The sequence below is a fragment of the Theobroma cacao genome, chromosome 2 (genome assembly GCF_053813885.1).
Source record: "Theobroma cacao isolate CCN51 chromosome 2, ASM5381388v1, whole genome shotgun sequence".
In the NCBI taxonomy this organism is placed as follows: domain Eukaryota; kingdom Viridiplantae; phylum Streptophyta; class Magnoliopsida; order Malvales; family Malvaceae; genus Theobroma; species Theobroma cacao.
Window position 1 is genome coordinate 46,853,168 of NC_142640.1, and position 71,663 is coordinate 46,924,830.

General features: G+C 33.7%; 7 protein-coding genes and 1 pseudogene across 8 annotated transcripts; 4 read left to right on the forward strand and 4 right to left on the reverse strand.

Annotated features, from left to right (window-relative positions):
- The first annotated feature begins 10,701 nt into the window (after positions 1-10,701).
- Positions 10,702-11,148, forward strand: LOC148764337 (uncharacterized). The gene has a single exon (XM_088803584.1). The coding sequence runs from the start codon at positions 10,702-10,704 to the stop codon at positions 11,146-11,148; it is 447 nt and encodes a 148-aa protein (XP_088659710.1).
- Positions 11,149-17,165: 6,017 nt separating this feature from the next.
- LOC18609947 (alkane hydroxylase MAH1 pseudogene) lies at positions 17,166-18,667 on the forward strand (annotated as a pseudogene).
- An 877-nt stretch (positions 18,668-19,544) lies between these two features.
- LOC18609948 (putative disease resistance protein RGA1) lies at positions 19,545-23,615 on the reverse strand. The gene is made up of 2 exons (XM_018114784.2): positions 19,862-23,615; positions 19,545-19,766 (listed from the first exon to the last, which is right to left on the reverse strand). The coding sequence occupies exon 1, from the start codon at positions 23,446-23,448 to the stop codon at positions 19,891-19,893; it is 3,558 nt and encodes a 1,185-aa protein (XP_017970273.2). The 5' UTR covers positions 23,449-23,615; the 3' UTR covers positions 19,545-19,766; positions 19,862-19,890.
- A 1,120-nt stretch (positions 23,616-24,735) lies between these two features.
- LOC18609949 (uncharacterized) lies at positions 24,736-29,827 on the forward strand. Of its 2 annotated transcripts, none has more exons than XM_018114534.2 (8): positions 24,736-24,998; positions 25,097-25,143; positions 25,886-26,021; positions 26,122-26,320; positions 28,331-28,493; positions 28,842-29,018; positions 29,101-29,261; positions 29,417-29,827. In XM_018114534.2, exons 1-7 carry the CDS (start codon positions 24,809-24,811, stop codon positions 29,254-29,256), a joined length of 1,068 nt encoding a protein of 355 aa, XP_017970023.2. In that variant the 5' UTR covers positions 24,736-24,808; the 3' UTR covers positions 29,257-29,261; positions 29,417-29,827. The 2 variants fall into 2 exon arrangements, with proteins under 2 accessions (XP_017970023.2, XP_007045386.3); XM_007045324.3 differs by having other exon boundaries at positions 24,740-24,998; positions 28,364-28,493.
- Positions 29,828-32,808: 2,981 nt separating this feature from the next.
- LOC18609950 (myb family transcription factor MOF1-like) lies at positions 32,809-36,655 on the reverse strand. Its single transcript, XM_007045325.3, has 7 exons — positions 36,470-36,655; positions 35,904-36,359; positions 35,694-35,770; positions 35,491-35,527; positions 34,746-34,893; positions 34,306-34,573; positions 32,809-33,139 (listed from the first exon to the last, which is right to left on the reverse strand). Exons 2-7 carry the CDS (start codon positions 36,028-36,030, stop codon positions 32,855-32,857), a joined length of 942 nt encoding a protein of 313 aa, XP_007045387.3. The 5' UTR covers positions 36,031-36,359; positions 36,470-36,655; the 3' UTR covers positions 32,809-32,854.
- Positions 36,656-55,580: 18,925 nt separating this feature from the next.
- On the reverse strand, positions 55,581-59,292 carry LOC18609953 (NADH-ubiquinone oxidoreductase B18 subunit). Its single transcript, XM_007045330.3, has 2 exons — positions 58,896-59,292; positions 55,581-55,759 (listed from the first exon to the last, which is right to left on the reverse strand). Exon 1 carries the CDS (start codon positions 59,214-59,216, stop codon positions 58,908-58,910), a length of 309 nt encoding a protein of 102 aa, XP_007045392.3. The 5' UTR covers positions 59,217-59,292; the 3' UTR covers positions 55,581-55,759; positions 58,896-58,907.
- A 1,587-nt stretch (positions 59,293-60,879) lies between these two features.
- ATA1 (TAPETUM 1) lies at positions 60,880-61,962 on the forward strand. The gene is made up of 2 exons (XM_018115530.2): positions 60,880-61,003; positions 61,170-61,962. Exons 1-2 carry the CDS (start codon positions 60,951-60,953, stop codon positions 61,960-61,962), a joined length of 846 nt encoding a protein of 281 aa, XP_017971019.2. The 5' UTR covers positions 60,880-60,950.
- A 421-nt stretch (positions 61,963-62,383) lies between these two features.
- LOC18609956 (protein NRT1/ PTR FAMILY 8.3-like) lies at positions 62,384-67,622 on the reverse strand. The gene is made up of 5 exons (XM_018115529.2): positions 67,437-67,622; positions 67,100-67,205; positions 66,786-67,003; positions 65,607-66,163; positions 62,384-63,473 (listed from the first exon to the last, which is right to left on the reverse strand). The coding sequence occupies exons 1-5, from the start codon at positions 67,485-67,487 to the stop codon at positions 62,651-62,653; spliced, it is 1,755 nt and encodes a 584-aa protein (XP_017971018.2). The 5' UTR covers positions 67,488-67,622; the 3' UTR covers positions 62,384-62,650.
- Between the last annotated feature and the right edge of the window lie 4,041 nt (positions 67,623-71,663).

Below are 71,663 nucleotides of genomic sequence, written 5' to 3' on the forward strand. Positions count from 1 at the left end.
TGATCTATTTTGATAAATAAAAGGAATTTTTTTTTTATACAATAAAGATGAAGGGATTCAAAATCAATTCTTTGAGTACGGAAAACATGCATCAATTATTGATCCAAATATTTTGATACAAGATAAAATATTTATTAATCATGCAGTTGAAATTTACCATTTCTTCCATTGTTTCATACAGTAATTATCCTATGCCTATATGGTGCACTCTTTTTTTTTTTTTTTGTCTGATAATGAGTGGCCATAATACAGGGGTTATTTGAGATATATATAACAAGATATTTCTTTCCGAGAGATCACATATTCCCGAACATAGAAGTAATATAATAACCACAAAAGCAGGTATATATAGCTTTGATCTCCAATGTGCCTAACTCATATAGTAGACATATCAAAACTTAATAATCCTTTAATTTTATACATGGTGATCTTTGATTACATAATAAGAGGTTTGAGACTTTCAAGTTAAAATTAATCTCGAATTTCAATAGTTAAAATTAATAATATCTTTTTTAAAAACTTAATGATCATTCGTACATATATAGTATCAAACAAAATATTCTTCTTTTCTTAAAAAAAATGCAAATAATTCAGTTGAGAGGCTTTCTGTAAAGATTATGATTTGTTTAACGACCATTCAGACACATATAATATCAAACAAATACCACACATAATCTCTAAGGTGAACCCTCTCAATCAAGTTATTTACATTTTATCAAACAAAGAAAACTTCGCTATCTGCTATAGTTTTAAACTTTGTGTCCCCTAGTTACTGATCTATTAATAAATTCTTTTTGGTTGAGAAAGAAATAGATCCACAGCACCAAGTTCCAGGGGAATGTGATTAATTGGTGAAGGAACGAGCAATGCAACGCCGGTGATAGCCCTGTGATCAGCAAGGCAAGATAGTAGTCTCCATTCCTCGGCCTTTGCATGCAGATAACACAGTCAAAAGGTTGTCCGATATTGGCGTATTCTAAGTTATGTTTGGTATGAGGGAATGTGCGATAGCGTGTCCAACGTCTCTAGCTAGCTAGCTAGCTAGATAACATACCAAAGGCTCTGACAGATTGCTGCGTTAATATTCAGCGGCCAGCAAAGGAACAAAGCTAGTACACCATTAAAATTTGTTTTGGTCTATTACCTCAACGTACAGGGAAAAACATGTTTGCGGGCGGGGGGCGATGACCCAACTTCATTTTCTTCGATTGCAGATAATTTGAGCTGTTCCTGTATGTCTTGCATCTGTAAACTATAATTTTTCTCAGCAACATCTTGAGCAGAAGATCGACGACGGCGTCAGACGTGGCATAGTCATTGTTGATTGCAGCAGACTTTTCCGATTTATCTTTACAACTCTAAGGAAAGTCAGTTCACGTAGTTGTTCTTGTTATCCACAATTTCGTATTATCTCTCCAAACTTTTAGGAAGGTCGTCCATGGCGAGATTTGTTATGTGGTCGTGTAAATCTGTGATGTGTGCAGAGACTTATGATTGATGGTTAACTAGTTCATGTGTATCAAAAATTAGATAATGATATATGATTTAATTATCCAAAAATGTGTGTATATATGTCTATTTTTATATATATATGAAAAAGAAATAATTATCCAAATTCTTTCTCTTTACATTATTTGAAATTTTCAAATTATTCAAAAAAAAAAATCAAAGGATCCACTATGTATAAATATTAATAAAAAGTCTAGACTTATTCCTATCTCATCCCTCTGCCACACTACTACCTGACCGCACATCAAAAGGACACATTACACATGCCATACCTATAAAAGAAAACAGAGGATTAACTTTTCTTTCCATATCGGTTGAGGTCACAGTTCTTTTCCATCAAGGTAAATCTCGGGGATCATTGATCAGTTTTACTTGTTTTGCTTTGTGATATCTCCAATAACAGTGGACAGCCCGAAAATTCCAGATACTGTAATGCTTTGAGAGAGCAACAATTGCTTGTAGGAGAGATGCCAACTGAGTTAACAGTCAGAGGTTTCAAAACTTTGAAGCAAAGCCAGATTTGCAAATCCATTTGGTAAAGTCTTAACATTGGAATTGCTTGACATCTTTAATTATTTTAATTTTGTCACATTTGGGATAGTTTGACTGCCCACAAATGGTATGTTGATATATTTCTAAAATAGAGTAAACGAAAGAAATAAAGTAAAAGAAATGGTATAGTGTTTCCATACCCACGTAGAAAACAACATGGCATGGATATGAATAACAAATCTTTGTATATTCCTGTCAGGGGCGGAGGCTAAGTCAACAATTGGCCCCCCTAAATTTTTAAAAATATTTATTTCCTATATATATCTTATCAATCACCCTCTCAAAATTTTCAAAAATTTTTATTTATTATATATTTTTAATGGCTCACTCAAAACAATTTTTTATTTAATAATTAATATAAATAATAAATAATAAATAATAAAATAATTTCACAAATTACTTAACTTTATCCTAATTTAAGTTTCTCTGTACCTCTTTCTCTTTTTCTTTTTCTTTTTCTCTTCTCTTTTATATCTTTTTATTTTTATTTCTCTTTTCTCACAACTCACCATTGAAACACACCTCATTCTTCAAAAGAAATTTATAAGCTTGTGAGCTTGAATAAGAAAAGACAAAGACCACTCATCACCATTGTGTAAAATTAAGAGGAAGCAAAGTTTTGTTTTTCCTTCTTCGTTCTATTAATATTATTTAATTATTGTGTGAAATTGTGTATTTTGTATTTAACTATTTATATTTTATGCATTATAGTTTTATATCTAATATTTTAATTTTGAATATAAATAAACAAGAATATTAGATGTTGACTACATTGTTTTTTTTTTTTTTTAAGGTTTGATTAAAATATGAGTAAGTTTCAAACAATTGACAATTTTTCTTAAAAAAAAAAAAAGGTAGATCATTCAAATGATTCTCCTACACGTAAGCCACCAAGCCTTAATACTTCAACTCACGAACAAAAGCAATGTGAATCAAAACATCCAAGGCTAAATCCTGAAGAAATTGATGCTTTTCTTATAGAACCCGATCCTGGATTACAACCAACGATATGGAAATTTCCTATCAATCAAAGGGATGAAATTCGTCGTGCTTATCTCAAATGTGGGCCATGTCAACCCACTCTTAAGACGTACCCTTTATCAGATGATGATCATCCTCGTCGTTTTCAAGCTTCTTGGTTTGAATTATATCCTTATTGGTTGGAGTATTCTTGTGACAAAGATGTTGTATTTTGTTTGCCATGCTACCTTTTTGGTAAGAACACCTCAAATCGTCCAGGTTCAAATGCATTTATTGAAAAGGGTTTCCAAAGTTGGAAGAAAGGTAATAGTGGAGAAAATTGTCCACTTTTAAATCATGTTGGGAAAAATCCAAATTTCGCACACAATGTTGCTGTAAAATCTTGTGAGGGTTTATTAAAAAAATCCCAACATATTGACAGACTTATCGAAAGACAAGCATCAAAAGGGATCTTGAATAATCGTCTTAGGCTCAAAGCTTCTATAGATTGTGTTAGATGGTTAACTTTTCAAGCTTGTGCATTTATAAGTTATGATGAAAGTCCATCCTCAAAAACTAGAGGAAATTTCATTGAAATGCTGAAATTGTTAAGATCTTACAATGATAAAGTTTGTAAGATTGTCTTAGAAAATGCTCCACCGGTTGCTAAATACACATCCAATGATGTTCAAAAGAAGATTTTGCATATTTTAGCTAATATGGTGAGAAATTCAATTAGAAAGGAAGTAGGAAATGCTAAATTTTGTATTATTATTGATGAAGCTCAAGATGAGTTCAAAAAAGAGCAAATGGCTATTATTTTGAGATTTGTTGGCGGTGATGGTTTCGTTCAAGAATGTTTCTTTGATCTTGTACATGTAAGTGATACTAGTGCAATGACTTTGAAGAAAGAGTTAGTGTCTGTTCTTTCTCATTATAACCTTCAAGTTGAAAGTATTCGAGGTCAAGGATATGACGGTGCTAGTAACATGCATGATTAATGGAATGGTTTACAAGCTTTGGTACTTAACGATCATCCATACGCATATTATGTGCATTGTTATGCTCACATATTACAATTAGAATTGGTTGCAACATCTAAAGAAGTAGTTCATATTCATGAATTTTGTTGTTCAATTTTTTACCCATGCAAGTATACGTATCGCAAAGATAATATAAGGGTGAGTAGAGTGTCGATCCCACAGAGAATTGAATTACTTCTTACTGTTAACTACTAAAATTAATACACTCTAATTTTATCTAAACAATTAAATTTAAAATTATTAAAAAGAAAAATTAAACTAATAAAATTAAATAGTAAATTTATTTTATAAAACTCACTTAACTACCAGACCTAAAATTATGATGTCTCCTAATACTTCATCTGATTTTTATCTCTCTCTCTTTGCTTAGTTTAATGGATTAAGTTGTTAATCTAGAATTTTAAATTATTTACAAGTCTATGTCGAGTTTCTCATAAAAATACCCTTCATAGTTAATTTACTATATGTCTATGTAAATTAAATTGAATAAAGATTCATTAAGTTTATGCTCTAATTTTGGCTACATATGGCTTATAGGTGTATGTCTACTCTATATGTAAATTAAACCACCTAACCAACTAAGTATATTCAATCATACGTTGTTCTATTCAAGGTCTACCTAAATCTCCTTCATCAAGGCTTAACTTAGGTTTCCAATTCAATCTAATTGGTGATCAAGCAACTAGAAGCATTAAGAATAAAATAAAATAAACAATTTAAATCCATAAAATATAAGTAAAAGAGAGATAAATAAATCAGACTACATATTAACTTCAATCATAATCTTAGATAAAAAGTTTAGTTCTCCATAAACTCACACATCATCATTGAATAAAGTTTAAACATTAAAAACAAAACCAAGAGAATAAGGGAATAAAAAGATAGAAAAACTCAAGAATTGTACTCTTGATCTCCAAATCTCCTTGAATCCTTCAAATTTTTCTTAACTTCAATGATTTTGCAACTTGAATCTCAGCTTTCAATCTGGTGTTTCATTCTCTCTTCCTCTTAAAAGTCTTCCGAAACGTTGTTTTTATAGGGTTTCGAAGTTAAGCCAAGTTGGGTGAAAAAAAAAATCAATTTCAGCTAGGATTTCCTCATCATACTATGTGGGCCGTAGCCTTGCCCAATTAATTAATAGAAATCATAATTGCTCTAAGACTACCACAATGCATCAACTTTGACAAGATTTTTGACCATCTTCCAAGCTAAACTGGGTGAAGTGTATACATAAACGTTGTATCTTTCTCTCTTATCTTTCTAATAGTCTAAGAATCACTTCATTTGGAGCTCTGTAAAAAGAGCTATGGTCGAAATACCGAAACATGTGCAGTGCAAGTCTGCACCTTGAAATTGCTCTCCTTCTTCCACTAAAATTCTTCTTTCATCAAACACCTACAAAAGCACAAATAAATCAATAACAACCTACCTTAATCACATTAACACCAAATTAAGCATAAAATTAACTAAGATTAGATTGACTCACCTAAAATAACTAATTTAAAATAATTAAATAAAACTTACTAATTTCTATACATTACAACAAAAACTACGTTAAATTACAATTAAAATTAAGCCCAAATAACTTTATATTATAGAGTTATCAAATTTTTTAAGCAGTTGACTTCTATTGTAAATATTGTTAGTTCTTCTTCCAAAAGGCATGACCAATTACAAGCTGCTCAAGCAATTGACATTGCAAACATGATTGCTAGTGGTGAACTTGAAACAGGTAAAGGAGAAAATCAAGTGGGAACTCTACAAAGAGCTGGAGATACTCGATGGAGCTCAAATTTTTATTCTATTTGTAGCTTGATGAGAATGTTTGATGCAACCTACACTGTTGTTAAAAGTATTATTGATGAAAGGTCTAGTTATTCACAAAAAAATGATACTTCTACTGCTAGTAAAATATTAGCATCATTTAAATTTATTTTCATATTATACTTGATGTATGAGATCATGGGAATCACTAATGTTCTTTGTTAAGCATTACAATTATTTTCTCGAGATATTTTAAATGCAATTCATCTTATTTTTACTACAAAATCACTCCTTCAAAAGTTGAGAAATGATGGGTGGTCTAATTTGCTTGAGAATGTGAAAAAATTTATCAAAAACATGAGATAGAATTTCCTGACATGGCTGCACGATATATCTTGGGCATCATTATCCAATTGATGTATTCTTAGTGACAATAGATTCCCATTTACAAGAATTGAATTTGAAATTCAATGAGCAAGCTGTGGAACTTTTAACTTTAAGCACTATTTTGGATCTTAATAAAAATTACAAATCATTCAATATTGATAATATCTATTGTAATGTGTGGGTCCAGGAACTTGTCCGTTAAACGTGAAAAATTAAAGAGTCGCCACCAATCTTTTTATCTAAGTGTGATTGGCCACCTATTAAATTTGTTCTATCCCACAAAATCCTAAATAAATTTAAGGATCGCCTATAGAGCAAGACTTGGTCTACGAATTTTCAGAGTTGGGTTCGAGAGTACGGTTAAGCATAGGGAATGATTAGCACCCCTGTGACGCTCATTTTACGAACGGTACCATTTAATCATATGCTATCCTAAACCATTGATTTGATTCTTATATTTCCCTAATTATTGTTTATTTATTTTTATTCTTTATTTTATTAGCAAACTAAAAAATTTTATTCAATTGACGGGTATGACGTGCACATGATACAATTATAAAATACATGGCATAAAATTCGAATAATGCCAAATGAAAACCTTTTATTGAGGATATTTCCTAAATCTGCCCATCATACTAATGGGATTCAGAGATATTCTCTCACCTAGGAAATTATACGAGAAACTCACCTTCATATGTTTAAAGAATAAATTTCACCATCGGGGTAGTCGTTCGTGTTTGAAAATAATATGTTTCGTGAATGCAAAACCTAATACGAGCAGAAGCCCTTTATTAAAGATATTCTCTAAGCCCTCCCATCATACTAGTGGGACTCGAGGGTATCTTTTCATCTAGGAAATTTCTCGAAGAAAACTCACCTTCGCATGATCCTTTGGAAAATCCCATCATCGAGGCATATGCTCTTGTACATAAAATATCTACATGTCATGACATTTAACAATGCAATAGTGATGTGTGATGTGCTTATGAAATTTAATGTTTGTTTCTAAACCCCTCTATATCTTCTTTGTTATTTCTTTAAGATTTCCTTTTTACTATTTCTCTTTATAGGCATGTATATTATAAATTATAGTTTTTCTGTCATTTAGGAGTCTATCTACTTTACTATATAGATCCTCTTTTTACCTAAATTCTATATCCTTTAAGCAAGATATTTTATTTCATAGTTATTATTATTTACATATATATTTCTTAATTCAACTTCTTCCTCTCTTTTTTATTATCTATCCTATTCTTTTTTTAATAACCCTTATAAATTTATTTTCTATTACTAAATATTTACCTTTTATATTTTAAATGTATTTATTATTATGAATTTACCATCATTGAATATTTTATTACTTTTTATTTGTTTATTTGTTATTATGAATATTATTATTTTTCACAATTCTATATTTATCTTTTGACACCTTAAGTAAATATATGTCATTTGTTCTCTTACATTTATTATTATATTTATTTTTTTTGTTTATATCTTGACTAATTGAGTATATATAATTTTAATTTATTTAGAATTAGAAACATCAAAATTTAAAATTAAGACTCTCTCATCGTACTAGTGGAGTCTTAATCGAAATTCCTAACCTAAGAAAATTCATTCGGAATTGCAACTCCTCGCATTTCGAATTAACATCCCATCATCGGTAATAAGTTAAATAATCATCCTATTTATATTAGTATTTTCTTATCATATCCTATTTTCATTCTCTCTCCCTACTTGTACCCATCCCTATTTTACATAAAGCTATCTACTTCAACCAATTTGGATACCTTTATATTTTGTTTCATTACATTTTAATTTTTCCTAATTCATTTTCATTCCTCTTCTATAACTATATAAATTTACATAACTATGTATTTTATAATTATGTCTAACATTTCACCTTTTCTCACGTTTTATATTTCTTCCTAGACATATTCTATATCTAAATATACATTCCTTTTCTATATATATATTTTCAATCTAAATAGATCTATTTCTGCCACTAAATATTTCTTTTTCCTATATTTAATATCTACCTAAATCTTTTTTTTTTTGTAATTAAATGTCTATTTATTTCCCCATTTTTTCTAAATATGTTTTTATAACTAAATAATTTTTTCTACCTAATTTTATCTTTTTTTCTATGTAATTAAATATATGTTTTTATTATTTTTCTATCTACTAAAATCTGTTTCATATTACTAAATATTTTATTTTTATTCTTATTTATTTTTATATTTTCCTATTTCAGTAATTTTCTTTCCCAATACTTCTAAAATTCATAATACGACACTAATATATTTTATTTCTACTATTTTACTATTATTTTCATAAAACTATATTAAGAAATTTTCTAAAATAAAACCAATCACCATAAATACCCAAAGTGCAAGCCCAATAAATCAAAGATTTGAAACTTACCCAAAGCTTGAGCCCAGATTAGCTTAAGGAAAACCAGATCAATAGAAAGCCCACAAGTTTGCTTCAAAAGCTCAACCCATTTTCTGCAAAACGCACCATTTTTAATGACCAGGGAAGTGATCTTACTTTTCCTAAGCGACGTCATTTGGGGATACTCTAGCTGCCAAGGAAACCTCAACAAAACAACCCTGTTTTATCCTCCCTAACCTTAGTATATAAGCTTTCTTTTCTCTCCTCTTTCCCCATTTTCCTTCTTTCATTTCTCTCTCTACCCGGTTTCTTCTCCCTTCTCTCTAAACTTAAACCCTAACTTTTCCTTTTTTTTCCCTTTCTCCTCTCCTTACTAGCAATCAGAAAATCAAAAACATAGCCTCCCTTAAATTTCTCCAATTTGAAAACAAAAAAAAAACAAGAGCTAGAACCCTAACCTACAGCCGCTCCTTTATTCGCTTCACACCATCACCACTGTCACTCATAGCTTTTTGTTTTTGGTTTTATTTCTTTGGCTTCTTCTATTTTTTTTTTTTTTTTGGTTTTGATTGTGGTTTTCAGTTGCTAGTAATCTAGGAAACCTAGGGTTTTTTGGTTTTCTGGTTTTCAAAAAGAAAAGAAAGGATTTTTTTAGGGTTTCTCTCAAATTTGGCCAAGGGGTTTTTTTTGTTGCTAAAACTAGGATTTTTATAGTTGTTCTTCGATGCTGGGGATGCAGCCACTTGTGTCATCCCCAGCATCACAAGGCCTCTACCAAACGCAAATTTCTCACGTCTAGTAAGGCTTGTTGTGCCTAGCAGGGTGCAAAACGCACCCTGCGGTATGTTTCAGTTGTCCCTTTTTCATTTTTATTTTCATTTTTTATCTTATTTATTTGTTGCTCTTAGTTTTCAGTTCTTAGTTCTTATTGGCTTTAATTTGGTTTACTGATATTAATGTGTTAATCTTCACCCTGTTTAATTTGTTTCTTTTTAATCTAATCACTTTGGGTCTATTTATTAATAAGCCCAAACATCGGGCTTATTTACCATAACCGAGCTTGGACTTTCCCAAAGTCCACTACCTCTTGGATTGTATTTGGACAGCATATCATAACAACATAGAATAAAATACGAAACTAAGTAAAATGAAATATAAAATAAAATAAAATAATAATAATAAAAATGGTGTCTACAATATCTACAAGTTAGTAAGGAGTTTTTACTCTCAAGATTTCACAAAATAAGAAAGATTTATTTTGAGGTTACAATTAAGGCATTACGAGCTTGATATATCTCATTATCAAAGTTTTGAAGATATTAAAACACTTTCTAAATTATATTAAAAATTAGCAAAAACAGAAAAATCAAAAAATTACCATTTAATAATTCAACTTATTTTAATTCTTTTGGTTTCTACAGAAACTACAGAGAGAGCTTTTTCAACAATAAAAATTGTAAAAATAAGACTCCAGAACAAAATGGATAATAGATATGAATTATAAAGAATAAGAAGTTCAATTAGCACAATGGAAAACGCTTTCAACTCCCAAGCGTTTCCCCCACTCCTTACCATTTACGATTTGGTCAATGGTCGACTGTCGGACCCTCCCAAAACTCACTGTCGGTCGCTGCACATCCCCAAAGGTAGTCCACATCAGACCCAAGTGCGGCGTGAAGAAAACCTTTAGCCGTATGGTTTTCATGGCTTCTCGCAAGCCATATAAGACAAAACCTAACCACTACTCTCACCCCGTGCTCTCAAAAAGTCATTCGTCTCAATAGCTGCAAGAGACAAGCCGTCTGTGATCCCTTCATCACGTGATCTAATCATCTACAAGGATCGTCCGGCTTCGGCATTTTTTGAAGACAAGATCTAGAAGCTTGCCCAGCCTTTCACTCACTCCATCATTGGGAAATTTAGTCGCATGCCAAAACTGTAAAAGATTTGCCAAGCGGTCAAAGGAATTGGTCTTACGAGTGCCTATGCAATACGGTGGTTAGGTTACAAACACATATTGGTTTATTTATCAAATGAACAAGATTTTAATAAGATCTGGATTAAGTAGCAGTGGTTCATTGCGAATCAGAAAATGAGGGTGTTCAAGTGGTCTCCAGATTTTGAGGCAGAAAAAGAATCGATGATTGCTCCTATTTGGATCTCTTTTCCCAACCTAAAAGCCCATCTATATGAAAAATCAGCATTATTGTTAATTGCCAAAACTGTGAAAAAATCACTATTTATTGATGAGGCCACCGCTAATGGTTCTAGACCTAGTGTGGCTCGGGGTTGCATGGAATATGATTGCAGGAAGGCTCCAGTTGATCAGGTTTGGATTGTGGTTAAAGATCGAGTCACTAGGGCTGTCATTGGAGGCTACGCAGAGCGGGTTGAGTTTTCAAAAATGCCAAAATATTGTGATCATTGTTGTCATGTGGGACATTCGGTTTCAAATTGTTTGGTGTTAAGAAATTGGCCAAAAAAGCAAGGGAAGCCTCCGGGGAATAAGCCTTTGAAAGATGATGGAAGAGAGTCATAGAAGACAGATGCAGATTTGCTGTAAAAAGAAGAAAAAAGAAAAAATCAAAAATATCGAAGATTCAACCAAAATAGAGCATGAAATGGAAACCGATTGGCAAGCCGGGAAAAAACGGAGTAAAGGATGCCACAGGTCGGGAACCTGATGTAAAAGATCAGGGAAAGGAACCAGTGTCACTGTTGAATATATTTGGAGTGATTGAATTGTGTGAAAGGGCAAATCCGAAGAAACATGTAGAACAAGGGCGAATAGAGCATATGAACAGTACCATGCTCGCCAAAAAAAATTACAACAGCAACCGAACATGCTGCAGCCAACCATGCAGCAACTGGGAATCTGAGACACGTTGAAGGAGGAGATCTCAGTGGTTTGAAAGGCAATACAATAGGTGATAGTAAGGAGTAGGGAAGGATTAACGTAGATCAATACCGGCGATCAACAGATGGTAGAGTGGTGGATAACTCACAGACGACAGAGGATCTCTCAACGAGTATTCAACACTCTGGTAATTTTGACTACATTTAATGAGCAGTAGATCATGCTCAAAATGTCACAACCAGAAAACATAGAAAGAAAAAAAAAAGAAAACAGCACCAGTGCAGATAATAGAATCAAAGATTGGGTAGCATTCGAAGAGTCAAAAACAATATTTGGAGCAAGCACCATAAGCAGTTCGATGAATTTCGATAATGAATCCTAAGGATGTTATGGCTCGAAGATACGACTTTTGCATAAGCCCCATGAGCTTGTTCAAGTGAGCCAGGAAGTAGAAATGGATGGACACCAAATGCCGACTGTAGAAGCAGTGGATGCCAAGGAAAGCAGTGCTGAATGTTCGAATATTCCACGATCTGAGCTAGAGCAGGATAAGGGACCGACCGTCTACGTGTAATCTCCCATGCACTCCCATGCAAACATTGAAGTTCATCCTTTGGTGCGGTGCAAGTGGAAATCTGATAGTGCACTCTCGGTTGGGCGAAGTGTAAGTTCTGCCTCTGATGAATATATGAACGATGAAGAGATAGATGGAATGCAGGAAAATGTTTCCATCACTGCATGTTTTCCTGCCAGAACTTCCCATGATTCATGCTTTAATTTGGAATGTTCAAGGCATTGCAGGTAAAGTGATTCAAAGAAAGATGAAAAAATTAAAAATGATGCATAATATTAAATTTCTAGTTGCATTGGAACCTATGGTGCATGCTAGTAAAATGGAGCATGTTAAAAAAAGACTTGGTTTTGATATGATTATCACTAACTGTTCTCATAAAATATGGCTAGTTTGCTCTAATGATATTTGTTGTGAAGTGGGGAAAGACCAGGTTTAATGTCTACATGTAAAATTATCTTTCCATTGGCTTCCCTAACCAATATATGTTTCCTTTGTTTAGGCCAAATGTACCCAACTTGAATGAACAGAGCTTTGGAATAGTATCCGATCCTTTTTTACTTAAATGCAAGCTCCTTGGATAGTAGGTGGAGATTTTAACTCCATTGTCAGTGGTGATGAATGGTTGTATGGTGCAGTTCCTCATGATGGATCCATGGAAAACTTTGCTACCACTTTGCTTGACTGTGGTCTGCTGGATGATGGGTTTGAAGGCAGCAGCTATTCTTAGACTAACAACCGGATGTTTTCGCGACTAGATAGGGTAGTCTATAATCCAAAATGGGTCGAATGCTTCTCCACTACACGAGTTCAACATCCGAACCGGGATGAGTCTGACCACTATCCTCTTTAAATCTCCTGTTTTAATGCAAATCAAATGGGTCCTTCAACATTCCGCTTCTTGCATGCATGGACAAAACACCATGATTTTCTTAACTTTGTAGAAAAGAGTTGGCAAATTCCTTTACAAGCTCCAGGACTGCAGGCATTTTGGCACAAACAACAACGACTTAAACGAGATTTGAAATGGTGGAATAAGTAGATTTTCGAGGACATCTTTAAGAACCTTCGGTTAGCGGAATTAGAAGCAGAAGAAAGAAAAATGAATTTCCAACAAGATTCTTCAGTAATTAACAGAGACCATATGCACAGAACTTATGCTAAACTCAACCGCCAATTAAGTATTGAAGAACTTTTCTAGCAACAAAAATCTAGAGTCAAATGGTTGGTAGAAAGGGAAAGTAACACAAAATTTTTTCATATGAAAATGCGAAAAAAGAAAGTAAGAAATCACATTTTTCGAATTCAAGACCAAGAGGGGAACATCTTTGAAGATCCTCATCTAATTAAAAATTTTGCCATTAATTTTTTCCAAAAATTGTTGAAGGCAAAACATTGTGACATATCCAAGTTCGACTCCTCTATTATTCCTCGAATTATCTCCAACATTGATAATGATTTTTTGTGTGCAGCCCCATCACTTCAAGAAGTCAAGAAAGCAATTTTTAATATTAATAAAGATAGTGTTGCTGGCTCATATGGTTTCTCATCTCTTTTTTACCAACATTGTTGGGATATAATCAAGCAAGATCTTTTTGAAACAGTGCTGGATTTTTTCAAAGGGACCTCACTTCCACGTGGTATTACTTCTACAAACATTAGTCCTGCTGCCTAAAAAGCCAAATGCCTACCAATGGAATGATTTTCATCCCATTAGTTTATTTACTATCTTAAATAAGATAGTAACTAAACTTTTGGCGAACCGACTATCCAAAATTCTTCCATCCATCATTTCAAAAAATCAAAGTGGTTTCATCAAGGGCCGGCTTATAAGTGACAATATCTTATTAGCACAGGAACTAATCAGCAAACTCGATACTAAATCAAGGGGAAGTAATGTGATATTAAAACTGGATATGGCAAAAGCATATGATCGTCTGAATTGGGATTTTCTTTATTTAATGCTAGAGCATTTTGGTTTTAATGCACAATGGATAAATATGATTAAAGCATGCATTTCCAACTGCTGGTTCTCCGTACTTATCAATGGTTCTTCGGTGGGCTATTTCAAATCCGAGAGGGGACTACGGCAGGGTGATTCAATCTCTTCTCTTTTATTTATTCTGGCTGCAGCATATTTGTCAAGGGGAATTAATTATTTATTTAGTCGGTATAAGTCTTTGCAATATTTATCTAGCTGCCTAACGCCGATTAGTCACCTCACCTTTGCTGATGATATAATTATTTTTACTAATGGATGTTGCTCAGCCTTGCAGAAAATTTTGAATTTTTTAAAGGAATATGAACAGGTCGCTGGATAGCAAGTTAATCATCAGAAAAGATGCTTTATCACAACTAATGGTTATGCACTATTTATGAGGCAAATCATATCACATACCACTAGTTTTCACCACAAAACACTCCCTATCACCAATCTAAGAGCTCTTTTATATAAAGGACATAAAGAGGTATTCCTTTTTTATTCTTTAATTACTAAGATTCGAGATCATATTTTAGGTTGGGAGAATAAGATTTATCAACTGGGGGTCGAATCACGTTATTGAGAAGTGTTTTATCCTCACTTCCAATGTATTTGCTGCAAGTTCTCAAACCACCAACGACAGTGATTGCGAAAATAAAGAGGCTTTTTAATAGCTTCCTTTGGGGTGATTCAAATGAAAGTAAGAAAATGCATTGAGCGGCTTGGACTAAAATCACTTTCCCATGCTCGGAAGGGGGACTTGATATCAAGAATTTGAAAGATGTGTTTGAGGCATTTACGTTGAAATTATGGTGGAGATTTCAAACATGCAATAGCCTATGGACACATTTTTTGAGAACAAAATACTACCGTGGCCGAATACCTCACTATATGCAACCGAAACTACATAACTCCCAAGTGTGGAAGCGGACGGTAGGAGGTCGAAATGTGGCAATCCAAAACACTCGATGTAGGATAGGAAAAATGGAGCTATTTTTCTAGCACGATTGTTGGATGGGAGACCAACCTTTGGTAACCTTGTTCCCTTCATTTCAAAATGATATGTCTTTTGTTAATAAATTTTATAATGATGATAGTTGGGATGTGGATACATTGAAATTATATCTGCCTATGAGACTAGTTGATGAGATATTACAGATTCCTTTCGATAGATCACAGGAAGATGTAGCTTATTAGGCCTTAACTTCCAATGGGGAGTTCTCTACCTAGAGTGCTTGGGAGGCAATTAGGCAACGACAATCACCAAATGCTTTAGGATCATCTATTTGGCACAAAAGCATTCCATTATCTATTTCCTTTTTCTTATGGAGAGTATTACATAATTGGATTCCGGTTGAACTTCGGATGAAGGGAAAAGGTATTCATTTGGCCTCTAAATGTGTATTTTGCAACTTTGAAGAGTCCTTAATACATATCCTTTGGGAAAATCCGATAGCAAAACAGGTTTGGAATTTCTTTGCAAAATTCTTTCAAATCTATGTTTCAAATCCTCAACATGTTTCTCAAATTATATCAGCATGGTATTATTCTGGTGATTATATTAAAAAGGGTCATATCTGTATTTTACTCCCAATATTCATATGCTGGTTTTTATGGTTGGAAAGAAATAATGCAAAGCACAAGCACTTGAGTATGTATCCTGACAGAGTGGTATGGCGAATTATGAAACTATTAAGATAGTTACATGAAGGTTCTCTCTTGAAACAATGGCAGTGGAAAGGAGATATAGACATAGCAACTACGTGGGGTTTTAAGTTCCCCCTCTAAACATTGTGCACCCCCTCAAATTTTTTATTGGATAAAGCCATTTATAGGTGACCATAAATTGAATGTAGGTGGTAGCTCCCGAAATTATCAGAATGCAGCAAGTTAAGGGGAACTCAGCGATCATACAAGTAAGTTCGTTTTTGGCTTCTCAGAGAATATTGGTCCTTGTAATTCTTTGCAGGCAGAACTACATGCATTACTTCGAAGGCTACTCTTATGCAAAGAACGAAATATTGATAATCTGTGGATAGAAATGGGTGCGCCGGTGGTGATTCAGATGATTCAGTAATCTCAAAAAGGGTCCCACGATATACGATATTTGTTGGAGTCTATACAGAAGTGCCTGCGTAGTATCTCTTATAGAATTTCACATGTCTATTGGGAAGGTAACCAAGCAGCGAATTTCCTGTCAAATAAAGGATACACACATCAGGATCTTTGTGTATTTACTGAAGCATAAGGTGAATTACATGGTTTGCTTAAGTTTGATGAATATAATTTACCTTATGTTCGATTTAAATAATTGTAAAGGAATAGTACTCCTTATTTATAATTTTTGTTATTTTAAAGTCCATTTTATTTTCTTATTTCATTGTAATAATGGGGGATCTCTACTTTACTGTAGCATCAAAAGTTATGCACGTAAATTGGAATTTCCTGCTCTAAGTGTTTTTTGGATTCTGTCACATGCTTATGTAATTTTGAAGGTATGGTTTAGGTCCCCCTCTTTTTGTATCTTTATTTTAATTAATAAAATTCAACAGGGTAACTGGGCCTTGCGGAAATTTTCAGTATTAAAAAAAAAACAAAATAGATAACAAGTTTCTTACAGATAATTAGTTATTTATATTGAGAAAGACATTACTAGTATTTTCAGTACAAAGTCAATAATTGATATATTTGAATTCAGAAAATATCGTCGAACACAACTTTCTTAAATGACTACTATAAGTTTTTTTTTTATTTTTTTATTTACATATTATATAAAATTATTATCTATTATAAATTTTTTGATCGTTAGTTAAGTTCAATATATTAGTTTTAAAATTTTTTAATTTTTATTCTTTTTTGTTTTTGACCCTTAAACAAAAATTGCTAGTTCCGTCCTGATTACTGTCTCATTGAATTCAAACTAATAATTTAAGGGTTGACACAATTAAATATTTTAGGCCGAAGAGACGAGAATAAGGTCGAACCGACAGTTAGATTGAAGACAAATTTAAAGGGGTTCTAAATTTTGGGCTTATACTTCAAGCAAGTAGGCATTAGAAAAAGGCAAAAAAAATGACCCTGCTGGCTCTATAAAAGGCAACTTGGAAAAGCTGGGAAGACAGCAATAACCTCTTTGGGAAAGCTACAATGGCACTAGAGATTATCATAGCGATGCTCTTCTTTCTCTCACTTAGGCATTGGTGTAGAAACAGCAACTCCCACATTACAAATTGGCCTATTGTTAGAATGATGGCAGCGCTTCTTTGCAACCCAGGGCGAATTTTTGAGTTTTTCACCCCTCTTCTTAATTTGTGTGGGGGAACTTTCAAGTTTGAGGGATTTTGGTTTCCTAGCTTGGACTTTGTTCTCATCAGCAACCCCGTGAATATCTATCACATTTTGTGTAGGAACTTTGATAACTATGAGAAGGGTTCAGAGTTCAGGGAAATTTTTGAACCCTTCGGAGAAGGTATTTTCACTTCAGATTCACATAAATGGAGAAGCCAAAGGAAGGTTTTGCATTCATTGACGAAGAATAACGGGAAGTAAGCGCTCTATTTGGATAGAAGTTTCTGGCAAAGCTGGAGAAAAGTCTAATCCCAGTCCTTGAACATGTAGTGAAACAGGGGAGCCAAGTGGACCCTGAAGATGTACTTCAGCGGTTCGACTGCGACCACATATGCTTGTTAGCATTAGGTTTTGACCCGAAATCTCCATCTACTGAATTTCCAAAAGTTTCGAGCAAAGTGGCATTCGCGGAAGTAGAGGAGGCTTTGCTGCATAGGAATATCCTGCCTGTAAGCATTTGGAGGTTGCAAAGATGGCTTCAAATCGGAGAGGAGAAGAAGTTGAGTATAAGTTTAAAACATCGCGGATGATTTTGTGTGTAGGTGTATTTCGTTGAAAAGAGAAAAACTAAGATGCAAAACAAAGGTGGAAGACAATGATTTCGACTTGTTGACAGCATTTATGGTCGAAGAAGAAGGAGAAATGAGTAGACTCGGAAAATCTGATAAGTTTCTAAGAGACACTGCATACAGTTTCATTACAGCAGGCAAGGACAATATAAGCACTGGCCTTTCTTGATTTTTCTGGCTTATTGCAACACATCCATACGTAGAAAGCAAAATTTTAGAAGAGATCAAGGTGCATTCCCCAGCAAGGAAAGATAGGAACCTGATGCCTTTTACCGGGGAAGAGATGAACAAATTCGCATACCCACATGCAGCCTTTTGTGAAACATTAAGGCTATACCCACCATTACCTGTCACTAGTAGAATTGCAATTAAATCAGAAGCGGAAATCGTGTTGATGAGGGAGCAAGGATCTTTATTTCTTTCTATTCAATGGGAAGGACGGAAGAAATATGGGGTAAAGACTGTTTAGAATTCAAGCCGGAAAGGTGGACATCGGAGCGTGGAGATCTCATGCCTGTACCATCTTACAAGTTCATACCATTTAGTGCAGGGCCAAGAGTTTGTTTAGGGAAGGACTTGAGTTTCAAACAGATGAAGACTGTGGCAATTAACGTACTTTGGAATTCCCAAGTTGAAGGTTCGGAGTGCCAAACTGTTTTCCCAAGCAGTCAGTCAACCGGACTTCACTTTGAAAATGGTTTGGAGGTTAGAATCAAGAAAAGATATGTTTAATTGGGGAGTTACAATAATGAAGGATAATGTTGCATTAGGAGCTTAGGTTGAATATAGTTCAGAATTAAGTTGGCCATTGGCCATCTTCATAATGATACATATGCTAGCTGTATCATAAAAATGGTGTCATCTCTTGACAACATTGTATAGATAAACATTGAAATTGATTCAATCTTGGGAATAATATTTAAAACGGTCTATTATAACAAAAAATATGTAAATTTTTTTCACATGATGTAGGGATCATATAGCTTGGTGTAAGTTATTAAAATTGGTACAAGACTTTTTTTCTAGAACATAAATATTCCACCAATTTACATATGCCTGGCTCTACTATGGAATGCGATTGGTGAAAGATGGAGCGATGCAAGGCCGGTGTGAATGCCATTTGAGCTTTCCGTGCATGTGGCAGGCTACAGGCAGGGTCAAAAGGTTGTGTTGCTTCGACATACACAAGGCTGCGTACGAGAGCTTGGTTGATAGCGGCCGAACAACGTCTCGACCTAGATAACATCTGCGTTAATAATTCAGCCGCTGACAAGGATCAAAGCGAGCACCCCATCTGTTATTGTATAATAAATAATACCTAAACTAAAAGTCAAGGGTAAAAAAAAAAGACTAATCAGTTATTTCTTTCGTCTTCCCAAACAGGCCAGTATTAGCCGTAATGTAACTCATTGTTTAGAGAACTATTTAGGTCAATGAGAAGAGGACAAACAAACATTCTCAAGACAAAAGAATCCTTGCAGAAAAAGTATTATGTGCTTGTTCACCAATGTCCGGAGTCAGTGCTCAAATAAGAACAGGAAAAGAGATCATCGCATGCATTTGTCTGAAGATTGCGGGATAAATGATTGAGCAAAAAGTAAAGACAAAAGAAGAAAGCAAATCATAAGATTTTCAAATGGTAATTCAGTAAATTTTTGCCGGTTGCAAATGGTTGTCCTGACAAGGTATAACGTCCAATAAAGTACAATGCTTCCCCAAAACAAGGGATTATAAAAGAAGAAAGGTGCTTTGTATATCTACATGACATATGCTCTCTCTGCATTGTAAATTTGTGATTGCTTCTTTGAAGATGCTTATACCCGTTTGTCCCCTGCATGATGTAAAAAACAATAAAATTAACATGTTAATTAAGAAAATGGAAAAGATGGCTTGCTGAGACTGAGATATAAAGGAAACTTGCCACACCTGCACTTTTCAATGTATATCAGTTGAGGTCACATTTTCTTTCCATCAATATATATCTCGGGGATGTGAGCAATCCTTGGCCAATTTTTGCTTGTTTTGTTTTGGCATGTATCCATTAACAGTGGACAAACCGAAATTTCTAGGTACTGTAATGCATTCAGAGAGCACAGTGCTTGTTGTAGAGATACCAACTGAGGACAATCAAAGATTTCAAATCTTTGAAGTACAGTCAGATTGCAAATCCATTCTGGTAAACTCTTCAAATTGGAACAGCTTGAAATCTGCAAATATTTCAGTGTTGTGACATGTTGAAGACCATCAGGGAGAGAATTTAGTTTTGGCATGTCACCAATTTTCAATGTGCGAAGGCTCCTGAGGAATCGCAATTCCATGACGTTCTCTTCCACATCTTTTGACAGATCAAGTTCTCTGCACTCTTTGATTTCAAGCTCTTCAAGGGCTGTTAGATGTCTAAAACCTTTGGAAAGTGACTTTAGCATGTCACAGCCACTGATAAAGAAAAACCTGAGAGAATTCAATCCTTCCTCAGGTAGGCATACCAATTTAGGGCAATTTGCTATGGATAGATGCTGAAGAGATGTAAGATGATGAAGCCCCTTCTCTGGAAATGACACCAAATCCATGATGCTATCAATATGCATAACCTTCAATTTGGAAAGATATAGTGGATACGACAAATGTGCTGCTGCTGCCATTGGGATTTGTTCTGTTTCTGCTGCTATCATCACTGACTGTTGTAAGAGCTTTGCACTCACGCACTTTAGCTCCAGTTCTTCCAAAAGAGGATGCAATGGCATATATGTCAGGTTAGTGCAAATCCCAATAGTTAGTTTTGAAAGACAAGGGAATGAAGTCATTGATTCCTTCTGCTGCAATGGCCTTTGTGATGATGCTGCCGCTAGGCCAAGATTATCATTAGCAATTGCAGTGACTTCCCTCCACCATCCCTTCAGATTACGCAAGTCAAAAAGCATTAGTTGCTTTAGGCAAGGGAAGAATGCTGTTGATTCTTTACCTTCTGTTCCTCCTTTCAACCGATTGCCTCCAAATGATAAAGATGATGACTCAGCACCGCTATCTTCAATGTACTCCACTGCTGTTACCACTTCAAGCCTGAGCACCCTAAGCTTGGGAAGATGACTGAACAATGGGAGATGTAAGCATCTGTTGCATCTCCATAAGGTGATTTCAAGTAGGTTTGGGAGTACCAATGACATGTCAGAAAGCATCCACTTCGGGAAACTTCCTGCTCTATATCCATAAATATGAAACTCTTGAAGATTTGAATGTGGCTGGAGGCCTTCCAAAATTTCTTCATCTTCTTCAAAAGTTGTATGATCATTAACTTCTCGGCTCCATTCTAATGTCAAGACCTCAAGGTGCTGTTTGCCTTTCGAGTTTGCTTCCTTGCATTCTGATACAACATTTTTCAAGTTTTCCAGCTTTGCTATCATTACTTCTCCCCTCAGGTCATTTAGGTCTTTCAATTCCCTTAGACCCCCACTAGGCCTTTTGAAGGAATCCATGCCCACTACGAATCGTGTTAATGTCTGAAGTGACGTTAGCTGCCCAAGCCCAGATGGCATACGTGTCAAACCGGTACATTGACCAGTCTCAAGATGCCTAAGACTGGTCATGTTTCTTAATTTTCTCGGCAGCTCTTCTAGTCTCTTACAAGAACAGAGTTTCAGTGTCTGCAAATTAAGCAACTCAGTAATGGAACTTGGGAGTCTTCTGATGACTTCATTCTTGGAGAGATCAAGGTACCTCAAATGTTTCAACGTACCAATGGAACTTGGGAGAATGTCAATGCCTGTATTATGTAGATCTAATAAACGCAGAAGTCTAAAACTTGAAATGACAGTTTCGTGATCAACCTTGTCCAAAATTACACGATGAACAGGTTGCACAGGAAGAAGAAATGTCCGTATCTTGGTCGCTTTGAGCAAGGGGGTCGGGATTTTCCAGGATGAATCTAACTCAGCATTGAATGATACATGCCGAATTCTTTCAGATATGTTTTTACAATCCAGATCTACCATTGAGCTGTCACTCCCTGCGACTAGTTGAGCAAGGTCATGCATGAGATCATGCATTTTGCAACTTATTACGTTGCCCCATTCATCATATTCTACATCTTGAAAAAAGGACCGGCTTAGGAGATCCATGAAATATTGGTCCCCTAATTCCTCAAGACGTTGCATTCCTTGCAGCGATTGAATAAACCCTTCTGCCATCCAAAGTGTGATCAGCATTTGCTTGTTAATTTCGTAGTCTCTCGGAAACAAGGAACAGTAAGCAAAGCACTGCTTCAAATATGATGGCAGCTGTTCATAGCTCAACTTCAGTATGGGTAGGACGTCATCTTTTTGAGTGATCATCAAAAGTTGGCCCTCTTTCAAAGAGAGCCACTCTGTTTCTGTATCTTTGGTATATAGAACACCTCCTATGGTCCTTATGGCAAGGGGATTTCCAGCACATCTTTTGACAATGTCCTTCCCAATCGCTACTAATCTTGAATTATTTGGCTCTCGCCCTTCTTTAAACGCCATCTTTTCGAGCAAGGACCAAGACATGTCCTCTGGAAGACCTTCCAACAGATACGGTTCCGTTGTGCCTGTAATGGAAGCAACCACTTGAGCACGAGTCGTAACTATTATCTTACTTCCCCTTGCACCATTCATTAACAAATCTCTCAAATTTCGCCACCTCTCCCGATTATCATTCCATACGTCATCTAAGATGAGCAAATATTTTCTGCCATCAATCCTTTTACGAAGGTGAGTTTGCAAGGAATCCATCTCAAGATTTTCAAATTTTGCATTAGTTGCAGACTCCAACATCTTTTGGGCAATTAATTTCACATCAAAAACATCAGAAACACACACCCATATTCTCAACTCAAAGTGTTTCACAATTTTCTCATCATTGTACACTAGTTGGGCTACAGTGGTCTTGCCTTGTCCCCCTATCCCAACAATTGGTATGACTGAAACATTGTCCGCCACATCAGAGTCCAACAATCTTTTCATGATGGCTTCTTTGTCACCCTCCCTCCCAACTACACCTTCCTTTCGCACGAAAGAATGTGTCTGCTTCCTCTCTACCTTTACAACTGGTATGCTTACAAGGGACCGGTCTGTAAAGTGGTATTTGGTTTTATCTGCAGCTATTGCATCTAGTCTCTGCCTAATGGCCTTGATTTGATGACCTATCTTAAGATTGTACGCTACTTGGTTAGCTTTCGAAAATAGAAAGCTTACCTGTTTCCCCCTTTTCCCCTGCATCATGACTTGGCGTTGCAAAACATGAGTTGAAAAGTCATCCAGCAAGTCATCTGCATCATAAACTGCATCTTTAAGCTTTCCAAGCCAGTCTATAACCTCGTGGCTCTTTGCATGCTGCTCCTCTGCATCCAAAAGTACAGCTTTGATGGTGGAAACTGTATTTTTCAGTTTCTCAAGCTCTTCTTTGACACCCCATATCAGTCCCATTTCCTGGAGAGTAAGGTTGCCTAGCTTTCCCAGGATCCCATCAGCTATATTGAACAAAAATGCTTCTGCCATTTCTCTTCACATCCAAAAAAAAAAGTAGTGTTTAAACTTTTGTGGAAAGAAGAGAGAAGAGACAATCAGTGGTTAATTTGCCAAATCTCTTTGCTAATCGCCCAAAAATTTACAAGGGTTGACATCAATTTCATTAGATTAGCTGGCCATGTGAACATGTCAAGTTTAGGAATTATTTAATCTATCAGGATAACTTGGAAAGTTCGGTGCAACTAAAGGAAACCCCTTTTTATTTGTAGGCCAGAGGAAGACAAACAAAGACATGCTTGACCTTATTTGCATACTAACTGTTTTCCGATTGTGAAAGATGAGCAGAGAAAAGAAAAAGGAAAAGCAATTGGCTCCACTCTCGAGCCGTGTCAAAGTGGCAATCTCCATTCCAAGGCATCCATAGGAAGGATTCGATGACTTGACTACATCCAATTTGCAGGGTTGCAAAACTTAGCTTGGAATCTTGAAACACGAGAAATGGATACACTACATATCAAGCTCATTAATCTATGAATAAACTGGAAATTTTAAGGTTTGAATCCGCCGAATTGAACTGTTTATGATCAAAAATTTGTTATCCTTATTTACCAAATCGTTTCTTCTGTTGTCTTGTGGTCCTTCAATTCACCTCTAATATTATATTCCACCTCGTAGTCTAAAGCATTACACTTTTAATTAATTTGTTACCTAAATGAACCCTCCATGCAATCCAAAGGTTAGCTCACCGGTTGTCGAGCACATGCCTGCTTATTTACATATGTAAACATCATACAGAAGTTGGACCAAAATGTCTACGTTGTATTTGGACATTAACAATTGATTAAGTAGGTAGGTTGTTAATTTTGGGGTTAAACTTGTCTTCTTAGGCTCATTTGCCAATTACTATTGACTGTTAAAATCAATATTTAATAAAAAGCTTTGGTTGAAAAATTGTGATTTGAAAACTATTGCTAAAAATTGAAGATGAATTCACTTGCCTATTATAATCTAATTATTATATTTTATAAATTTTTTCATGGTTGTTGGATAATTTATATGTTTTATTATTTTAATCATATGATTTCATGCTATGTATATAGTTCGTTTAGGTAAGATTTTAACGTATTTATTAAATATATGTGCTTGTATTTATGTAAATTAGATGATCACTAATCACAAAAATTATCTATCCTTGGGATTGTACATCTTACATTCCCCACCATATACAATTTTATTTACAAACAATATGGGGTTTCTTGACTTATAACGAAGTAATAAGTCTTTATTTATTTTCCCATTATACATTAAAAAAAAAAAAAAAAAGGTAGGGTTTATAGTGGGGTTTTGACCTCTAAGTTTTGAGTGTTGGGAGTCGGAGGTTTAACAGGAAATGGGGGAAGAAGAGGAAAGAAAACCAGTGAAAATGGAATCGAAAGAGGAGGAGGGAGAAGAAAGCAAAACCACTATGACTCCATGGGAACAACATGCCAGCATTATAAGCATTCCTCGCTTCGATTACAAGGCTCCATCTTCTTTACTTCAACGATCTCACTCTGCCTTTCTCATCACTTGCACTATCAGTTCTGTCCTCTCTCCCTTTATTTTGACTGCTGCCTTTTCAGATGGAAATGGGCTTTTGACAAACTTTTTTATTTTTTCCCCCCTTGATTCTTATCAGAGAGGGAGAAGAGCGCTACGAAAGAAGCCATGTCTATCTTTTCAAAGGTATTGCCTTTTCATCTCAATTTTCTTCGTTTCACTCCTAATTTTGATGTTAATTTCTTAGTTATATTAGTTACACAGCCAATTGTTGATTTTATTGAACCATACCTTGGGATTTTGAAAAAAAAAAAAAAGCGAAAGCTTGGGTAGTCAAGGAAATAGAAAACAATGAATTTATTCTTTTTTCAGCAATAATAGGTAATTGATGGTTGCATAAATAACGAAGGGAATTTCTATATGAATAGGAAGGTGTTTTAGAGCTGGAATTTAAATCTCTACTTGCTTTAACCTTCACTATGATTATGTAAGCTCCAGAATCTATATAGTCCTTTCATTCTGTGTCTGCTAGTTTTGGGTATTTGTTTGACTCTGGCACTATTTTTCTACACTATAGTTTTCTCTTCTCGCAAGCTGACTTCTCGAAACTTTAAATTAAGTTGTATCCTTTTCTATATTCTTATTGAAAATGAAAAGGTTTCTTTTTCACTTGCCCTTTGGCATTGATCAATTGCATTTGTGTGGTGCTTCTAAACATTGATGTCAAATGCTGAATTGGTTCTTAATCATTTAAAATGTATGTCACTTTTGATCAATTCCAAATGAAAAATTGTATCTGCAAGACATTTCTCCTGAGGTTTCACGATTTTTTTCCAAAATAGATTTCCAGAGTTGACCAGGTCACATAATTGAGAGTAGTACTGTTGTTGTCAGTAATATGCTTGTAATATGTTTAAACATTTTGCAGTATGTTGGGTCCTTCAAGAGTGAGATCTCTTGCTCTGATGCAAATGCTGATGCTAAGAGAAGGAAAATATGTACAGACGAAATTGACCAGAACATTGCCAATAGCGTTGACAGTTCGGAGATCACTGAAGCTGCTGGTAGTAGTTTCTCAGGCCTAAAAGACTGGGACTTTGAGATTCAGTTCGATTTTGCTTGGGCCCTGGGTTCGATACTAATTGAAATACCTCTTTGTGGTAGGCGGAATTCAAAATGATGACCATTTTTCCTCTGCAAAGACTGATAAAAGTGGAGCACCAGACTTTGTTCTTTCACTAGTCAAACTAACAAGGAGTGGTTTGCTTCTACTTACCTTCCCTGGGGAGAACCCTCTAGACACAATTGATATTGTTTCAGATATTTTCCAGGATCTGGAGTCTGGGAGTTTAAAGTCACCACTGTAAGTTTACTGCAAATATTCTCGAGTCGAAAAACTGTTTTACCCTCTCAACTGGTTTAATAATTGCTATCGTTGTCTCTGTCTCCAGAAAGTGTGCTTTTATCTGAATCATCTCACAAATGACACAAAGCAATCTTCCCATAAAATGTTGTTTGAAATAAAATCTCAATTAGATCAAACTGTGTTCTAGAAGAATGGTATTTTAGAAGTCCTCCTAAATTTTATACAGAATATACTTTCCATAGTACTTTAAAATTACACTTTCATCGCTTGGCACCCCATAAAAGATGAGTGGAAATTGTGTAAGAAACAAGTTAACATTATTGATGAATTGAGTTGTGTGCGGGCTACTGTGAAAACTTACAACTTGGGTGATTAATACCTTTGACTACTTCAATTTCTATATGTGGCTGTATGTATACACACACACACACACACACTTGGTAAAAAAATTGAACTGCATCTCCAAATTCTCATACTTTTAACTCTGGTCACTAGTATCAGAGATAATAAGATCCATGGCTATTTGTTATAGATGGCAATGTCTGCAGGAGGTTAAACTTTAGTTCAAGCGGATACCTCAAAAGGCTTGATGACTAGAAGACCATACTGTGGATTTTCAAAAATGTTTGAAAGTAGTATTGACAGATTTGTGGTTTGGAGTGCACAGGCTCAATTAAGGATGAATGCTATTATAGTGCCAAAGTTGAGGCAATTACCTAAAGCTCATTGTCATCATGTATAATGATTTGAACTGCATGAAATGTTCGCTGAAAGTCCTCAGTGACATTCTTTAAGCAGTGAGGTCAGAACCATGGTGTTCATCATGTTTAGCCAGAATGATATGTTTATCTTGAGTCATGAGATTTTAATATTTTGAGTAGAAAATGTTTGTTCTCTCTATATGACTATTGTTTGACATCTTTTTAGTAAAGTCCCAATTAAATATTCACTTCATCAATATGCTTTTAGTTATGAAGTAATTTATTTGCAAGATAATAAAAAGATGCAATATTATCAAATTTGGGATTATTTTATAAATTCAAAGAGATTGCAAGATGGCCTGGATGAGACTAGCATGCCAATTCTTGGGAACGATGTGTCAGCATCTTATGTTACTTATCATAGTGACTTGAAGCTTAAGCACAAGCTTCTTCCACAAGAGTTGTAGTAAAATCAGGTTAGCATTTAGGATACAGAGTTATGTCTCAGGAAGAAAGAATGAAGGACAGAAAGGATGTTTTGGACATCCTGTAAATTGTGGAAAATTTTTGTTCTAAACTTTTCTAAGAGTTTTTCCTGGAAAATGGAGTCTGTTATAGATGCAACAAATTCTTTAAAAGGCGTGACTCATTGCCAGTTGTATTGTGTGCTTTTTCTGTTCTTATAGCTAGAGATCTGTAGCATCATTCTGATAGACTCTTGGGACTTTAAGTTTTCAACAAACTCCTCCATTGAATGCAAGCTGCAGTACATTTTTGCGCTGTCCTGCAATGAAGCTTGTCAATTGCGACTTGTAATGCAGGATCATCTCTGATTCTGCTCATCTCAATTGAGTGCCTGAGAAGCTGATAGTTTATTGGCCCAGCCATTTTGCATCACCTCACCTAACACTAAACTAATGACTATTTCTAGAAAATTTGGTTAAACTTTATGGCATCATGTGCAGCATAGACTCCTCAAAATTATTACATTTGAATCTTGGAAAGGAAGAGTGTTTCTTGATTTACTGGTTGTGTATCAGATGCCTAATTGATAAGCTCCTTCTTTTGTCAGTTAATTTAACAATGTAAAAGAAGCTTCCATAATGTCCCCAATACAGTAGTTAAATTATTTGCATATCAAGTTTTTGGTTGCTTCTGTTAATTTGGTGGTTATAACTTATTAGGATGGCTGTATAAATTTGTATGTGTAATAATTTTATGACTGACAATTAATGATTTATTTTCTACACTAGCATTACCATTTATATACTTTGTTTTTTTCTTCAGTAAGTTATCATATTTACAGAATTTTGGGTGAAATGGCATTTCATTGGTGCAGTTGGTGTCATCGCATCTTCCCCATTCAAGCTACCTGTTCTTTGAATGAGAAGGGACTGCAAGCAGTTGTATCAAAGCTTGTTCTTCACTTTGTGAATGATAAAAGGAACAAACTTGCACGGCCTATAAAGGTTCGAGCTTACTCATAATTATTGAAGCTCATATTGCCATTATGGATGCAGTATATTCGACTGGGATGCTTATAGAAAATGGGGATAGGTTATCTAGGTATTGGTTGAAACAAATGTTAGCAATGCTTTAAATGCATTTCAACAGGACTGACTTGTACTTTCACATATTGGCACACTAAAAGAATACACACATGTAGCACCTCAAACTCCAGCCACTTAGGTCTTTTTTCCTATGTCTCAAAATCTGACTGCTCTGAGATGATGTATATGTTTGTGATATGAAGTTATACAAGTCTTAAACACCATTGAGTCTTGTTTCCATGGGTGTAAGTTTTGTTTTATCTTTAGTTTGCAGTTGGGTTCAACAGAAGAGGAACTGAAGAGAGCCAAGTGAAGATTCCAAAAGATGTTTCAAAGAATTCTGATCTGTCTGTTTTATTGGATCGCGGCAAATGCTTTAGCGTTGTGGCTGCTGCTGTTAAAGGCATTGTTTCAGATTCAGTTGTGGATTTGAAATCTCCAGAGGTATAAGATCCTATCCAAGCTTGTAAATGGTCTAAAATTTTCTATCCTATAGCCTGTCTGACTGCAATGGCAAATCTTTCAGCTATCTATTCTTATTGAGTTGCTTCCTCTTTCTGGAGTACCTAATGGATCGCTAGTGGTTGGTGTGTCTGTTCTACCCCAAAACCTTGTTAGTACTAAGCCACGACTCTGCATCAAGCCACTGGTTTGCGATAAAAGTGGGAGGAATGAAAGTTAAAGCAGGTGTGTATTTTAATAATATTTTGTTTGATAAGAATCAAGGTCTTTGCAATGATAAGGAGGTCATCTGTGGGCTGGAATGATTCTGCCCCAGTTTGTCCTTCATGATTTCGCCCCATCAGAATAACACGCTGCTGTCCAACTCTTATTTTTCTTAGCATAACAAATCATCCATGGTTGAATTGAGCTCTGATGAATCGCGTGAACAAGAAAAGGAAGAACTGCCTGGCTGCAAACATGGTATATATGGTTTTTTACACATGCATGTAGAGTTGTTGGCTTGCAACGACCGGAGAGAGTGATCAAGAAACATGCTTTGGTCATTGAAGGGTTTTCTCACTCTGTGAAGTGGACATTAGGATTTACTTTTGAACATGGAGAGAGTTGGGGAACTTGAACTTGTAGCATTGTCCATATATGGTTATATGATATATGCTAGCCCAAGGTAGCTTTTCAAATTGGTATGCCGTGGGATGTAACGAAATTCACTCTCATATATCACTCCCATCACACAGGGATGAAACCTTGTATCTTTAGGTCCAAGTAGGGATGAAAGGTTTTTTGGTACATCTTCTTATCATAGTCCGATGCTTTTTATTCGGGTTTTTTTTTTTTTTTTTTTGTCATTTTGGTTCTAAGGGTAAACAACCTATTTGCCAATCCAAAATTCAAAAACTTGTACACTTATGGGTAAAGATGATCTTCCCTGTGATAACATCATTAGCACTACACCAGCAGTTATGCTTAACAAGTTTCCAAGGCCAAAGGTTATCTTCCGTGCAATAACTGAAAGGAAGGTGAAAAGTAAATAAAAAATAAACGAGAAAGAAGAGGCGAAGCGAGTCAGCCCCCGAAGCCTGATCCTGACCTGTGACCCAGAAAAGTCCCAAAAAAGGGCCCGAGCCCAGTCTAGGTGGACTCGTTGAAAATGTTCTAACAAAAAGCAATAAAAACTAGTTGGATCGAAATATGTTTTAGATGATCAAGTTGTCAGCCCACACGTTGCGATAAATCAAATTTAGAATTAAATATTTTTTCGAATATAAAAAAAAAATTAATTATCAATTTTGTCAAACTCAAACATGAATCAGACTTGAAAATCTGAACACAGAACACTCGAACCTTCTATAAGGGAACAAACAAAAGTTTTAAGGTCTGAAGTTGTGAACTCACTTCTCCTCCCTTAAACTTCCTCGTATGTATAAAAACAAAATCATCAATTTAGAGACAAACATACTTGGCGACCATCGATGAACTGATCGGATTAATTAACCATCTAAGCCAATGAGTGCTTACCTTAATGATAAGATGAAGTCAATTTCACAGCTTTACATTTTGTTATCTTGACTTCAAATGCCAAAGGCTTAGGTAGATTCTTGGAATTACAGTGCATTTAATTCACAAAATAGAAAAAAAATAAAATAAATATTCTGTGAGAATAAAATAAGATGAGAATAAAATAAATTAATTATTACGTAATTTAAGTATAACGAATGGAATATGATCAAAATAGTTATTATAACTTATTGCAGTATTTGATTTATAAAAATATTTTTGGAATAAAAAAGGGATAGAGAATAAAAAGAAAAATATATTTATTATTATAATATATGATTATTTATTTTTATTTTTTATTTTTAAATATTAATAATTTATAATGTATTTAAAATATTAATAATTAATAATTTAATATTATCATGATTATTTATTTTTATTTTATTTTTAAATATTTATAATTTAATCATTAATATTTTATAATATTAATATTTTATTTATAATTTAACTAATATTGTGATTATTTATTTTTATTTAATTTTGTTGATTAATAATTTATAATTTATTTAAAATATATTTTTTATTTTAATATATATTAATATTTTATTAGAAGTTGGAATGAAGGGAGAGGAGGGAGAGGAAAAAATGTTTTTAAATAAGTAGAGTTATAATTTTTCAAACTTGTAAGGGGTATTTTGGTCTTTATAATTTTTTAAAGCTATTCTTAATTCTGAAATAGATAATACCATGAAGGAGGACAGTATTAACTATTTATAAGTTTTAAATGATTTTGAGGAATAACCATTTTAGAGAAGTGGCCATTTAAGAGGGATGACTATTCCTACAAGTATGCGACACCCAAACAAAGGAACAAATGTTTACTTAACCCATTCCCCAACCAAAACATACAGTTAATCCTTAGATTGTTATGCTGTAGATGGAAGATCTAACAATAATATATTACATTTCATCAAATCTTTTTCACATGGTAGCCAATAAACAAACGAGATATAGCAATCAGACTTTACCCTCAATGATAAGATCAAAAGGATAAGTTCAAAGTCGTACACTGAGTAGTTTTAGGTTGACTTTGTTAAGTGGTATACAGTATATTGTTTACCGTATGTGTACTCTCATTAAAGGAGAAAAGGAAGACAAATAATTTTCAATGTAAAGCTGGGTTTTAGTGGATGTCGAACGTCAAAAAAAAAAGACAAGTTGGTTTAATAGGTGCATTTATGCGGTCCAAAATATTTTAATATGAAACCTAGCTTGTTATCTGTCTATACACTAAGGTTGTTAACCCCCTTAAAATATTTGATTTGTAAAAGATTATATGTTAAGTTTCTTTTAGTAATTAATTGCAATTAGACTTGTAGCCCCCTAGCTCTAAAAAATTGTACACTCGGAATGCAAATATCTCAACTAAATATTAAACCGACAGCTAATTTGGTCTCTGCCATTGGTAGAAATAAAACTCAATTACTAATCTAGAGAATAACAAGAAACCAAGTGTCAAATTGGGTTAAATGATACTTTAATGCTAAATAGTACGAGATCAGATTGCGTCCACTCTATCTGAATTTTAATTTTTTTTGTTTCTTATAGCATTTTTTTTGTGCCTAACTTTTCTTGGCATCCACAAGTTCGGCAGGAGGTTAGTTGAAGTTAATTAATTTAAAGAAGGGTTCATTAGTTTCCTTTATAGAGTATGTTCACGAAGTAAATAGAGTACTTTCGAGGAATTTGAGACTTAAATATTTTAACTCTTGGTGGTATTAGTATTAAGCCAAGTTGGAAATTGTTGGTTTAGATTAATAATCACAAGCAAGTAATTTAATTCATTCATTTCGTGCATACTATATTTTATTTTCAACAATATTTTGTGAAGTGATTTCTGCCTACATGCTGCGAGGCTACGTCAGTTGATTACTCGTTTACTTTGCTCGGTCACCCAGCAAATTACAAGCAATAATATTGCTTTAAGGATAAAACCAAGTATCTCAATCAAGTACACTGGCGTGGCCTGTACATGCTCGGTAGACTTGTTTTCCATGAAAAAAATGTGATTATAGTACCCTGCAGGTGATTCATGTTTTAAGTATGAAAACTGTATGTAAGTTCTTGCTATTTCAGGTCATACACTCTAAACCAAAACCTAGATGAGAGCTAGAGCCATGATTAACCAGAGAGTTCAAGGAGAAGAAAAAGTAATAAGAACCAGGAGATATAAATATATATATATATATATATATATATTAGCTTAAAATGGAGGTGGAGGTAAAAAAAAACTAACTCATAAAGAAGAAATATGGGAGACATTAGTTGCCACAAAGAGCAATAGAAAGATCTAAGTTTACACTACGTTGGGCGGAGGAAGTGCCGGAGCAGTCTTTATAACTAGACCTAGAGTACAATGAGAATGCCTCGCTGCTGCTGATTTCACTCGTGGAAGATGTGTTACTTTTCTGGGAAGATGGATGATGATGCAATGAGAGTGACAATGATAATTCACAACCACCGTATGCTTCTTCTTCGTCCCCTGCGTGTCTCCTAACAATTTGTTCAACATGTGTGTGATGATCTTCTGCTTCTACCTTGGCAACCTAAAACAAGCCAAAAATTCAGGTTTAAATTACTACTACATGCATTTTTCATGTCAACATGTAAATGTTTGATAGACTTCCTTTCCATGAGAAAGTCTGTGAGGATAGAACCCTGGCAGGCCACAGTGTACTAGTTTCCTAGCTGGGAAAGATAAAAAATTCGTGGGTAAAATTTAATGGAGATAAACAGTGGGGAAAAGAAATAATTACGAAGGCAAAATAGATGTTCCAGGAAAAAGCTGTAAAAGTAAAAACAAAAAGAGAAGGGAAAAGCTTCTGGGAACTTAATTAAAAGCTGAGTTTGGTTTTAGGGACAAATACTAGTGCAGAATCAACCATGGAATTCAATAAAAAGGGGGGTAGTCCCACCACGTTAATCTGTAAAGACCGTTGGTTCTCAACAAGTAATGTCTGGTCCAAAGGCAATAAAGGTTCATTTTGAATTTCCATTCTGACTGCCCCAAAAAGGGAGGGGTCCCCCCATTCATTAGCATTGCAGTGGACCACAGAATGTATGAACTCTAGCAATCAAAAAGCTTCATAGCAGTTTTCTAGGTCATGGACGACCTGGAATTCCAATTTAATGAAGGGTAAATATAACCTTTTTAGAAGCAAAAATGTAAATATATATATATATATATAATAAAAATACAGTTTGGCATTGAATATTTACATAAAAAAAAAGAAAAAAAAAACATTCTTTCCCTTAACTTAAGCCGTAGAATATGCTATTCTTATACATGACTGACAAACGGAGAGATCACCATAACGAAAGAAACTAATGGAGGGAAATTCTAATTCTTTCTGGCCTATTTCTTTCTGCCTTTATTAATTCGGTTTGAGCAATTAATGTGAAAGAAAAAAAAAGGGTTATAGGCTTATACGGGGTTGTGCTTTTCTTGAAGAGGTGTTGAAGCGGAAACACTATGTAACTAGACCTGTAACTGTAAGGCGAGTAGGATCAGAAGACACGGATATTCCCTGTTACCACTGGTCATAAGAGACACATTGTGTGTGAAAACTAGCTACAAACAAGTCACCTTCCCTGAACTGGTTGGAATGTTAAAAGTTGGAACCAAAACCAACATTACACTCAAGCTCGTAAACAAAAGCTGGCAAAATAAATACATCAGGGACAGAGAGAAGTGTGGGTTTTTCTACTGTACCTTAAGGAAATCAGGTTCCCCCATCGAATATTTGAAAGAGTTGAGGTTGTAAATATCATATGGCAGAGAGAAGGTTGTGGATTGACCCTGGGAGTGAGACTGGGTGTGCTCCCACATGAAAGCACCATTACCCTCCTTTATTCCCTTATGCACAGCCATGGTCTGCAGATAATCATCAAAAGAGTACGGATTTGAGACTGTCTCACATATTCCTTGGCTGCATTGCAGATTCTGATCAGAGATTGAACTCCTGGTCTCGATTCTAGCTCTGAGAAGATAAATTTTTTAATATAAAACAAAAAGAATTTTAGAGGAAAAAGAAAAAGTAGTAGCTGAAAAAGATCATGCAATACACTTTTTTTGTTTGTTTCTTGCACTACACTATCAACTTTTATTGATATTTGAAAAGTCTGTACCCATGAGGGTAAAGCTAAGCTGACCTTTTTGAAGGAGGAGGACTGTAGATCAAATGAGAATCTGATTCTTCAAGTGGTTTTGAAGTTGAGTGAAAAACCAGATCACTCACTTCATCAACGCATCCATCATGGTTCTCAAAAGATTGTCTTCTTTGATGGGTTGAACTCCTATCTGTCATACAGAGACCCAACACCAACACAAAAAGCAAACAAAAACATGTTGGATAGAGGAGACCAAAAGTAAGTTCAAAGCAAAACATATAAATACGGTTAACAATAATAATAATAGTAATAAATGGAGTCAAAGAAAGTTTGTGCATCACTCGGTTTCTGATAATATGCATGCGTTATTCATGTTGGGAGAAAAGGTAAAAAGGATGTTGTCATTTTTCATGGTTTTGATTGATGCAGAAAACATTGAGAAACAGCTACAGTGAAGTCGGAGTTATGGGTTTTATCAGACATACCAATAGTAGAAGATTTGCAAGTAAACAAGTTAATAGTTGTTCTCATCTATTTTGGTATCAAAGTCAATAAGAGAAAAAGGAGATAATAAATGAAGTGATGCATCTACTCTTTACCAAAAAATATGTAAGGATGGGAATATGATCTTTGATTTTTATTTCCAAAAGACAACCATTAGAGGAAAGTATCATAGAAATTCTGTCTTTAATGCAAAAACACACACACTGATGAATAATAAGCAGCTGCAGAATTAAAATCGAAACTTGAAAAAGGTTATATGGAAAGGAGCATAGAGCTACGGTACCTTGTCTGCCGAGATCACTTCTCATGCTCCGGTACATCTGGTTTAGAAAGAATAAAACCCATGTGAACAAAACGATCAAAGGACACAGACGGATAACATTTGAAAACAATTTCAAAGAAATAGAGATTTGATGGCTAGGAATCAAGACAAGTGAGGATACTAAATAAATCAAACGGTAGAATAAGTGAAAAGGAAAGACCAACCTGAAGGTGGCTTTTCACATGTGAAATGGTGAGTCCTTTCACATCCATCAGTTGGAGAACAAGTTTTGGCGTGGCTTCTGGCAGACAACGAGGCCAACAGGAAAAGAAAAAGAAAAAACCATTATCATTAAAATAGCTCAAAACCGAGCAACAAGCTGATGAGGAAGACAAGAAGAGAGACAGGAGGAGAAGAAACAAAAAGGAACTTACTGTCTTGACCTCCAAGCCTTTCGATGGCATGAACAAAACAGTGATGAAGTTCAGGAGTCCACCTTAAACGAGGCACCTTTGATCTTATGTACTGTCTCACTGCACCACTCCTCCCACAACTACCCATTTCTCAACTTGTTTCAATCTTCTTCACAATCTTTCTTTCTTTCTTTACAACCCTTTGATTAAAAACTCAAATGGGTATCTCGAAGCCACCCCTTTTTAGCCAAAAGTATATGCTTTCAGGCTTTCACCAAGATTCTCCGCAAGGAATACCCTTATTACTATCACTTGCAATAAAAAAGAAAAAAAGAGAGAGAAACACTTCACAAAAACTTTATAAAAAAAAAACCTATCTTTCTGGTTTTTATGTTAGCTTTTACTCCGGCTTCTTTCGATCTTGTTGGGATTGTCTAGGTACAAAGCAGCAGCAACAAGGCACAAGGTGCAGGAGCCCTTGAAGGAAAGAAAGAAAGAAATATAAGGTATAAACAACGAAGGGAAGGAAAGAGAAAGAGAAAAGGAATAGACGAAGCTGCAAATTCCTTAAGGAGCACTGATTATACCTGCCTACTGCTGGCTTTGTTCTGCTTCTATACTCTATAATCTCTGCACACTTTCAGATAAAAAAGAACAGAGAAAAATAAAAACGAAAATCCCATCACGAGTTTCTGATCTGCCTTCCCTTAAATCATTACCCCTACCCAACTGCCTTACTTTGACCTTTGCTTCCGTCTCTCTGAATGTATACAGAGCTATCTGCTCTAGTTTAATACCAAAAATAATATATATATTTTTTTATATTCTCTAAATTGTAATACTGCCAACGTCGTCATGATCACAAAAAGGCCCCATGAAAAATATATATAATTTTCCCCCTTGTTTTCTTTTTATCTTGGCACAGATTTCATTTTTCCACCACAAGGGAAGGGGACACGGTCTAGGACACCCCTTTGACTGTGCTTCCTTCTAAAGAATGCCAGCATCAGCTACTGCACCATTTTCTCGTACACATGTTTTTAAAGACGGTTTTGCCCCTTTTTCAGACTTGTTTAAGGTTTTAATCAGTTTATAATTATTCAGCCATAATTATAATTTTTTTTACTACTTTTTCCATTGTGAACGCATATTTGTAATGTTATCATAAAAATAGTAATCATAAATGAAATGTTCCCGTCGGGTGCCCTTGATAAGGGTAACTGGGAAGTCCAAGTCATTGAATAGTAGTAATTACTTTCTTTTTGGGAGGTGCCCTAAATGGCTGGCCTAGAAATAGTAATAATAAAACTGGTTCTACTACTGCGATTTATTTTAACCTAACCGAGGAAATGTTTAAAAAAATCGCCGAGCTGAGAATATAGAAACTACGGTGAGGGCTGGGGTAATAGTAAGATACACTAAATAATCATTTATGTTTATAAATTTATTTTTGAGTTGTTAAGGTCAATGCAGAATATAGCACCATGTTCTTTTTCCTGGGATTACACGTGCCGTTTTGGTATTTTCAATTCAAGTTTTCGACCAGAGGGCGCGTGGTGGGAACATACAGGGATAATATAATCATAATACAAAATCGCATTGACAAATCACAAATTAAATAAAAGGATACACTCAACTTGGATTAATTTTCAAAGTTGAATGAGTGATGTGTGCTTATTGTGTAATTATTGAGATAGATCGTTTTTCTATACTAGGCATGAAGACCAATGGGAGTTTTTTAAGTTCACAAGTTCTTCAATCCCAACGTCCATGGGGATTTATTTATTGTGATTTTACATGACTATTGCAGCATCCATAATTTAATATCTAATCCAACCATTAAATTAAGAAAAATAAATGTTGAATCGAGTTCTTTCTTCCATGGGTTAATAGTGGAAAAGAAGAAAAATGTGGACTAAATGTTGTGAACAATTCTTAAATCAGATTTAATCCACAGTACTCTTTGAATGAAAATATTAAATGTATTTATTGTTGAATCAAATTCTCGCACACACAAAAAAATTTGCTAGCATGATTGTGTAAGAAAAGCTTGATGAATGACCTCGAAAAATCAGAATTAAAGTGTTTTTAACAAAAAAAAAAACACGAAAAGATGAAAAACATGGGGCAAAAACCAAAACACAACCATTTAAAGAGGGCAACGTTTGGCAGCCTATAATAACTCTATAAATGATGTAACCAATATTGTCCTTCAGAGGTTGGGAGGCTCAATTTTTTTCTGTAGAACAAAATATAAAGATATATGGATGAATGAAAGTTATTCTGAATGTCATCTACTTGTGCAAACTTTTTATTTCCAACAATATTAACTTACTATTTTTACACATTTGGGTAAGTTTAATTATGGAAGGGAGTGAAAACTCAATATTCAAGTACATATTGGAATTAAAAACTCACTAAATAATATTTTTAAAAAAATACTGATAAAATTCGAATTATAATTCATTTACATAAAAGTCACATAACCTTTATGTATTGATCCAAGTTACATGGAATAAGTGAGAGCCAAGCAATGGGGGTGCAAGAAAAGGTGGTCAAAGCTAAAAATTGTAATAAATGGGAATGGGCTCTAAGTCTAAGGAGGGTCCTATCTATCTGTTTTCGTTAAATCAAATCGAAATGGACAAAGTCAACTACAGAGACAATAGACAAATTTGACGTGGAAGCCCCATCGAGACAAAGCTAGTTCGTGCTGCTAAGATCTAGACCGTCCAAGTTTTCGATAGCATTGCCAAAGAAGCGGATCTCGAGGAAAAATCAACGGTGATGTAGTGAGAGAGAGGAACACGTAAGTGGGACCGGCAGATAATAGGGTTTCCGTATATGGAATTTTGGGAATAAGGATTTTGTTTTGTGAATCCTGACCAACTGGACCCGACCCTCATTCATCAAATCAATCACGTTATTTCCACTTGTTTTCTTGTAGAGCCGGTGCCGACTATTCGACAAATGCCACATTTTATTACCAACTATTCCTATGTACTTTCTTATCATTATATTTCACCAATTTTTTTAACAATATTTTTAATAAAGGTTTATAAATTATTTTAAAAATATTTTAAGTTTTATTTTTATTATATTTAATTTAATTGTTATATTTTATTTGTATCAAATTATTTTTTAATTGATATTTTTTATCTTTTTATATCACATGATGTTAATTTAGTATGATAATATATCATTATTGATAATAATATATTAATGTAATATGAAGACATAATCACGTGACATAATAAGTAATATTTTAATTAATATTAATTAGTTAAATATTAGTAATAGAATCTATTTTATTTAAAATAAAAATATATAAATTTAATTAAATATAATAAAAAATAAAAATACATTTAAATTTTTTTAAATAGGTTACTTTTTTTAAAAAATATTATGTATTCTTTTTATTAATTTATCAAAATTCTTAATAATATAGTAAGAAGTAAATAGCATTTAATTTAAGTTGCTAGTGCTTCCCCATGGTAGAGATGGATTTAGGTTAGAGAAGTGGTTAATATAGAATAACAAGAATCATATAATCCATGGGAAATGATAAAAAAATCATAATTGAATAAGCTAAATGGGACATACAAAATTTATATCCTTAAGTTTGAAATAGTTATATTCATTATTATTATTTTTGCTTTCTCTCTTACAATATCAAAATAATACACTGAGTTTTCTTTAATTATTTAATGTCAACTACATTTTAGTACCTTTTTAATTATCACTTACATGTTTAACACAATTTAATGGAGAAAAGTTGAATAATCCATGTTTAACACAATGTGTAATAATTTGTTTCGTATTTTGGATAGGAGTGTAATAATTAAGCAAGTTCAATTAATTTGTGGTGTACTTTATCATGAATTATTCAAATAACAATTAGTAAAATATTAGTAATAGGGTTTATTTTATCTAAAACAAAAATATATGAACTTAATTAAATGTAATAAAAAAATAAAAATATATTTAAATTTTCTTAAATAGTGTAAGAATTTTTAAAAAATATTATGCATTTTTTTTAATTTATCAAAATTTTTAATAACATATTAAGAAGTAAATAGCATTTAAGTTAAGTTGTTAGAGCTTCCCCCATGATAGAGGTGGATTTAGGTTAGAGAAGTGGTTAATATAGCAAAACAAGTATCATATAATAGATGGGAAATGATAAAAAAATCATGACTGAATAAGCTACATAGGACATATAAAATTTATATCCTTAAGTTTGAAATAGTTATGCTCATTATTATTATTTTTGCTTTCTCTCTTACAATATCAAAATAATATACTGAGTTTTCTTTCATTATTTAATGTCACTTACTTTGTAGTACACTTTCAATTATCACTTACATGTTTAACATGATGTTTAACACAATGTAATGGCGAAAAGTTGAATAATCCATGTTTAACACAATGTGTAATAATTTTTTTTCTTTTGGTGGATAAGAGTGTAATAATTGAGCAAGTTCAATTAATTCGTGGTATAGTTCATCATGAATTATTCAAATTCCATACACACATAACGTGTGTCATAGACGCATTGGAGAACAAGTAATTCAAATTGATTATGACAACATTATCTAAATTAATTTAAATAAACTTTGACGAAATTTGATCGATTAATTCGGCCTAACACATTAGTTTATGTAAGCAGCATTGACAATAAAGATTATATTTGGATAGACCTTATCAAAAAGGATGTCTGGATTGAGACAACTCATGTCTGATGCTTAATATTATCATCAAACAAATCCTTCCATTTGTGCCAACACACACAAAAACAAGTTTATAGTTTCTCCATCCTTAGGATCAAGCTTGATTAGTTAAAATTGAGTACATTTTTTAGTTAGACCAGAGCTTGATTAACATAGCCTTTATCTGATTGTTGTTTTTGTTATTTACTTTCTTATTGTTTGCTTTAACATTCTATGCTTAAAATATAAAAGAAAATAGTAACAAAATCATAATAATTAACTACAAATGAATAAATGATTAAATTAAAACGTCCATTATATTCCAAGATAATTGTTCTGAACAGAACTAATTAACATGTGCATTGTTTTCCAAAAATATAAAAAGGTGAGAAGAGGCACATAGAAAAGATTCTACCTTTAAATAATATATATAATTAGAAATGTATTTAAATTAGTACAAAGTTTGAGGTATAAATAGTTGAAATTTTGTAATATTAATCTATAAATTACTCAATGATATCAGAATTTAAAATTAAGAAAAAAATTTCAATTAAAGGTATTCAAGGCAACTAGAATCCTTAATAAAAATCATTTCATATAATTAGAATTCTTGATTAAATAAGTCAAAGTTACATTTCATTGTAGCATAAAACTCCAACAATTCCTTTATCACATTGATTCCAAAGGTTAGAAACCCAGTGGAAATGAAAGATTGTCGACCCATCAACCTAGTTGGGAGTCTCTACAAAATTGTGACAAAAATCCTTGCTAATAGACTTAAGGAGGTGATCGGCCAAGTGGTTGGAAATAATCGGTTTGCCTTTGTGGAAGGAAGACAATTGACAGATGTTGTTCTCGTTGCCAATGAACTTATAGACCTGATCAAAAAGAAAGAACTGATGGGCTGATTCTGAAAGTTAATTTCGAAAAGGCATATGACTGCATTGATTGGGGTTTCCTGGACTTCATTTTGTCTAAGATGAGCTTCCACAAAAAGTGGTGAAGATGGATTCATGAGTGCATTTCACTTGTTCGAATGTCTGTTCTTGTCAATGGATCACCCTCAAAATTTTTCGATATGCAACGAGGCCTTCGTCAAGGGTGTCCAATGTCTCATTTCTTATTCAACCTGGTGGCTGAAGGTTTTAGCTGTCTAATGAAAGAAGTTGAAAGAAAAGGTCTTTTCAACGGTATTCTTGTGGGCAGGAACGGACTCTCGGTATCTCATCTTCAATTTGCAGATGATACCATGATTTTTGACTACCCTGACCTTGAGCAAATAAGGAATATCAAAAGGGTTCTTAGAATTTTCCAATCGATGTCTGGTCTGAAAATTAACTTCGCCAAGAGTAGCCTTATGGAGATTGATATGGAGCCTGATATCATTGAGGAATGGGCTTTTTTATTGGATGTAAAATTGAATCACTGCCTAGCTCTTATTTAGGGCTTCATCTTGTCTCTAATCATAGATCTAAGCAAGTATGGAGGCCGATCATCCAAAAATATCAAAATAAACTCGTTGGTTGGCAATCAAAGTTGCTGTCTATGGGTGGTAGGATCACGCTGATGAGGTCGATGCTCTCCAATTTACCCATTTATCATATGTCCACCTTCCCTATGCCTATTGGAGTGAGCAACGAAATTGAAAAAATTCAACGAAGATTCTTATGGGGTGGGAGCGAAAACAAGAAGAGGATTCATTATATAGGGTGGGATAAGGTATGCAAACCGAAAAATGAAGGGGGACTTGGCATCGTTGATTTACAAACAAAAAATAGGGCTTTGTTAAGCAAATGGATTTGGAGGTACGGAAGAGAAAGAGAGAGCTTGTGGAGAAGAGTGGTGAGTGAAAAAAATGAGGAGAATCCAAAGTGTCTACTACCCCAAGTGTTATTCGGAAAGAGAGTTTCGTCAGTATGGAAAAACATCACAAAACCCCTTTCCCCTACTAACTCCTTTTTTATGCAGGTACATCTTTATTTTGGTTTTGCTCTTGGTGATAGAGGCAATATTCGATTTTGGATTGACGAGTGGTTTGAAAATGGAAGCTTAAAAAAGCTATTCCCAAGAATATACGCTTTGGTTGAAAACAAAAGTGGAACTGTCAAAGAGTTTGGAGAGTGGGTAAACGGGATCTGGGAGTGGAAAGTGAAGCTCAGATGGAATATTTTTGGATGGGAACAAGAGCAGCACAACTCGTTTATTAATACTATTAGTGAGTTCTTTTTATGTGAAAACATGAGTGATGAACTTGTGTGGAAGAAAACTGCTAGTGGCGAATTCTTGGTCAAATCTTTCTGTCAAGAGCATGATGCGCAAAGAAGGATAACCCAAAGGGAATGGAAATGGGTCTAGGGGGTATAACACCTCACAAAACGAAAGTGCTAGTCTAGCAATTTTTGCATGGAAAGGCTGCAGTCAAAGGTGAACTAATGAAGAGGGGAATCATTAATAGTGTTGAAGCTTTTTGCCCGCTGTGTAAAGATTCTACTGAAACCGTGGATCACCTTTTTGTAGGATGTAAAAGTGTGACAAGTCTGTGGTACGATTGGTGCAAAAAGTGGGGTTTAGCTTGGGTTATCCCAGCAAGATACAATGAGCTGGTAGTTATGTGGAATGCAATCAAGATGACGTCAAACTGTGACAGAATATGGAAAACAACGATGTTCACTATAACTTGGACTGTTTGGCTTGGCAAGAACGATGTGGTTTTTAACAACAAAGTCTGGGACAAAGAAATCATTTAGGAGATAATTAAACTCAGAGTGGCTATGTGGGTTAACACTAGATGGCAGCATTCTGCAAGTTTAATCCTTGATATTTACAGATATCTTGCAGCGGGTTTTAATCAGCAAAGAGATAGGGATACAAGACCTCAAACTATATGGGAAAAACCTGGGGCGGGTGTAGTTAAATTCAATGTTGATGGAGCAGCGAACAGATGCCCAAGTAAAGCGAGTATAGGTGGTTTACTTAGGAACGAAAAAGAGGATGTCTTGATCAAATTTTCCAAAGTTGTAGGCAGAGGAGATTCCAACCTTGCTGAATATTTAGGCATTAGGGAAGCTTTTAATTTGTTCTCCAATTCCATTTAGGCAAATAACCACTATCTCGTTATTAAGAGTGATTCAAGGAATGCCATTAAGTGGATTAATGACCTTTCCAAAACTCCTTGAAGGTTGAGGAAATGAATGCTACACATTGAAGTCCTAAAGAAAAGAGTGATCGATTGAAAGATAAGGCACATGCTGAGGGAAGGGAATAGGGAAGCTGATCAACTAGCTAAGGAGGGAATGGGTAGAGAAATCGACCTGATTGAATTCTACAACCCCATATGAGTCTTTCTTGTTTTGAGGGGTTGTTTCTTGTCTCGATTTACGTCTTGATTCGCTGCTTTGCTTGGAGTGATCTTATGGCAAGGTGAGATTCTGCTCTTCTCTGATGATGAATTTCATTCCTCTGTCAAGGGTCTAGTGGATGGTTTTGTTGATGTTATCTAGTCGGGTTCCTGCGGTTGGTTAGGATTGTTTTTGTCATTTTGTTTTCCCATTCTTCTGGTTGTTTCTTATGATGAAAGGTCAGGTCTCCAAGATGTCCATGGGAATCGCTCATGTTTCCATCACCTGAAGGTAATGCTAGTTTTCAGTTATCAAAAGGTCACGTGATGGGAACTTGATACTGGAGGATTTCTGTTATGATTTTGCTAAGAGGTATCTTGAAAGAATGAAGGAAATTTATTGCTAACTGATTTCTGTGGTTATCTTTCGCTGAAGAGTCTACCTATGTATCAACCCTTTATGTTTATGATTCTAGGTAGGAAGGTCTGGTTTCTGTTTCTCCATCCCAATGTCCATGTAAGACATCGGTGTTGTATAAGAGATGCTACTTTTTTATCAAGAGTATTACGAAAGTATACCTTTACAAATTAAGGGCATACTAACCAATATTTTTTATGTATGCCATGGTTACTCGCCACGGTTCTTGTAAAGGGGAAATCAATTTCCCAATTCATTTATGAAATCTAATCTTGCTTTTCAAAAAAAAATAAAACTCCAATAATTAATTTAAGATTTAGTCAACCTTGAACTAAATCCAACCAAAGCGTATCTTAAAACTCTATTATATATATTTGAGCTTCGTTTGTTAGAGTTTATCAAGTTATCTACTAGAATTTTGAACCTATGGTAATAAATATTTTGAAGTTTGAAAAATTAAATAATTATGCTGAATTATAATTATTAGTCCAAGAATATATTAATAAAAGATTAAAGTATAAGATCTACACATTGTAATCTCAAGTTTTAACCATTGCCATGTTTTCTTTAAGATATAAATATTGCACTTACAAACAATTAATCCTCGATAACAAAAATTTAAGCATTTGACACATTGGTTGGTGTATGATTTCTTTAAAGAGAAGGGTTCGAATCCTTTTTCTCCTAAATCAAAAAAAAAATCTTGACAACAAACACACTATCACGAATCTTTTCAAAAAAAAAAAAAATCCTCGACAATAATCACGGATCTCACATCGATAAAAGATATGGTGGATCTCAAATATATAAACATGAGTTTTTCATCACTTATCAAGCATATTTTTTAGGTTAAGAACGTGTGTCCGTAATGTATAAACTTATTTAATTTCTATTTTCAAAGCTTTAAGTCCGCATGAAGTTGGACTTAAGTTTCGATCTATGACAAGTGGTATTAAAGTAAGCTTGAATTATATTGATACGGAGCCCCCATGAGAGATACAAAGATCGAAGTGGACCTAGACTAATGAAAGAGTCCATTTCCTTTATGAGTAAAGAGCCAGTACAATGGAGATGTTGCACAATTAGATATGGTAGAATGTCACAAATCCCACATTAGCAAAAGATGGAGTGGGTCTTGGACATATAAACATGAATTTTTCACCACCACTTATCAAGCATGTCTTTTGAATTGGAAATATAAGCTCATGATTTATATGTTTTTTTTATAATTGAGGGAGGGAGGATTTGAACTTTACTCTTCAAGCAAGAGATAATGTACTAACCAATAAACTAAATGTTTAGATGCTCATGATTTATATGTTTATTTAAATTCTATTTTTAAAATTAAAGTCATAAGTGATTAGGTTTAAGTTTCGATCCGTGACACACACGTACTATATAATACAACTATTTCAAACAAAAAGAAACCATTTAACAACTTAACTAACTTATCAATATAAAAATAGAAAAGCTATTCAAAAAAATATATATACAAATAGAAAAGTTTTAAGTGTAAAAAACTTTGATTGTTCAACTATTTATAAAAAATAAATGTAAATGCTTTAATAATCAAAACGGGAAAATCAAAGGATGTAACATCAGTCGTATAAATAATTAAAAGAGGATTTCATTAATGAGTGTCCTAAAACATTTTTAAAGTTAATTAAATTGCTTGTTTATGATTTTTTTATAAAAAAATCTAAGGTAAACATCAATAAAGTTGGATGTAAGAAAATATATAGTAGCAGTAATTAATTGTAGCAGCAGGAAAAATCCCTAGAATTGAGTGAAAATAAAAGAAGGGGTAGTTTAAAGGGGACTCTCCTCTGGGTTGTCTCGGTGGTGGGAGGACAAAACGCATTTACTAAAATGAGCAGCTACCACTGCCCCCTGGTGCTCGTCACAGGTGCAACAGTGAGAGAATATCCATATATTTTCTGCATTTCTGAATCTGATTCTGCAATCCAACCCAACCGTAGAAGGAATTATCATCACACCCTGCTCCTGCTCTCTTCTTCATTTTCCTTGGGATACGCGCTGGCTCCTGTCCCGTACCCTCACGCGCATTCATTGTAGTATGCTGGTACTAGCCATTTTCATTTCTTCCTTTTTCCCGCTGCAAATAAATTCTACAAAAGAGTTCAACTACACCACTCTGCACCGTTTTTCTTTTTCTTTCTTTCTAGTACTAATTGCTTACCTTTCGCTCTCGAGCTCTAGGGTGGCTCTAGCTTCCGACTCTTGCCATGATTAATTACAGTGAGTCATAGCCCGCACCACACTTCTTTGTCAGCTTTGACACTATATCTGATTAGTATTTCATTTTGCAGACTCTTTTGAGAGTTTTAATTCTTTTCCAAAAATAATAAAAAATGTCTCTCTTTTCAATGCCAAAGTAATAATACTGAGCTACATCACATTTTCATGCCATTTAGGCAGTAAGGTTATTTATTTTAATTGCAAGTATTGAGAAGAAATTATTTTTAAAAATAATTTTATCATGATAGATTTTATTTTAATTTTTAAATTTATTAAAATCAATTATTGATTAATTACGGTAAGACATCTCATTAAATAAAAAAATTATTATAAAAATAAAATTTTAAAATTTAAAAAATAAAAATATATTATAAAATTTTAAAATTTGAAAGGTGAGGCTCTTGCTAACACCCCATTTCCTTCGTCACTGAGTAGAGAGCTCACACGTGAAGAATAGTGTTAACACTGTTATTCTACATTAATTAAGTTTTAAAAATTTTCTTAACATTTAAATTAAAATTTTTCACTTAATACAAATTGATTTTGAACTTATCAAGAGCGGTGGAATAGCTATTTAAATTTGATTTAATCGTTATTATCTCTGTTGAAGGATTGAGTTTGAAGTTTTAAATGTCAATGTAGTATTCAATTATAGAAATATAAAAAGAAAATGAATACAAAAGGATTTATAAAATTGAGAAATAGTAAAGTAATAGTTGAAAATATCCTAATAACTGATATGGAGAAGAAAAAAGATGAGGACATGTCAAGTAACATCCATACTCATTTGAAAACCAAGGTCACTTTCTTGTTTGACTTTAGGTAGCTTCAATTCCAATCCAAGCCATTGTTCGCAGTGGTGGACTGGAGCTATACATCTTCAGTACTGATATCATTATTCCGGCAGAGCCCCATATACATATTCAAATAGTTTTTTACCAACAATTGGCTAATACATGGGGTAATCGGATCTGCGTTACACGTGTCAAGATCTGGTAACTTGCTGGCTGGCAGGAATCTGCCTCCTAGATTGTTTACGTGTCATTTTGGTTGAGATAGACTAGAAGCAACCGTAGAAACCTTGATGACTAATTGTTTCTTATAGGGTTAAGTCAAAGAATGAACACAACAAACATCTAGTCCGATGTGTATCTGGAGTTTTTATATAAGTTGTGCGATCCTCACCCGAGAAGCAAAAGAAAGATGAAAACCAGAACAATGATGAAGTTTTAACCTTACGTAGAAAGCAAGAGTGAATGAGAAAGAGAAGGAAAATTTATAGTACGGCCAGAAACCATAAATGATAGTATTTATTTGAGCAAATAGCAGGTCCCCTTTGGCCTTAATTCACAAGCCCCGGCACCAAAAAAAACAAAACACTAGCCGGTACTATCAAGACAGTAATAAGGGGGAATTATTATTCTGATAAGAGGAAAGGAAAAAAAAAAAAAGAATGGCAGAATCGTATCTGCAGAAGGAATGATGGGAATTCCTGAGAGAAATGGAATGATTTCAATTTTGGCCAAAAGGGTTCTTAGGATAAGTCCAAAGAAACCCACCGGAAATTTATTACCCATCTGAATCTGAATCTGAATCTGACTAATAAAAAACGAAACAAGAGATGGGGATGGGGATTGGGGTGAGGCTTCGAGGCCGCCGGGTAGTTTTGGCGTGTGTGCAGCAGAAAGGTTGTACATTACTTACTGCCTTTCTTTGATTTGCCTCGAACAATGAGTCGAGAGGGAAAAAAAATCTACAAAAATTATTATGCAATAAGGGAGGGGGGAATGAATTTATGAATTGAAATGAATATGAATGTTTTGTGTTGGCTGCTAGTGAATCCAATATTTTTATATTTTGTGTTTTTTATTTTAATGAATTATGATGCATGATGATGATAAGTCTAGTCAAATCGCCGAGCTAGAGGAGGCATCTTGACGTAGACTACGTGTTTTGTCCATACATCCGAAACTATTTGCCGATGCTGCACCCATAGTCCACCCTCGTCATCATCATTTCGTCAAACTTTGTGAAACAATTCCGCGCTGGAGAAAAAAGTTACCCTCTTTCTTTCTTCCACAGAGGAATGAAAGAAATATTAAGAGAATGTTTTCATTTTTTTCAACAAGAATACAAGAAATAGTACGCCGGTATGCAACATATATTTAAAGTTCTTTAGCAAAGGGGAAACGATGCATCATGTGAGGATGTATATGTAGACATATCAAATTAAATATCCCTACGGGTATTAAATATGTTGGTCGTATATAGGAAAAGGGTGGTTGTTCGTAAACCATAATCATATCACTTGCTGGAAATAGAAATCTTATATCTGAATGCCAATTCTCAACTTAGCTTTATTTCAGATACACAGAAAATCCTGGCATGTGTTGTTCAATAGCCAGAATTATTCATAAAGAAAAGTAACTCATCATTTGACATTTACTTTGTTTCACAAATAATGCCCATATACTGTGATGATGATATGCTTCTCATTTCTGCTAAAATATATGAGTTAATATTCACATGCAAAAAAAGTAGGTTTGGGAATTGCAGATTTGCAGTGGTTGAGAATTAGACACGACATAAGATAACGTGCAGGGCTCAGTCAGTGCCCCAAGTTTGAATAATGTATGAAACCTACTAACAACTGGTAAGTAGGCCGGTGAGAAACTAAAGTATTAACAGTAATACCAATTTATTAATTTAAAGAGTGTTAGAGATTGTATGCCCCTGCAAATTCCCCTTCTTTTAGTTATACAATCTTACCTAACCAAATCAGGTCATCCGCACTGGAGTATAATTTGTAGCAAAAACATTTCAACAATAATTTCCTATATATTCCGATTGTCACTTTTAATTCTTTTTTTTTTTTTTGTCTCGGTCAAGTTTATGCAAAACAATATTCTTTTTAGACTTTAGCCGTTTAGAAGGAATACAAATCTCTTGTCCCTCATTTGGTGCTTTGCTTGATGTCGTTTTTTTTTTTTTTTTTTATAATTTTACATCATATATTGAATTTTATATTATTCAAAAAAACTCTTAAACCTTAAACTTTAAACCATAACTACTAAACATGACAGTTAAAGAATTAATTTCTTAAATTGGAGTTAACAGCTTTGATTTAAAATGTCGTGATTATGATATTGTTAACCTAATTGCCTTGTTTTTTTAATTAAAAAAAATAATACTTGGAATGTGGTATATATTCGTGAAATTTTAACCTAATAAGTATTAAATATCAGTGCTACATTCATTCATGAACGTCCTATTGACTTGAAGACCACATTAATAGGTGAGCTTCTGTCTGTTTTTTTTTTTTATGCATGTAAGGCATATCTTGTTTAGGTAAAAAGCTTTTTAACAAACTACTATATCTTTATTCCAGGTTTTCTGGCTACTTGATTGCATACTTTGATAAATTACTGATTTATGTTTGATTCAAGGGTTATTAATTTTTCAAAGCAGAGGTTCAAGATTCAAACTCTCCATTGCAATTTCAAGTTAGTAGTTTTCACGCCATGAAACACCAATTTTTCTTCAAAACATTTATTGTAACAGTGTACTAAGCTTTAAATAGAAGGGTTACCACTATGACAAGCTGCATAGCAAAAGATAGAAGGACAAGAAGAAAAGAAAGGAACAAAGGGTAAGAGCTCTACAAATTTGCTTTGCATTTACTTTCCGATATTAAAAAAAAAAATTAATATGACAAATTAAAAGACATACAATAATATTTTAATTTCGTTTATTGAGTTCAAAACTCCTATCAAGGATATATAAAATAATAATTTTAAACATAACAGCATATATACTAAGGATATCATCATTGGAGTTTCAAAATCCGTAAACAAAATTAAAAAAAATTATCACATATTTTATTAAAAAAATTAAAAAATTAGTAAATCCATATAAGGAACTTGGCGATATATAGAATAATAATTCATATTACTTAAATTCAAAAAAAAAAAAAAAAACAAAGGAAACTTAACTAGAACGGTGACATATACGGTAGGCGAAGAAGGCTAGCTCTCCTTTTGTCTACAACAGCGGCATTTGAGGAAGGGATTTCTTCACCCACTTTATTGCCAGTTATTTGTTTTGAAGCTTTTTGTTTAAAGGTTCCCTCCCACATCCCACCCACGTGAGCTTTTGCAAGAAAAATGACCTGCTACGCTTGTAAGGTTTGACATTCACTTGCTAAGCCATTTTTGTCAAAAAGATGGGTCATCTACATTGCAAAAAAGGCACCCTCCTCCATTATTTCCCCGTTTCTACCTCGACTCAAGGTTACCTAAAACATTTTCAATAATCCTTGAAAGTGACAATGGAATTCTGGCATTTTCCATGTCCTTACCCTTTTCATATGTTACTCTTTTTCTTCTTTTGGTTTAGTCTTTACGTTTTTTTTTTCTCCCGTGGCTTTTTGTCAAACTAGGAAGTTAAAGGGAAAAGGGAAAGTTTATTAATTTGACCAACTCTCTAATTCTTATGTTTTGACCCTAGCTAATGCAATTCTTACGCATGCATTAATCATCCTACTTGTCGACTGACCGACCGATCAATACTAGTGTTCTTCCATGCATAAATTTCACGGTTAAAGACTAAAGCTTTGAAATACAATTGCACCAGCCTAGCACGGAAGCAAAAAATGTATTTTTCAAACGAAAGGACGTATATGTGCAGATATTTGAGAGAGACGCAGGGAGAATTGGTGCATGAAAACCAGAAGAATAATATATGTATATATAAGTTTGGAGGAATTTTACAAATTGGCTTTGACTGTTTGTTGTTTATTTATTGTTGTTTGTTTGTCTCGATGTGCATGCAAACATGAAGGAAGAGTGGAATGTTGGGAAAATATTAGTATATTGCATATGTTTATTCTGATTAATCTAGGGAATGAACAATGATTGAGGAAGGGTTCCCACCATCTTGACTTTTCTACCTCCAGGCATTGAATTAGGTACAAGTTTGAATAATTGTGTCACTTTTATTGATTGAAGTGCCTTTTTGGTCATGCATATCATGCAGGGTGAGTGAAGTTTCGGCAAGTTTTTGGTCAAGATTTATTACTAGAAAACTTCAGCTCGCCATGACCAATTTCTGGGTTAAGGACCATTTAAAAAACACTATTACTTTATACCAAGTTTATTTAATAATGGGTATATATATTTATTAATGATTTTATGCAGAAAATTGGGGTTTTCGCAACACGTGCGCAGCTTGTCAATAATATTTAAATTATTTTGTGAATTTTAAATTAAAACGTATATAAATGAATTTTGAAATATAAACATGATACTAATAAATTATACAAAAAGATATTCTCCTCATATATATGCTTACAGTCAACAATCAAAGAATTTTCAAAAGAAAACAAAATTTTGAGGCAGAATTGTTTCTAGCTAGCTATTGAGCACATATTTTAATTTCGAAAAAAGATAATCAATGCTAATTACAGCATTGATTATATATAGTTTGGAATTTTTTTCTGTATATATATATATATATATATATATATATATATATTATAAAAAAAGTGGGTTTGAACTTTTCTTCAAATGTTAATCATCACTCTCCATTGTAATAAGATTGAGGCATTTCTTGATGGCAATAATAATCAAAGTAAAAGATGGCCACTCAATGATCATAATATCATCAGCACCTAAAAATAAAAGACAGAAAGCACTTTTGAAATTTGTGGTGTGACTCCCACTTTTAGTCTTTCCGCTCTTCACTTTATTAGAAAGAATTAGGGATGGGAAAGGGTTGTCACCCACTAAGGGGAAGACTTACCTAGAGAATGGTGGACGGTATGACAAGTTGGCAAATGAAATTAATTTTGCCAACCTTCCCCCGCCCACCTTTTTGCACTTCAAAAGCCTCCATTTTCAACATGGAAGATGGGCTACGGATTTGACGACTGCTCAAACTGCACATCTCTCACAATCACATAATTAATTAAACACTCATCTCTAATATTTGCGTTTATGTGGAGAGAAAATAGAGGAGTTTTTCCATTAATTTGAAGTTCGTAAAATAAAGATTTAGTTTGAAAATCAAAACTTAAAAATATAATTAGTTAGTTTCACCCTAGCTATATACTGTATGCTAATCAAACTATATATAAACATGATTCCCAAATGGTGTAGGGAATATCTGATGATCGGAGAAAATAGGGCCCATCTGCTTTGACTTTCCAAGCATGAAGATGGGGAATTGGCTTATATAATAAGTAAGAATACAAATGGGAGGATTGTTTGGTGTGTTAAATATTGATTTCTTCTAACCTCTATTTATGCACGTAACCAGCCGTAAAAGCCATTTTCTGACCTGGCTTGGATGACAACGTGATAAATTGTGAGCATGGTTTCTAGACAATCCCCCCCAAAAATCAAAGTGGTAGGTTACGTTTTGATTGTTGAAGCTTCCACATTATTCCCCAAAACCAAAACTTCTAATCAATACCAATTTCTTTTTATAATAACATTTCTCCGATATGCGTGTCCCATACTTCCAATTATTTTTAATTTAATCCAAGGGAATTTGACTTCCCTAATCCAACCTTGATGTTTTTATACTTTTATTCTTACATTCTCTCCACAAAGTTTGTCTTTTATCGCTTTTTCCTTTTGCCCTTTTCTAGCTTACTTTCTATTTCTTATTCAAAGATGTCATCCGCCTTTCACACTTTGGTGTGAACTCTCTTCTGGACTCTGGATCAATCCCATATCCACCTAATCGTTAATCGCTTTCCATGGACATTAGACAGGTTTTAATCAATGCATCATGATTTTCAATGCACCCCTCTCTTAAGTAATTACATTGTGAAGTTTCCAAATTGAATTTTAGAAAGAGAGATATATGTAGTATCTATAAATTAAGAAAGAGTTACCTCTATTGGGTATATATTTGAGACCATACATACTAAGAGAAAGCCCTAATTGATTTGGCCTTTTAATACATAGGTAATGGGATTATTAACTTGATCGATTTAATTGAAATAACATTTTCAAAATAGATTCTGTCTGTGAATGCACATATATAATTTATGCATGCATGTATGTATGTATGTATACAAAGCAAACAATGAAGAAATATGCTTTGTTATGGTTATAATTGAGGCAGGTGTGATTGTTAAATTTATGTTGATTTTGCCATTTGTTTTCTCCTCGAAAACAAACAATTTAGATACAAGAGGATTAGGAGAGGTGGGCGATTAGGTGATAATGAAATAATGTTATAATAATGTAAAGGTTTTTGATGAAATAGAAAAAAGGGAACAGAAAGTTTGTATTTGTATCATGAATAATAATCATATGAATTGAGGAAAGGTGTTTATTCCCATGGGCACCATGGTTTAACTTTAGAAAACCACGATATCTTTGTCGTCAAAAAGTCCTTGACAAACTCATTTTACCAAATCCTTCACCCATTCTTAAGCAAGAACGAAGATGGAAAAACAAACCACGTGCGGATGTCGCGTGTCGTCTCTCTGTGAAATTATTTGCAATTTTTCAACATTACTCGAATATCAATGAATGAGTTGAACCCAAGAGATCATCAGAAACTTTCACATTTGGCTCTATAGTTTTTGGGATAGATTCGTTGCAAGTTGGCAAATCAAAAACAACATTGAGAAAAGATAACAGTGATATTGCAGCCATTCAACTGTTTGTCAAGCTAACATGCTATAATGAACACACATGGTTCTAAGTTCAACAGTGAGCTAGCCTCTAGGTATTCTATATGCTTTGCATTCTCCTACACCTTGCTTCTTAAACTATGCATGCACCGAAACCAGCTCAAGAGAGAACAAGCCAATAATTGAATGTCTAAGAAAGGAGTCTATGATTGCATTAGGTCAAAGTGATCATACCTTTAGTTTTAAAAGAAACATCTCAATCTCGTCAAGATCATAAATTTGAATCATGAAATGGAGGGACTGATATGTATAGTCCTCTTAAGCACCCAAAAGGCATACCTTAAAGTGCAAATATAACCCCTAGTTCACTACATTATTTTGGTAATCATGGAAAGCAAGATGGTTAAATCCTCAGGGTACTCACAAAGAATGCCCAAAGAAGCGCAGCCTACATCAGTGGAGAACAAAAGCCCAGTACACTATCTCAAAACCCATTTTCCTCAAAGGGCCCCCAGTCTTAAACTACTAAGCTAGGAATGAATAACCTTACAATAAATCGGGAAAAAGACATATGCCAATGTACGGTTAAAGCTCCAGAGTCCAAACCCAAGCACAGTTTTTAAAACAGAAAAACAACTAGACATATAACAGGCAGACGCAATCGAAGAAGAAAACAGGAGGCTAGTGTTCTCCGGAGTATCAGACATTAGCGACCCTCAAGAGTCCAAGCCCTTTGGATAGAACTGTCGAAGTATAACCCATACCATTGATTAAGGGATTAGCTTAATAACCGTTTCTTTTCCATGCTCCAAATAAACCAGGCTACAAGGACCGATTGAGATTGTAACAGTCCACCAATTTTTTACTGTTGAGATTGGAACGTGACTCTTGTTTGAACCGAAGTTCGATTAATTTGTAACCTGGAATTGGCCTTACTCACAAACATTTCAGTCGTGGCAATCTATCCATACTGATTCATTATCCTCTTTATCAGTTCCCTTTTACTTAGTCTAATGGTTGTGCTACAAACTTCAAGTAAAAACCTTCATTTCTTACTCCCTACGACCCCATTGATCTTATCTGACTGGTATCTCAACCTCACAGATCCCATTCATTTTCTGTGATACAGAAGTGCAGCTCACTATGGTCATCAGCAGGTTCCTTAAATTTAGTACAAAAATGAATTACGATACCTCCCCTCACATACCTCTAATTTGAAACATATAATAATGTCTATGCAGTTCCATTGGCTGTCTGCTACAATTATCATCCACCAATCTGAGGCATATTTGCCTAGTTGGCTAGTCGTGACCATCTTCATAGAATATGTGAAAAAATCATGTCAACTTTGATGAGCAACTTTATTCCCATAAACAAGATTGTAGAGCTGATAAAGATCAGAAAAGAAATTGTATCCTTTACATTAGTCCAGGACAAACAGTTTCAAATTTCCCTCAAATTAACGGTGACAAACATCAAACATCCACCAAAGTAGTTTAAACCTTCCTGCCACATTTAAACCAGGTATCATAAGCACAACTCATGTAGAATAAAATAAAAAACCATGAAGGCAAAGAGTGATGAAAACTAAAACAAAAAACATATTAATTCAAAATTAAAAAATACTATCAACAGAAAGCATTATTAGCAACTAAATCTTGAGAAGATTAAAGCAAACAAATTTCATATAGACAGGATATAACACAATTGCAGTGCATCCTGAGTCTTTTTATTCTTCCATTTGAAACAATTATAGTTTTTCTTTCTTTGTAATTCTTTTTTTTTTCTAAGAAAAAAGAAAATCAATGATTTTTAAATTTTGATCATCCATTTTGATGCCCTTGCATATGCATTGCATGCTAGAAAAGGCTTACCGTCCTTAAATAATAATCTTATTACAAAGGATATTAATGATAGTAAGAATGTTTAAGTATATATATATTTGAACACCTAAAATTGAATGGCCAATACATCACAAGCTTATTCTCAGAAACCAATATATCAAAATCCTACAATGTCTTCCATATTTTGTCTTAACAAGCATGCACATTGTGGCTTTGATGAAACTGCAATGCCACCTAATACATGCATCAGCTTCTGTACCAGAAAATAAGGAGTTGATGCAGCCTTTCTAGAGCATGAAGCTAAAACCGGAACTGACACATGAAGTCCCTTAGGATGTAAATAGTGATATTTAATATTTGACACAGCTGTTCTAGGCACCATTAGCAATTGACTTGAAATAGGAAAATGTGATGTCCAGGATTTGGTTAAAAACAGGAATTTCAAATTTATCAGTAAGGCACACTTATGTATCCCTTTTAGCATATGAAGATCAAATTCCATAGTTCTCTAGCAGGCAAGCAATGATGGACCGAACAGTGACACGCTGAACACCATGCTTTCTTATATGTAAAGAAATTAATTAGAACTAATATTTCAAGAAAAAGTATGTAAGCACTGTGTTTTCTCTTAAATAATAATCATAAAAGGAAGCAATAAACATCTAAAGTGTCAAACACTCCTTACTCACACGAATAAATCATGCTCAATGGTAGAATAAACCAGAAGGCCAAAAAAACAAAAGAATCTTTTATAACTTCATGACAATTCCTTAAAAGATGCATGTATATGTATCTCCAAATCCTAAATAGTCATATGTCAACTCTTAATCAATCTCACATCAGATTCAGAGTAAATAACTTTCAAAATCAACTATGTACTGTTAACAGTGTCAGGGCAGCAAGCTCCCTAAATCCTTGATTTCTTCACTCTACCTTAACCCTACCAAACCCCGTTGTAAAACCTAATTATACCAACAGTTTCCCACTGTTCTATTCTCAAAACCATAACCAACCACCCTATAGTGATTACCAGTTTCCATCTGACACATCCTACTACACCTTGCGCTTGTTTGGTGATAACTTTCAGCAAGGTGTTTTCTTTAGTTAATAACACAGCTCATTTTGACTCTGTTCACTGCTTGTTTGCTGGTAACTTTCAGCAAATTTTGTACTCAGGAGTGCTATAATGAGGGGAGAGAAACAAAATAGATGAGTTTCACTAGTATCTGGATCTTGAGCTTCTGATCTAAAAATGTTGAGAGTATGATGTTTTTGTGCTTTCAGAATTTGAAAAGATCATATTTGTTCCTTCAATTAAGTTTAGTTTACTAAAAATTATTTTCTATAAATATTCTCATCAAGAAATGGTTCCATCCTCTAAACCTCTAAATGTAAAGTACTATGAAATTTTGACCAAAGACTTCCATTCAGCTCTCGAATTCAAGTCAGCACCGTGCACAGCAAAAGGGTACCTAAGTATTAGCTCTTTACCATGTCTCTTTTCAAGCTCAGAACATAAGGCATATAACTTCATCGCAAGCTTTAATAAAAACAGCAGTATCATCAATTCATTGGCTCAGAACTTTTAAGATATCTCAATTAAATTTTGAATTATACCAATACCAGTTGAGAGAAACAACCACAGACACTTAAACAAAAGGATTGATCAGATCTCATGTTATGTAAATAACTGAGGTATTCCACTTTTGTAGATCTCCATGTATAACCTCACTGATCTCGAGTTACACTTCCATTTCTTCTTTACACAGTAACCACACTATCTTATACTGACCATAATCAACATATTTCCATTGGCTGAACCTACAAATCCACTGAAATAAAGAAAAGAGCCTAATTATAAATTTTGCATGCAAAGTAACCTTCACTGGCGAAGATACCCCAAAAGAGTCAAAGGTAAGTGAAAAAAGTACCACCTATACATCCAATGGCGTCCAAAAAGTAAAATGCAATCTGATTAATCATGATCCAGAAGAACTTGCAATCATTAGCCATCACAAAACTGTTCATAGAGTCTTTAGCAAACCCATTTTTAGAGGTTGTACACAACATAGAAGTCCAGAATGTGTGTTGTTCTCAATCTCCTATAAGAATCCCCACATTGTGGATAACACCACAATATTCTAAACCATTAGGCAACTACAACCTAGTATCAATTCCAAAATCTTCAAAATAAAATGCTAAAACAAAACACGATTCTATGGATTGATGGACCCAAAGCACACACCTAATGGTAGGGTACATTCCACTTACCCTTTCCTTTCCAATGAAATACCACAGGAACCAAAAACAAAATAAACCCAAAATTCAATATACCCTGCTATAAATAGACCAAAAGAAAAAGACTCCCTCATTAGAATACAGGAAACCACCAAAAACCTAAAAAATTATTGATAATGGAGTGTCTGATTGTCAAGAAATAAATTAATTTCAAAATATTCAACATTAATCCAACAAGAAAAGAGAAAACAGTTAAACGCTTCAAATTCAATACTAAGACCAAATAAGAAATTTCTATTGAATATTCAGCAGCAAACCCTTGATTAAAACGAAGCCTTACAGAAAATTAATAAAATCTAAAACATAGACAAATTCCAGATCGCCCAATAAACCATATGGTCAATTGAAAAACCCAAAAAGCTAAACTTAACCTAGCTAAAAACCCCAAATTTTCGATCTCTAAAACCCTTAATCTAAAATCAAAGAACCCATCAACAAATTACGCAGGAAAACATCAATCAACAAAAACCCAAAAAAAAAAAAACGAAATTTTGACTGACCATGGAGGTAGCTTAAGCATTAGCAGTTTTGGGAATGAGAGGAATAGAGCCGCCTTGTTTCCCAGCCTGTTTCAACTTGGCCTCTTCTTCACGGATCTTCTGCATCTGCAGCATCCTCTCCATGACGAGCTCGTACTCGCATTTCTCGTAGGAGTGGCGTTCGATCTCGCATTTCCAGGGAAGGTAAAACTCGGCTTGGCGGCACTTGTTGAGTGGGATGAGAAGGTGGGCGCATTGGTCCCTGTATGGAATGGGGACCTTGTTCTCCACCATCTCTTCCTGGGTCGCTATCATCTTCTTCGATGAACCCTCCACTTCCATTTTTCTCTGGGTTATGGAAATGCTTCGGTCCTTTGGTGTTTTCTTTTCCCGGACTGACTTCGGGTCTAGCGTAAGGACGCGAGGTAAAGAAATATATTTTCACGCGGTAACTTTTTTTTTTTCCTTCGTATTATGGATAAAATTAACAGCTCATTTGTTTAGATTAAGAGGGCAAATAAATCAAGCTACTCGTGAGTGATTTTAGTTTTGCTTAATAAATAAAAGATACTCGAGCTCGACTTGTTCATGTTAAGTTTGAATTCAAATCATTCCCGTATATAAATAAAGCATTGAATTTATTTACATGTTCTTAATTTTATTTAAATTTTAAATTTAAGTACGATTTAAGTTTCAAGTTATTTATTCAAGTTGATAATAATCGAGTCTAATTGAATAGAGATGAACTAGTTCAATTATTTTTCAAATGAGAAAAATCTATATTTAGCAATTAGTAAATTACTTTCTAAAATATTAATTACATAAAAATATTTGAATGAATTAGAAAATAAAATTAAATATAACATAAAAAAACAAATTTTAAGTTTGGTATGTAAATATTATTTTGAAAAAAAAAATATTTATCATATAAAAATAATTACAATTTTATAAAAAAGTAAGTTTTTTATTCACACGTTAAAAGGGTAAAATTGTTTATAATAAATTTTATAAATCACTTCATCTCAGTAATAAATGTTTTAGATGAGAATTCAATCACTTTCCAAGACAATGATCTAATTACTTTCCATGATCCTAAATTATTATCACATAAAATTAACAAAATCTTACTAAATACAATAATCAAATCATTAAATACAGATCACCATGGATTTTGAGGTAACCGCCTCATATCCAACATCACCTATATGTCTAACATTTTAGACGCATAGACTTTTTATAAAATGAATTAAAACATATTAACCTTCATTGTGTTAAAAAATACTTTTGTAATTTTTAGTCTAATATTCATTTTATAAAGATTAGTATTTATTTTCATTGCACGTGAATATTTATTTTTTAAATAACAATTACAAATGTTTTTAAAATGTAAAATGAATTGTTTATTAAATAAAAAATAGTTATAATTAAAAGACAATTACTGTTTCAATTTTGTATAATTAAAATTTCATAATATTAATTTATAAATTGTTGAGTAATATTAGAAATAAGAAAATATTTTTTAATAAAAGTAATTCAATACAATTAGAATTTTTATATGTTTACAAAGTAGATAAATCTTTTAATATTAATAATAAAAAAATTTAAAATGATAATTTAATAAATTATCCATAATTATATCCATTTTTCTAATCTCTTTTCTATTTTAGGCATTATTCCTCTCTGCCAACCGCCAACCATCATGATTAAAAATATCACAAGTGTTGGAATGACTTTCATCTCTATTACCATATTATTCTTTAAACTTACTCAAACTAAAATGCCTTGTTGTATTCCACATTAATTATGAAGTGAGAAGGTAGCTGGTTGTTGGAAAGCAGATTACAATTAACAAGTGAAATGCACCTATTCACATGTATTAAAACAAGATTCTCTCAGTACAAGATTACCAGCTTCTAGTTTGGAAGTAGTTGTTTGACAATGAAAACAGTGCCTTTGGGTTAAAAAACACAGCCTTTTCAAAAAGCCTGTTCAAGTTTAGCATTAACAAATTTTCATGGACTTTGAGTTGTTGCTATATAACATGTTTGCTCACAACCCAGAGTTGCTGTGTATGCAATGGAGCTAGGTGTTGATAAGCATGATCATGTGCAGAATTTATCTGCTAAGAGGTTGGTTCCGTTCATCATCACTTCAACAGCCTTGTTAATGATCCTGCTCTTTTCTCTTCTGTTTTTTCTCAGTTTTAACTCACAAATTTTGAACAGAGCAAACTTGGAAGTCTATGTAAGTAACCCGAAATGGAATATTCATTTAAATGAATACTTTGACTTGTAGGTTGATTGGCAAAGTCGCAGTTATAACTGGTGGTGCAAGAGGAATTGGAGCTGCCGCAGCTAAATTATTTGCTGAAAATGGGGCTTATGTTGTCATTGCTGACATATTGGACGAACTAGGGGCCATGCTTGCTGAATCCATTGGAGCTCGCTACATTCATTGCGATGTAGCCAAGGAAGATGATGTGGAATCGGCCATCCAACTAGCCCTTACATGGAAAGGTCAGCTAGACATACTGTTCAGCAATGCTGGCATTGGAGGTCCTGCAGGCAGCATAACCAGCATTGACATGGAGCAAGTGAAACATCTCATCTCAATTAATCTGCTAGGCAATGTACACGGAATCAAGCATGCGGCTCGAGCCATGCTCAAACACCGCACGAAAGGTTCCATCATATGCACGTCAAGCTCTGCAGGTGTCATGGGAGGGCTCGCATCTCACATCTACTCTTTGTCAAAAGCAGCCATCATTGGATTGATGAGAACCGCAGCATGTGAGCTAGGCGTGCATGGGATTCGTGTGAATTGCATTTCTCCTCATGCTGTCCCTTCAGATTTGCTTGTCAGTGCTTATAGAATTTTCCTGGGGAATGAAACAAGGCCAGAACAAGTGAGTAAACTCGTCGGTGAAACGGGGAGTTTATTACGAGGGAGAGCTGCAACTGTAGAAGATGTTGCGCAAGCTGCACTGTTCCTTGCCTCTGAGGATGCTGGATTCATAACAGCACATAATCTTGTCCTTGATGGGGGATTTACTTCTTCTTGCAATACATTGAGTTTCATCTACCAATAGTCACGAGAGGGAAAAATAAACAAAGATTTATCACAGTGCTAGCTAACTTCCTTACAGAAGCAGAGCTACAATCCATACCGGAAGCTGATATGAATTTTGACCATTTTATCACTGTAAGCACCTCCTGAATGTTTATGGGCTGCAATATTTGTCATGTTATCTAACCCTGAAGATTCTTTAATCTATACGATTATGGTCTAAACAATTCAAACCACCACATATGAGCAACAATTATCCATTGTCCAACTATTTAATGCTTCCCAGAACAGAGCGATATACCACATGCAAACCTGAATTCATCAAACAAACAACTCTTGGAACTGCTAATAAACATGCGTGAATGCCAACACCTTTAATCAAATAATAACAGTTGTATTACATCTAATTAACTATGAGAATCAACAAGTAAAAGAAAGCAAGATTATTGCTTTAAGAAGCAATTCCTTTCATGCGATAAGATACAGACAGTTTCTTTGAATATGGAACGCATGGTTTATAATTGAACAGCATGCAGTAATTACGTACAATACCTGAGAATGAGCTCAGACAAAAGAGCAAGATTAATGCTTTCATAAGCAAGTCATTTAATCCAATAAGATACAAACAGGGAAGGATGTCTTGTATTGAAATGATGCAGTTTTCTGTACAATAAATTTCAGTTGTTGTTCTCTCCATAAGAGAAGGAACCTTAACAAGCCTTCTTCTGTTTGTACTTCTTAGCGCAGACAGTATAAACCAACATATTTAAGAAGCTGAGACCAGCCAAGAGCCAGAAGAAATAGTCAAGATGACCCTTGTTCAGGTTATTTGGTATCCAACCAGTCTGCCCATCCCTTGTTGTGAAGTATGTTACGAGAGTAAGAATAAAAGAACTGAGATAATTTCCCAAAGATGTAGTTAGAAGCGAAAATGCACTACATAAACTTCGCATAGCATCAGGAGACTGATCATAGAAGAACTCAAGCTGTCCAATGAATGTACAGACCTCTGCAGCACCCAACAAGAAATATTGAGGTATTTGCCAAAAAATACTAAGTGGTACAGCAACGTCTTTATCAACCAACCCAAGCTCTTTTGCAAGCTGTAATCTCCTGATCTCCACCACAGCAGCAGCTGACATGCATAGGACTGAAATAAAGAGACCAATTCCCATTCGCTGCAACTCTGAGAAGCCCCTCTCCTTGCCTGTGAACTTCCTCGCAATTGGGACAATGATCCTATCATAGATGGGAACCCAAAAAATAACACTGATAACATCAAACGTTGAGAGAGAAGCAGGAGGAATTGTGAAAGAACCAATTGATGTGTCCATCACCATCCCTTGTTCCACAAACATAGTTGACATTTGGGCATATACAGCAGAAAAGACAATTCCAGTAGCCCATATGGGAAACATGCGGATCAAGATCTTAAATTCCTCCACTTGAGTTACAGTGCAAAGCCTCCATGGGTTTGAGAAGTCCCCACTTTTGATCTCAGCATCAGTGAGTATGGCAGCTTTATCAAGGCACCTGTAACAAGATGGACTTAGCAATACTAGCACTGAAAGAAACTGTATGGCTGTTACGACTTCAAGAAACTTGTCTATAAAAAAACAAAAAGAAAAAAGAAAAAGGGATTTAAAGACATGCAAGTTGAAACTTCAATGAACCTACAATTACAAACCAACAAGTTGATAGATGACAATTGCTTAAATCAGTGATAATTTCCAAAATAAATCAGATAAAACTTTCTCTCCAATAAGTGCCTCAGTGGAGTTTTTAAGAAAAAATGTAGTGCCATGAGAAAGGAGAATTAGTGAGTATGGCAGCTTTATCAAGGCACCTGTAACAAGATGGACTTAGCAATACCAGCACTGAAAGAAACTGTATGGCTGTTACGACTTCAAGAAACTTGTCTATAAAAAAAAAAGAAAAAAGAAAAAAGAAAAAGGGATTTAAAGACATGCAAGTTGAAACTTCAATGAACCTACAATTACAAACCAACAAGTTGATAGATGACAATTGCTTAAATCAGTGATAATTTCCCAAATAAATCAGATAAAACTTTCTCTCCAATAAGTGCCTCAGTGGAGTTTTTAAGAAAAAATGTAGTGCTATGAGAAAGGAGAATTAGTGAGTATGGCAGCTTTATCAAGGCACCTGTAACAAGATGGACTTAGCAATACTAGCACTGAAAGAAACTGTATGGCTGTTAAGACTTCAAGAAACTTGTCTATTAAAAAAAAAAAGAAAAAAGAAAAAGGGATTTAAAGACGTGCAAGTTGAAACTTCAATGAACCTACAATTACAAACCAACAAGTTGATAGATGACAATTGCTTAAATCAGTGATAATTTCCAAAATAAATCAGATAAAACTTTCTCTCCAATAAGTGCCTCAGTGGAGTTTTTAAGAAAAAAGGTAGTGCTATGAGAAAGGAGAATTAGTGAGTATGGCAGCTTTATCAAGGCACCTGTAACAAGATGGACTTAGCAATACTAGCACTGAAAGAAACTGTAAGGCTGTTACGACTTCAAGAAACTTGTCTATAAAAAAAAAAAAAAAAAAGGAAAAGGGATTTAAAGACATGCAAGTTGAAACTTCAATGAACCTACAATTACAAACCAACAAGTTGATAGATGACAATTGCTTAAATCAGTGATAATTTCCAAAATAAATCAGATAAAACTTTCTCTCCAATAAGTGCCTCAGTGGAGTTTTTAAGAAAAAATGTAGTGCTATGAGAAAGGAGAATTAGTGAGTATGGCACCTTTATCAAGGCACCTGTAACAAGATGGACTTAGCAATACTAGCACTGAAAGAAACTGTATGGCTGTTAAGACTTCAAGAAACTTGTCTATAAAAAAAAAAAAAGAAAAAAGGAAAAGGGATTTAATGACATGCAAGTTGAAACTTCAATGAACCTACAATTACAAACCAACAAGTTGATAGATGACAATTGCTTAAATCAGTGATAATTTCCAAAATAAATCAGATAAAACTTTCTCTCCAATAAGTGCCTCAGTGGAGTTTTTAAGAAAAAATGTAGTGCTATAAGAAAGGAGAATTAGAACTAGTAAAAAAGGAAACAATGCATGAAGTAGCAGCCCAGCACAAACACAGAACACTCTTGCTCTAGATAAAAATGCATGGGTAATACCTTCTTTCTATGCTGTGTTTTTGATATAGTAAAGGTATCAATTATCACCACATGTATAACTTAAGCTGAATATGCAGAATTTATCAATTTAACATATAAGACATAGCTCCTTTATAGCACATGTTTCCACAATCATGAAGCAGAAAATGAAAAGAAGAGAAAGGAAAAGATAGAGAATGAACTAAAGATAAAATAGGGTTCTCAACTCCCAGGGAAATTGAAGATCACAAGCTGTTTGGTAGAGTGGTCAAATTAACACCAGGGTATTTCTATAAGAGATAATCAATCAGTGGTTTCAATACCTATTTTTGATTCCTTATCATCCATTAACCTATTTCTTGTATTAATTAATGTTGTCTAAAGAGAAACAGAATAAATCAATTTCAATTTCATTGGATTTCAAACAAAAGAGAATTTTCCTGATGAAAAACATGACTACGAGCAAATTGGAATACATGATTCAAAACTCAGAAAATTAATTCAAGAAATGTAGAATATATTTACTTTAACTCATCACTGTGCTCCAGTTTCCGACTTCCTTCAATGGCAGAGTGTTTGTCACCTGTTTCATAAAGGAGACTACTGTCTTCAGGTACCTTCAGATTCCATTTACGAAATGATGCAACCAAAACCTGGGACATTCTGGTAATAGGGCTTCCTCCAGGTCTTTGAAATCTATAGAGAGGTGTGCCTGAGAAAAAACTTGCTATAGCAAGGCCCATAAACAATGCTGGAATGCCAAATCCTAGACCCCATCCAGCATTGTCTTGAATCCACACCAGAAGACTGCTTGATATCAGAGCCCCAATGTTGATAGAAAAATAAAACCAGTTGAAAAAGGACCCTTTCTTCACTCTTTCTTTGGGATCAGTATCATCAAACTGATCTGCCCCAAAGGATGAGACACACGGTTTGATACCACCAGTCCCTAATGCAATCAGATAGAGCCCAAGGAAAAATACCGCATACTGAGCTGGAGTAGCTGAGGGACATATAGAATCCACACATTCAGCAGGCTTCAGTGCAGGGATTGATGCTGAGAGAGTCAATGTACACATTCCCTATCAAATATTAACTGTGTTATCAGAGGCTTCACGAAGAGAAATCAGAACATAGATACAAGTCTTGCACTTTAACCTAATATAAATACCAGAATTCATTAACCAGAGTATGACTAGAAGGATCATAAATTAATATTCCACATAACCAAAAAGCAAAATTTCTACCACGTGTACTGATGGAGGAATGAAAAATACAATTCATAAATTCCTTCAACTATGCTACAAACTCAGAAATTTTGTGCAACAGGTGGTAATTAAATCTTCAAAAAGGAGCCAAAATAAACTACCAATTATCCCCTATGAATTGAACACCGAAGATACTCACTATAAAAGCTGCTAACAACAAAATATGAAAACCATGAATTTGAATTGCATGTCAAGAAGGATCAAGAAAAGAAAACCAAGGTTAATAGCGTACTGGCATTGGTGAAACATACAATGAGAAAAGAATGGCATGCAAAGGTTCTAATGGTGCTGGCTCAACTTCATGATAACTAATTGAATATAATGAAACAACAATTTCATAATATAGAGTAATGCAGCAATATAACTAACCGGAGCATAAACATAATAAGCATCTAAGGCAGGGAAAAAAAAAAGTAATTTGAGTAAATAATTATACAATGAAGTAGATAGTGGAGAAAGTGGCAATTGTCCAATATCTTCCCCAATATGCATCTGCTAAAACAGCTCCAATGAGAGGTGTAAGATAGCAAGTTCCTTGCCATGTTGTCACATTTCTTGCAGCTGATACATTTCCTTCATGCAGCTTTTTGGTTAAGTAAGTAACAAGATTAGTCGCAATCCCATAATAAGCCAAACGTTCGCAGCATTCATTACCTATAATTTCAAATTAAAAGAGAACAAAACTTGTCAGAAATTAAATAAGCTTACCCTTACTAGAAAAAAATTAATAATATGATATGATAAATTCACCCAAAATGAAAGGGCATGCTTTCCAATTCCCAGTATTCTGCTTCAAAACAGGCTTCCCATCAAAGTCAACAGAGCCATCCCCAGTGTAAAGTCCACTGCTTTCAGCCTGGAAAATATAAGATATTAAGACATTATTTCCAACATAAATTCCAAGATAAGGCTTTTAACAGGAAAACAAAACAAATCCAGAATCTCGTTACATGTTAAGATGTCTCTGATCAAACTATTTAAAATCTAGGACTACAAAAAATTAAACAAATTAAAAACTAAAGATCAAGGGGAGACGTAGTGAATCTGAAAAAAGTGAAAAAGAGAGAGAGAGAGAGAGAGAGAGAACGTGAACAAGTCCAGGTTCCAAAAGCGATCTCTCTTCGTCAGCCGATCCCATGTTTGCTGTTTCACCGAATCAATCAAAGTGCTCAAACCCGAAACAGCGAGTCAGCGACAAGAAATATAAGGGAAGATGAGGGACAAGGTATCTATCTAATCGCTATTATTGGAAATCTAAATAAATGGGCAATACGGGCCTCCACGCCCTGAAACGTATACGTATTTACCTTCTTAGGTTGGTAACGGTTTTTGGTTTTTTTGAAACTACTGTAAACAAGAGGAACGTTAGGTAGGAAGTCATGCCTTTTGTCTTTGTTTACAATGAAAAGCAATTACTTATTTCATCTAATTTAACCTATAATGAGTTTTTGACGTTAATTGAGATTTGGTTACATATTGATGATTAATATGGGATTATAATCTTACTAATAATTATCCTTTGAACCTATATTAGATAAATATTAATCCATCCCAAATCAAATATTAAGATTCAATCTTATCTACTATGTCCAAATAAAACTACCGTAATGTTTGATCGGTGGATGCACACATCATGTGGTTCTCGTGATTAAAGAATTTTTCTTTTTTCTTTATCTTAATAAATTTTTAATTTTTTATCGTACAAATGGATTCAAATTTACATTATTTTAGATATTATATAAAATATCATAATATTTTTTTATTTGGATGTATTTCGATATTCTGAATTTAAATTTGTTCAGTCAATTATTGGTATCTTTAAAACAAAGTAGTTTTATCTTAATTTTAATTGCCTATTTATCTATATCTTAGTTGACTAACATTGAATTTATCTCACCTTTTTCATAATTCAATCATACGACTTTAACTTATCCATCGATGATTTCCAGTTTATTTTAATTAAATGTTAGAGTCCTATCTAATCAACGCCATCCAATTCAAGGAGTTAAATTAAAAAAATAAATAATAATAATAAAAAAGCACATGCTACTCATTTAGCATGAGATAATGTATAATATTGATATCAAAGTAAGGTGGAGATGAGACATGAACCATATACGGATGTGGAAGGTATTACGAGTGGCATAACCTCAATCTTATATTCTTCTATCAATTGGGAGTAGCATTTTGAATCAATAAAAATACTTTAGTCTTACATCAGTAAGGTTATCCATCCTTAATCGCCGCTACTTAGTTTACATAACCTCAAAGAAGTCTGAAAAGAGCAGAAGAAGGGCCTTTGCAAAAGACTATTAATGTGGATGGATGGAGTAACAGGACCAAGTAAAGTAACAACTCCAATGGGCCTTTAAAGGGCCTCAGGCCTACTTTAATCATGAGCCAACTCCCTGTAATGAACAAAAGTCAAATACAAATGGTGATTTCCCCAAATAAACCTATTATTATTATTATCACCAAATAAAACCATATGTCCTTTTTTCCTTTATAAAGTTTATTATGATTTAACAACCTAAGTTAGACATAAAGATTGGTAGACGGTGGGTTTTACTAATTCAATCAACACACATTTAACTTAAAATTTTTATATTAATTAACCCAACCAATCAAATAGCCAAAACAATTTATTAGTCCAATTTAGTTGGTGAATTCGGTCAATTCGTTTGGTTACCAAATTGTCAAAGCTAGATGTTAGATGGGTGTAATTTGACCCTTATACCTTGTTCTTTATATTTTATATTTAAAGTAAAAAATAGTTTTTATGAGGTTACCCATTACAAGTAAAAATTTCGATTATAATGAAATAACATTCATGAAAGAAATTACTTAACAAATCAGCTAATTAAAGAAACCAACACAAAATTGGACAATATACATACCTATAGTGAGACTTGAATTTGGGATCTAAAAATTTTAAGACTTCCTCTTTGTCATTTAGATAAAGTCTCATTGACATACAAAAATAAAATTTTAATTCGGTTAATTTGTTTGATGTGGTTATGAAATTTCATAATATAACTAAAACTACAGATTTAATATCCAGATTCAAACTCATTGTCGTACCAATGAAGAGATCGATTCTTGATTCAAACAATTTGATCGGTTCAAATAATCAATCTGATTAAAAGTTATTTTTTATTTAAAAATATATTTTTGTTATTGAATATATATTAAATATGATCGACATTTAACACACATGTGATTGGCTTAATGGTAGGACCTTAGTTAAAGGCTAACTAGGTGAGAGATTGAATCCCAACGATAATAACAATTTTTTTTAAAGATATTGATACTAATGACTATTCAATGACTCTTGTCGGATTGAATATCCCTTCGAATCTTAGTTAAATTGATCAATTTGGTTTAATTTTTTAAATACAAATTAAAATTAATTTAAAAGATAACGAAAAAATTTGTCTAAGTAAATCACATAACTCAATTAACCAAAATTTTAAGTTCTAAACAAATTTAGTTATAATTAATTTGGATTTGACCAATTTATTCTTATCACTAGTCGTTATTATCTCTCTCTTTAAGAGGATTTTAAAAAGATTATGCAAATAAGAAAATAACCAGACTCTAGACTTTCTCAAAAGAAAAAGAGAACTATGATTCTTGCTTAGCTTTAATATGTTCAAACACAAAAAGAATATAAGTTAAAACATGTAACGGGGTAATAATTTTTTTTTAATTTAAGAATTTCATCATCGATATAAAATAATAATTTTATAATTTATTTAAAAATTTCACAACCCATATATAAAATAATATTCCTATTGTTGTTATATATAAGCAAAGGGAGCTTTATGTAGAAAATTAGAACACTTTGATTGGGATAGGGCTTAGATAGGGGTGGAGTTAGCCAATTTTTATTGGGAGGGGTCAAAGATGAAAAATATATAAAGATTAAAAATTTTTAAAGCTAATATATTGAACTTAAGAAATAATCAAAAAATTTATAATATACAACATTTTTATATAACATGTGCATTAAAAAAATAAAAAAAGATTTATAATAGTTTTATAAGTATCAGATTTTACTTGAAAAACATCCATTTCTTCAAGATTGAGTCTACGATGTCTTGATTTATATTACTCTTTTTCATTAATTGAACTATTGAGGTTTGATTATTCATGTGTAGGAAAATTATTCGAAACTTACTCATACTTTAATCAAACTAGAATTTTTTTTTTTTTGTGAAATGTGTTTTTATTGAACCTCTAATTGACCAAAGACTCTTAAATTACTCGAAAACTTATAATAGCTACTCAATGAGAACAAAAACGCTTAACAACAAAAAGAAGGGCAAGCACATCAGACCACTAATATAAAAAAACCTAAAACCAAATCCTAGTTAATGTATAGTCAACATTCAATATTCTTATTTTATTTTTATTTAAATTTAAAATATTAAATATAAAACTATAATGTTTAAAATATAAATAGTTAAATACGATATATAGGATTTTATATAATGGTTAAATATATAAATAGTTAAATAATATAAATAAAAAAAAAATAAAAAAAACCTTTACCTTTTCTTAATTTCACATAATGATGGTGAGTGGTTTCCGTCATTTTTTATTCAAGCTCATAAGCTCATAAATGTCTTTTGAGAAATGAAATATATTTTAATTGTGAGTTATAGAGAAAAGACTAAAGAAAAATAAAAAGAAAAAAGAGAAAAAGAAAGAGGGAGAAAGAGGTGTAAAAAAGCTTAAATTAGGATAAAGTTAAGTATGGTTTATGAGATCATTTTATTATTATTTTGTTTATATTAATATTAAAATAAAATATTATTTTGAGAAAACTATTAAAAATATATAGTAAATAAATAATTTCATAAATTTTGAAAGGAACCATTAAAAAATATATAATAAATAAAAACTTCTAAAAATTTTAGAAAGGTCATTAATATATATATATATATATATATATATATATATAAAATAAAAAATTTTAAAAATTTTGAGGGGGCCGTGGCCCCCCCATAGTTACATTACCGTCCGCCCCTGGGCTTAGGGCCCTAGTGGAAGGAAGGGAATCAATAAAACTCTTTTGCAGCAATGAAGTTTCCAATCTGCGCTTTCCTTGAAGACCAAGACAAAGAAAAGAAGTCAAGTTAAGGTATGATATCTGCCAAAGCTACACTATTTGTTTCTCAGATAGATCTTTCATGTTCGTATGGCAATGGTTAGAGAATAACTTCCAATTGGAATCTGTTGGAAAATATTGAAAGCGGGGACCCTACAACCAAAATAATTAAATACCAACCACTATAAATATAATGTCATC

Excerpts from the sequence above, each read along its gene's own strand:
- LOC148764337 (XM_088803584.1), top strand. The coding sequence starts at position 10,702 with ATGAGGGTGTTCAAGTGGTCTCCAGATTTTGAGGCAGAAAAAGAATCG.
- LOC18609948 (XM_018114784.2), bottom strand. The coding sequence starts at position 23,448 with ATGGCAGAAGCATTTTTGTTCAATATAGCTGATGGGATCCTGGGAAAG.
- LOC18609949 (XM_018114534.2), top strand. The coding sequence starts at position 24,809 with ATGGGGGAAGAAGAGGAAAGAAAACCAGTGAAAATGGAATCGAAAGAG. Across the intron at positions 24,999-25,096 it reads TCTCATCACTTGCACTATCA|AGAGGGAGAAGAGCGCTACG; the intron begins GTTCTGTCCTCT and ends GATTCTTATCAG. Across the intron at positions 26,321-28,330 it reads GGGAGTTTAAAGTCACCACT|AATTTTGGGTGAAATGGCAT; the intron begins GTAAGTTTACTG and ends TCATATTTACAG.
- LOC18609950 (XM_007045325.3), bottom strand. The coding sequence starts at position 36,030 with ATGGGTAGTTGTGGGAGGAGTGGTGCAGTGAGACAGTACATAAGATCA. Across the intron at positions 35,528-35,693 it reads ATGTGAAAAGCCACCTTCAG|ATGTACCGGAGCATGAGAAG; the intron begins GTTGGTCTTTCC and ends TTTCTAAACCAG. Across the intron at positions 33,140-34,305 it reads GGGAACCTGATTTCCTTAAG|GTTGCCAAGGTAGAAGCAGA; the intron begins GTACAGTAGAAA and ends GGCTTGTTTTAG.
- LOC18609953 (XM_007045330.3), bottom strand. The coding sequence starts at position 59,216 with ATGGAAGTGGAGGGTTCATCGAAGAAGATGATAGCGACCCAGGAAGAG.
- ATA1 (XM_018115530.2), top strand. The coding sequence starts at position 60,951 with ATGGAGCTAGGTGTTGATAAGCATGATCATGTGCAGAATTTATCTGCT. Across the intron at positions 61,004-61,169 it reads CAGAATTTATCTGCTAAGAG|GTTGATTGGCAAAGTCGCAG; the intron begins GTTGGTTCCGTT and ends TTTGACTTGTAG.
- LOC18609956 (XM_018115529.2), bottom strand. The coding sequence starts at position 67,487 with ATGGGATCGGCTGACGAAGAGAGATCGCTTTTGGAACCTGGACTTGTT. Across the intron at positions 67,004-67,099 it reads AGCATGCCCTTTCATTTTGG|GTAATGAATGCTGCGAACGT; the intron begins GTGAATTTATCA and ends TTGAAATTATAG. Across the intron at positions 63,474-65,606 it reads GAGCACAGTGATGAGTTAAA|GTGCCTTGATAAAGCTGCCA; the intron begins GTAAATATATTC and ends ATCTTGTTACAG.